Source organism: Lolium rigidum, chromosome 2 (genome assembly GCF_022539505.1).
Source record: "Lolium rigidum isolate FL_2022 chromosome 2, APGP_CSIRO_Lrig_0.1, whole genome shotgun sequence".
NCBI classification, from domain to species: Eukaryota; Viridiplantae; Streptophyta; class Magnoliopsida; order Poales; family Poaceae; genus Lolium; species Lolium rigidum.
The window spans coordinates 281,930,417-282,000,967 of record NC_061509.1 but is presented as its reverse complement, the minus strand read 5'-3'; the positions used below and the strand labels follow the sequence as shown (position 1 = coordinate 282,000,967).

At 47.4% G+C, this 70,551-nt stretch overlaps 4 protein-coding genes, 2 non-coding genes and 1 pseudogene across 6 annotated transcripts; 2 read left to right on the top strand and 5 right to left on the bottom strand.

Annotated features, from left to right (window-relative positions):
- Positions 1-12,541: 12,541 nt before the first annotated feature.
- Positions 12,542-18,830, bottom strand: LOC124693551 (glutathione reductase, cytosolic-like). The gene is made up of 16 exons (XM_047227028.1): positions 18,666-18,830; positions 18,486-18,550; positions 18,265-18,334; positions 17,963-18,034; positions 17,676-17,879; positions 16,036-16,109; positions 15,868-15,951; positions 14,814-14,901; positions 14,643-14,724; positions 14,199-14,272; positions 13,887-13,994; positions 13,707-13,771; positions 13,355-13,468; positions 13,080-13,179; positions 12,941-12,994; positions 12,542-12,857 (listed from the first exon to the last, which is right to left on the bottom strand). The coding sequence occupies exons 1-16, from the start codon at positions 18,813-18,815 to the stop codon at positions 12,762-12,764; spliced, it is 1,500 nt and encodes a 499-aa protein (XP_047082984.1). The 5' UTR covers positions 18,816-18,830; the 3' UTR covers positions 12,542-12,761.
- A 3,203-nt stretch (positions 18,831-22,033) lies between these two features.
- On the top strand, positions 22,034-22,120 carry TRNAM-CAU. Its single transcript is given in 2 exon segments — positions 22,034-22,071; positions 22,085-22,120. It is a non-coding gene; the product is annotated as a tRNA-Met (tRNA).
- A 3,352-nt stretch (positions 22,121-25,472) lies between these two features.
- On the top strand, positions 25,473-25,629 carry TRNAM-CAU. The gene is made up of 2 exons: positions 25,473-25,510; positions 25,594-25,629. It is a non-coding gene; the product is annotated as a tRNA-Met (tRNA).
- Positions 25,630-26,158: 529 nt separating this feature from the next.
- LOC124688949 (F-box protein PP2-B10-like) lies at positions 26,159-28,431 on the bottom strand. The gene is made up of 3 exons (XM_047222567.1): positions 28,162-28,431; positions 27,912-28,030; positions 26,159-26,683 (listed from the first exon to the last, which is right to left on the bottom strand). Exons 1-3 carry the CDS (start codon positions 28,426-28,428, stop codon positions 26,185-26,187), a joined length of 885 nt encoding a protein of 294 aa, XP_047078523.1. The 5' UTR covers positions 28,429-28,431; the 3' UTR covers positions 26,159-26,184.
- A 1,615-nt stretch (positions 28,432-30,046) lies between these two features.
- On the bottom strand, positions 30,047-32,168 carry LOC124691048 (annotated as a pseudogene).
- Positions 32,169-47,976: 15,808 nt separating this feature from the next.
- On the bottom strand, positions 47,977-49,672 carry LOC124691047 (F-box protein PP2-B11-like). Its single transcript, XM_047224335.1, has 3 exons — positions 49,397-49,672; positions 49,182-49,300; positions 47,977-48,542 (listed from the first exon to the last, which is right to left on the bottom strand). Exons 1-3 carry the CDS (start codon positions 49,670-49,672, stop codon positions 48,041-48,043), a joined length of 897 nt encoding a protein of 298 aa, XP_047080291.1. The 3' UTR covers positions 47,977-48,040.
- A 16,841-nt stretch (positions 49,673-66,513) lies between these two features.
- LOC124691046 lies at positions 66,514-67,933 on the bottom strand. The gene is made up of 2 exons (XM_047224334.1): positions 67,753-67,933; positions 66,514-66,780 (listed from the first exon to the last, which is right to left on the bottom strand). Exons 1-2 carry the CDS (start codon positions 67,909-67,911, stop codon positions 66,514-66,516), a joined length of 426 nt encoding a protein of 141 aa, XP_047080290.1. The 5' UTR covers positions 67,912-67,933.
- Between the last annotated feature and the right edge of the window lie 2,618 nt (positions 67,934-70,551).

Below are 70,551 nucleotides of genomic sequence, written 5' to 3'. Positions count from 1 at the left end.
TTTGTTTTTTTTTAATTTGAACTATATATACTTAACAAAAAAAACTTAAAACATAAAACTTGATAATTTTGACTTAATAAAAAATTTCTGAATTTTGACTTAATAAAAAAAACATATAGTTAACAAAAAAAACATATTTTGACTTAATAATTTTTTGTTTTGTCCACTTATAATTAATGAATTAATTAGTAACTATATATATAGTTAACAAAAAAAACATAAAACTTGATAATTTTGACTTAATAAAATTTTAAGTGGACAAAAAATTTCTGAATTTTGACTTAACAAAATATTTCTGAATTTTAAGTGGCCACACAAACCGGGACATATAAATATCCAAAGTAAATTATGTGAAGAACTAATTTGCACCGCCACCGCCACCGCCACCGACCCCGCGTGTATACGGAGGGGGCGGCGAGGCCCTCGCCTCCCCCTCCGTATACGCGCGGGTTTTTTTCTTTTTTTACGAGAGAGATAGGATCGGCACACCGCCACCGCCACCGCCACCGCCCTTTCGCCACCGCCTCGCCGCCCCCTCCGTATACGGCGAGGGAGGCCTCTATGTGTTGTCCTCGGCACCGCCACCGCCCTTTCGCCACCGCCACCGCCCTCTCTCCTTTTGCCACCGCCCTTTCGACACCGCACTTAATTAATTAGTTTTTACTACATGTTTTCGTGGACCGACATATGGCGGACGATAGAGCTGACCCGATTATGGACAACTATGATCAAGAAGTTGAAGAACAGATATTTGGCATCATAAAAGGCGATATTCCTTATGTGCCGACCGAACAAGATGAAGAGGATATTTCTTCTTATCCGAATCTTGACGGTCAAGATGAAGGCCGTCGAGCAAGATGTTGGGGAAGAAACGTCGATAAACGACGATCTTCAATTGCAAGTAGCAACCAGCTCCGGCGCCGAGGTATATATATACATTTTGCCTCTGGTGATACAAACTTACTGATTTGAATAAATATTTGTGTACTAACACGCGCGACTCTCTTTCTTATTTTAGCCCCCGGCCGGATCGTCGAAAAAATCGAGTACGTCGTCGTCAAAGCGTGGCGCAACCAAGACGCTCAAACCAGGAGAAACATATACCATCGAGGTTGTCGACAGTGCAACCGGCAGGCCGCTGGAGCCCCCGAAGCACGCCACCAAGTTTATCAACCAATGCGGAGCCGTTGTTAGAGACAACATCTCGATCACCCTCCAGGAGTGGAATGAGCCAAAGAAGGCACGTCTTGGTTTCACTTTTGTCGACAAGAGAACTAAAAAGGATTGCTTTCAAAAGCTTATGGAGCATTTCATCCTACCTCCGGAATACCACAAATTCGATGAGGAGGGTAACAAGATTCAGGAAAACAAGGAGAGGAGGAGGCTACTGAAACACTTCGCTCTTGGTAAGATGGCCGATACATTCCGGAAATTCAAGCAAAATCTAGCCCGTGACTATGTCAACCAGAACAAGACTCCGGAATTCAAAGGACAGTATGAGAGACTTGAACATGATTGGCCAGAATTTGTGAAGCAGAAGAAATCGGAGCATTTCATTGAAATATCGAAAAAAAATAAGGAAAATGCGGCTAAGAAGGAGTACAATCATGTTATGGGGCCAGGAGGGTATCGTTTTTGGGAGCCTAAGTGGGAGAAGATGGAGAACGAGCTGAGGAGGCGAGGAATCCGTCCAGGTACGGAGGGATGGGACCGAAGGGCCAAAAGCTGGTGGTACGGGCATGGGGGAACGCTAGACCCGGAGACAGGGGCGTGTGTTTACGGGAACAAAATGTTTAAACCCACCCAAGCCCTTATTGACGCATTGAGGGATGCTCAAGAGGGGAAGATCAAGTTCAACAGAGAGAACGATGCGCTGACAAGAGCCCTCGGGAATCCTGAACACGGAGGACGTGTACGAGGCATGCCCGGGAACATTACGTGGAAAGAAGGGTTCTCCCAGGACGATGACCCATACGGTTACAGAAGCCGTAAGAGAAAGTCGGATCGGGATGCAGATGTTGTGGCGCGGTTGGCATCGGAAGTCGATGAGATGAAGAAAACCCTGTCTATACTAGTACAGGAGAGATCGGCAGCTGGGACGCATGAAGATCATCCAACGGATCTCGGAAGCCAGCAGCGGAGAAGCAGTGTGGCTTCCACGGAGGTCCAGCCGGCTACTGATGCACCGGAGATCCAAATTACTGCACCGGAGCCTCCTCGCTACCCCGTGGACGATGTAAAGGCGATGAAAGAATGTCATCTGCATTATCCTACTGGGAACATGTCCACGAAGGTAGCCATCGGCGGTGCTTTGCCATGTGAGCTCGGAGCACTCCACCACAACAACCCCATTGCGGATGGCTATGCTCGTGTCACGGTGGAGGAAATAGTCCCGTGGTTTGAGGACCCGGAGATTGACATTGCTACACCCGAAGGGGAGAGAAGACTTGGAGGTGTCAAGCGCCAGTTTATTCTCTGGAAAAAGAAGTTTATCAAGTTTCCAGACGAGGCGCCAAGGCGAACAAGTCCACCCCCTCCGGTGGTGGTGGCGGCGGCGGTGGCGGCGGCGGTGGTGGTGGTGGTTCACCTACACCTCCTTCACGTCAGCTGACGCCGCCCCCAATTCACCTCCGGCGGGTGCGAGACGCCGCCCCCCAGTCCACCTCCGGCGAAGAAGCAGCCGCCCCCGGCAAAGAAGCGGAAGCAATCCTGGACTATTAACCCGGAGCCTTATGTACCTAAGATCACAAAGGTACCGGAGCCATCACTGAAGCCTCTCCCCACAAGGCCTTGGGAACGTAGTGCCGAGGAAGTCGACGCGGCCGCAGCTGCTCACCATGAGAAATGGAAGGCGGAATGCAAGGCGAAAAGAGAGCCCGAGCCCAAGCCAGTATATTCTGACAAGCAAAAGAAGTGGGCTAAGTCATTTTTGACCGAACCGTCCCAAGCCGCGAAGAATCTGCCTAACGACTATTCACGTGAACTTCGTAGGCAAGCACTCATCTTGAAGGAGGCCGAGAAAGAATTAGAAAGTAAAAAAGAGGGGAAACAAGTTGCCCAGCTCGGGGAACAGAGTAAACAATCCATCGCCCCTCTCATAGTGAAAGCCGACGGTCCGGATGCCCCCGATATCATAGCAGCTGCGGCAGCACATGGATTGACTGTAGCGAGTGCCACAGAACAAGCGGCCAACTTAGGTCTGACTGTTCGTGCAGTGTTAGGCCTTGATGAGGCGCCAATAATGAAGGACGTAGTAATTACATATGTGTCGAATGGGCCTCTCATCGAGCCTGCGCAGGAAAAGGATCTACCTCCACAAATGACAGGTCTGCTAAATTGGTACAAGGCTTACATAAAATTAAAAAACGCCAAAGACTATATTTATGCGGAAGTTAGACCTGAGCATCACTTCAAACATTACTATGTACAAATTCATCGGAGTGAATTGTTCCAGCTTTTCAATCGCGCGAGCTCGACAAATCTATCATCAGTTGCTACGTTCTGTAAGTGATTTATTTCTACCCCATCTCGTTCATTGCCTGCACTATATATATATATATATATATATATATATATATATATATATATATTGTCCTAACTATCTTGTTGTGTATGCAGAATGAAGAAGCGGGAATGCATAATAAGGAACATCCATGATGTTGGGTTCATTGACCCACAAATCGTTAATTCATATGTGTTAGAACATTTTCCCGCCGACGTGGAGGCCGACCTGTGGCAGTTTTTTTCAAGGCAGGAACTCAAAAGTGATATTCTATTTCCTTACCATTTTGGGTGAGTGTTTCTGTCTTGAGCACATTCTCTTTTGTTTACTGCATGCAAGGTATGTGGCTAATCGATGAGTTAATTATGCATGATCGTGCATGTATCGTGTCCGCAGGTTCCACTGGATTCTGCTAGTAATTCAATTTCACGACTCCACAGTTCTCGTCCACGACTCTCTGAATCTGAATGCAAAGCTTTGGGCCGACATGAGAAAAATGATGCAGAAGTAATTATATATTTTCATTCACTTGCGCTCTATATCGATCGGCCTATTTTGTTCATTTCCTAATATCAAGTAACTAATAACTCTCTTGTTCATTTAATTTTCTTTGCCTCGTAGGGTTTGGACACGGTTCGTAAACACAAAGGTCGGTGAATTCAAAAAAGAGCTACAATTTAAAAGGGTAGTGTCTGGGACTGGGGATATTCAGCCAAAGGGGACCAATCTATGTGGATACTATGTTTGTGAGATGATCCGGAGATACACCTCTCGAGCGGGTTTCGTGTGAGAACAACATCAAGAGGAATAACCTCCGGAAGACGCTTAGTCTAGAAGCTCGCTTCCGACCACTTCAAGAGGAACTAGCCGGATGGATCGCGAAGGAAGTCATCGATCCTAGAGGAGAACACTATGTAGAGGACGTAGAACTTCATATGCAGTAAATCATATGTATGGAAACTTGTTCAAAATTGTATATGGTCATCCGATATTGAATATATATTTTCAATTCCTCTTGAATTCTTTTTGGTTCTAATTTCAAATTTGTTTGAAATTGTACGTTCATATGCATGTATATGTAGTACCGTAGATTATGTGAAACTCCTTCAAAATTAAAATAAAATAGAAAAGAAAATAAAACAATACAAACTAAAAAGAAACCAGGTTTAGGGGGGGCTAAAACCCTAAACCTGCGGCGGCCTTTAGTCGCGGTTGGCCAGGAGAACCGCGACTAAAGGTCCTCCGCCCCGAAGGACTGCTGGCGGCCACGTGGAGGCGCCTTTAGTCGCGGTTCGTAAGGAACCGCGACTAAAGGGGGGTGGGCTTTAGTCGCGCTTGCTTGGTCGCGGTTGCGCAACCGCGACCAATGGCAGTTGCGAACCGCGACCGAAGCCGTTTTTTCCACCAGTGTCACCTTATGATGTCCTACAGTCTGTATGACACAAAATTGAGTAGGCGGATATAAATTTGGTAGAGTGGTATTTATTTTCGCTCTAGTCTCCTGAGTCAAATACTCACAATTACTGTAAAATGTAAGCTGTAGCCCGAAGATGCAAGAATTATAAGACAGTTATTGGAAAATAAAGTAGTAAAATGTTTTCGCTGCCAAAAGAAACTGTAATCAGCTAGAGAAGAAATCAGAAACGTAATCAAGTATCTAAACTTCCAAAGGTAAACCACATAATGAACGCTTTTTTATTTTCAGTTAACCAAAGTAAAAAAATATAAAATGAGATTACCATCTCTGCTATCCTTGAAAACAGGGAAAAGAACATGTTAATACTCTTGGAAAACCTATTTTTAAGTTGTTTGTGGAGGTTTCCCCATTTATTATACAACATTTACATTTTCACTTTCAAAAAGAGACCAAAAATATATTTTAGTTGTTAAACTATAATAAACCAGAGAAGCAACTAAAAATAGTGAGGTGTCCATACTATGTCGGAGAAACCAATGAAAAAGTGTACAGGGGCCAGGAGAAGCTCTAAAAAAGTCACTCAATTATGCACATAAGAAATGCATCAAAAACATTTTTGAGTTCACTGGCATTATATTTGGGGCGTGAAATACTTGTAAGCATGATTTCTTAAGCACCAATAATTTGTCCAGAGAATACACTTTGTACTCCTCAAGAAGTTTATAAATTTCTTTGCATCACTCTATCTACTATTTAGGAAAAGTGTTTTTCTTAGGGAAAAGCCAATCTCCATATTAATTATTCGGTTGACGTAGCATGCACGGTTCCTAGCATAATTCAATCGTAGGCAAAGGCAACAGACGCCACCTCCTACATATATACATCTGCCACGCGATCATACCCAAACGCATACCACGCGAAGAGATCGATATCATACCCAAACGCGCGCATACCACGCGAGAGATCGACCATACCCGCGCGCGCGGAAGAAGCAGCAGTACACAATGGAGACGCCGGCGGCCTGCGAGATCTTGCGCCTGCCTGAGGACCTCCTGGTGCACGTCATCTCTCTCACGTCGCCAGCGGACGCCTTCCGAGCCTCCGCCGTCTCCCGGGCCTTCCACGCCGCCGCCGAATCCGAGACCGTATGGTCCCGTTTCCTGCCGTGCGACCTGCCGCGGTTCGCCAAGAATGAGCTCACCCGCAAGCCGCCGTCGACCAAGAAGGGGCTGTTCAGGGGCCTCTCCGACGAACCCGTGCTTCTGCCACACAAATTTGTGGTACACGCCCTTATCTGAATTGCTACTTAAAGCCGCAGTTTTAATTATACGCGACCGAGTCTTCAATATCGTACTACTGCAGCGAATGCAGCTGGACAAGGCTACCGGCGCCAAGTGCTTCACGCTCTCGGCGAGCGCGCTGCAGATTAAGCACTTCTCCCATGCATGGATCCCTGTGGGTTCAGATTTCGACAACAGCAAAAGAGGCAAAAGGTTCGACCAGTTTCCTAGTACTTTATTTTCGTAACAAATTTTATTTGCACTTCCACCGTTTCCATCATACGTACCACTTGGCACTATTTTATTTTTAGTTCAAATTTAAACTAAACCATGACAAAAATTGTGAAACGAAAAGAGCAGTCCCCTTGCGCCTTCTCGCTTACACTATTTGATCATGTATGCATGTCTCTATGTTTCCGAACAGGTTCTTGGAGGCCGCTAGAGTCCGTTGTTGGCAAGGGCTGGATATCCGCGCAAAGGTACAGCCCAAGATGCTCACCCAAAACACAACGTACATGGCATACATGGTGTTCATGCTAGGCGATCGGTTCTACGGGCTCGATTTCCCGTTCCAGGAAGCATCGTTTGGCGTTGCTGGGAGAGAGTCCAGACGGCAAGTTTGCCTACAGGGCTACGTCGAGGATGGGGACGCGGCTGATGATCCGCCTCGGAAACACATCTTGCGAGGTTATCAATCTAGGCGTGACACAATCCCTCATGTGGATGACGTTCAATTCCCTCGTAAGAAGACTGATGGTTGGATGGAGGTGGAGCTGGGTGAGTTCCACAATGAGGAAGGGGACGGTGAAATCTCCATCAGCTTAATCCAGCCGGCACATGGCAAGTCTGGCCTGATTGTATGGGGCATTGAGTTGAGAAGTAAGCAACAAATACCGGCGGGATCGGAGTAAATAGCATTTCAGAACTGAAAAAAGGATTTGATACGCTAGTTTTGGCTATATGTGGTGGTTTATTTCCACTTTTCCTTCATTATGTTGTGTTGAATATGTAGGTTCATTCGTAAAATTAATTGTTTTTTTAAAAAAAGTACTCCCTCTGTTCCATAACTGTTGTTGTGGTTTTAGTCTAAATGTTAAGTACAATCACAACAAGAATAATGAAACATAGGAAATATTAGATTACGAGCTGCTTTGCCTTTTTTCGTGCCCTTGGTGAAGAGTATAAATTCAAAGTCGCTTTATTGTATCACAACATTTTAAAATTAATTGAAGGTGTCAAATAAGCACCAAAAAAATGCTACCTACTGACGACCTGGCTGACAAGGGGCCTAAGTAGACAAATTTGAGTCTTCAAAGAACAACAAAATGAAATTGAGATCTCAAAAAAAAAATGAAATTGAGTGGGGGCCACTCAGCTTAACGTGGATCAGCCCTACCTACCGAGCGGCACTATGTATATTACTATGGCCCTTTTGGATGCCTAACCCATTAAACTTTAGGGCCAATCCACATCCCTCAAAAAGTAAGCGGTGTCCGGAAAAAAAGTAGTTGGAGGCGTTTGAGGGATGCTTCCACGAGGTGCCGCGTGTTGGAGGCGTTTGTTCCCAGCTGCATGCCCCAAACGCGTCCTAAACAGTTTTTTTCTAATTTTTTCTCCAAATCCTTTCTTTCGAACTCATTCAATCTCCCCAAAAATCTCAAATTAAAGACCAATTTCTATATGAAATCCATAGGACCTGAAATTTGGAAGCCTAGATCTACCACCAATCCCATTCCCCATGTAAGATTTTGGGAACGGCCTCATCAATTTAGAATCGGGAAGGAGCATGCCCATGCTCACCGGCTTCGAGCAAGAGCTCATCTGTTGTGCTTCGAGCACCACCTCGACTTTTGGTCGCGCTCGCCGGTCCTCTCCCTCGTCCCTGTCTTCCTCTCGCTTCCTTGCCGCTGTTTCGACCGCTCCCGTGCAACGTCCACCATGGACGAGAACGCCACGAGCTTGGGCTCCTCGCGTTCTCCACTCGCATGCATGCCCTTGCACCTCACGCCGTCCGCTCATAATTGTTGTATGAGCACGCCACAAGATCATTTTTGGCCGACGTAGTCCGCACATTGTTGCTGTTTGTGCGTCACATTGACCATGTCGTGGAGAAATCGGGGATATGACGAGGCTAGGTGGAAGGAAAGAGACAAAAAAAAGATAGAGGAGTCACTATTTGGTGGTCCAGGATGGGCGGAGACGTGCGTGAAGTTGTGTGTAGCATCCACGCATGAGTCCCTATGGACCGGGGATGCTCCCAGGACACCGGACATGATTTGGAGACGCGCCGGACCGAAACAAGATTGTGACTGGGGCATGTTTTTTGTCCAATGTCCTCCAAATCCCTTTGGAGACGGTTTGGGGGACGCGACTGGAGATGCTCTTACTCTCTCCGCTCCATTTTAATCTACATCCTAGACTAATAGTATGGTTTATGTTGTTATACATTCTAGCCCTTATGGCATCGAAAACGAAGCAGTTCTACATTCTCCATTGGCTGTCATTAATTTTAATAGTTTGAATTAGATTTTTACATATCAAAATTGTAGTACTCCAGTATTAAATAAGTTGCTAAGTTCTCTTAGAAGTTATAGAAGGTAGATTGCAAAAACAATGAGGTGTAGAGTTCAGAACTAATGAGCGGGCTGCAACTTTCATCAGTCATATATAGGTCCTCCAGGGCGAGCTCTATGAAAGTTAAACTCGTTCCGAAAGCTATATGGGACGATATGGTCTTTCTTTTTGTCTCAGACGACACGAAATGATACTTTAACAATTGTTTTTTCTGAATATGATCTATTTAAATTTCAAACAAAGGAGAACAGAAATAATCAAGTAGTATGTTATGATGGACTTTACCTGTAGTACTCTCTTCGTTCCAATGAATAAGGCTTTTATTTTTTTGACAAAAAGTCAACTATTGTAAGCTTTAAGCAAACTTTTGGAAAAACTATCAACGACTATAACATTGTATAGATATCACATACCAATGTATTTTATGATGTATCTAATGACATTGGTTTTATTTTATACATGTTAATAAAAAAAATCTAAAAAGTTGGTCAATGTGTATATAGTTTTTTTAATATATATAACCTGTATTCATTGGAACGGAGGTGGTATTAACTTAATATTAATGTTGATAATTCTTTTTGAACTAATAATAATAGTCAAATGTATAAAAGTCTGAGGCTGACCCACACTAATCCAAATGGATCCGGCTACTGCTACCTTTCTGAGCTGCACGTAGTTACAGTGTTACACACGGCTTGCCAGCATTTTGGGTAACACAATGTATGAAGATGTTTGGACTCCTACCTGATCTATATTTAAACATTTTCATCATTTATTAGAACTCCCACGTCGGTGATGTAAGGCCTAAACGCTGGCATAGAAACAAGGCCCAAGTGATTCTCTGTATGGATAGCCTTTATTCATTTTCCGACTCTTCCATGGTCTCGGTCTGATGTACTAAGTACGTACGTACCACACTCGGCTCCTAGGTAGGCAGCAACAACGCCCAAATGACCGATCACCATAAGTCGAGTACGCGGGGCGACAAGAGAGCTAGCTCCTCGTGAACGTGGTGTCGCTCACGTCGCCGATCGCCGCCTGCTGGGAATCCACGCCGCCGCTGACTCGGACGCGGTCTGGTCCAGCTTCCTGCCCCGGAACCTCCCGCAGTTCGCCAAAGGCGAGCTCCCTCGCAAGCACATGTCTAAGAAGGAGCTATTCCGATGCCTCTCCGTCCGGCCAACCCGCCCTTCGATCTCCCACACAAAATCATTGTACGCGCTGATTTCAAACCAGCTACTTCGGAAAACTTAATTTTCTTCATCTTCTCAGTTCAACCTCTCCTTTTTGTTACTTCACGCAGGGCATGCAGCTAGACAGGGCTACCGATGCCGAGCGCCTCACGCTTTCGTCGAGGGCGCTGCAGACCCGCCGCCCAGGCAACACCGCAACAGTGGCTGGCTCCGGGTCCGTGTAGATTCAGTTTCTCACTACAACAAAAGAGACAGTGGCTGGCGTCAAGCCCATATAGATTCAGTTTCTAACTACAGCAAAAGAGACAGAACGTGAAACCCGTTTCCAAACTGTTACTAGAGGCCGTGTTTTGGTTCTCTCGGCTGGAGAATGGAGATCCGGGCCAAGATACAGAGGAAGATATTGCCACAGAAGACAGAACACAACCTACGCTCGCGGTACATGGTGTTCAAGCTAAGAGCATCTCCAGTCGCGTCCCCCAAACGGCGTTTGGGGGACGGCGGACAAGAAATGGAGAAAATCGCGTCCCAGTCGCGTCCCCCAAAGCTAAATAGCGGCGTCCCCGGTAGAGACTCTATGAGAGTCTCTACCGGGGACGCCGGACACAAAATGAGAGCCCATATGCATGCATGCAGCCCCTAGTCCCCACATGCCATTCTCTTTCCCCACACTTTCTCTCACCTACTTTTCCCACATGGGGTGGTCCTTCTATTAAAATGCATGCATCCGGACGCTGTTTGAGGGACGCGGCTGGAAAGGGCCTCTTTTTTGTACAGATTTTTGGTCTCTTTTTGTCCGGCGCGGTCCCAAACGTCCCCCAAATCATTTATGCCGGACGATTTTTGAGGGACGCGACTGGAGATGCTCTAAACCTTCCATATTTCAAGCATGATATTCGGATCGAGGAGGCATCGATTGCCTGCAAGGCTACGTCCAAGATGCTAATGGGGTCGATGACCCGCCTCAGAAACACATCTTACTCGGCTATTGTCCTGATAGTCATGTGATTTCTCCCTCTCGAAGATAACGTTCATTTCCCTCGTGAAAGGGTTGACGGATGGATGGAGGTAGAGTTGGGTGATTTTCGAAACAACCAAGGTGTGGGTGGCACCGATGTGTTCATTAGCCTAACGGAAGAACCGCAAATGACCATGGTTTATGTTTGGATCATTGAACTTAGAAGTAAGACACTACCACCAACCTGATTGCAACACTAAAGAACACACCTCATATGTATGTACTAATAGTATATGATCATGTGATTCTTGGGTTTATGGGGGGAGGTGGCGGGGACGCCGGATGGATGAGATTACGCCGTCGGCCAGCCCTGTCGGCAAGACTAGCATATATCCCTCCCCATCTCGCCCTTCCCACCTCACGACGTCCTCTCGCGACCCAGATTGACACCGCAACCACCCCACGTCGCCGGTGGCTGGCAGTCTTCGGTAGAAATCCCTCCACCATCGCATATACTTTTCCACTACCTACGCTATTGCGCCGCCCCAATCCGTCGTCGTCGCTCCACCGCCAGACCGCCGCACATACTCCGTTCCCACCCCGCGTCCACCTTGCACGCTAGGTGTTCGGCGGTTTGTAAGGCGATGGACTCTGACGACAAGGAAGCACTCACCGCTCTGATGGACTAGGAAGTCGTTGTCACCACTGCAACAAGGGAACTGTCAACGACGAGGAGCATCTGACAATCCTCGTCACCCTCCTCCTGTCCATTGGATTCAAATTTGTTAAATTATTTATGTGTTTTGTTGAACTTAAATTATTTGTTTACTATGATGGACTTGTTTAATTATATCTTTGATTTGTTAAACTTGTAATAAATTATTGTACTCCCTCCGTCCCAAATTAGTTGTCCCAATTTTTTTTAAATATGGATGTATCTAGACATGTTTTAGTGTCTTGATGCATCCATATTTTAACAAACTTGAGACAACTAATTTGGGACGGAGGATAGTAGTTCATTTGTTATTTAAAATTTAAATCATATCAAAAAATGGCTTCTCCATATGCCGTATTGGGGAGACGAGTAGAGATGCTCTTAGCAGGTTTAAAACTTCGTTTGACACTCCCTAGCCGGATCCAACCCATAGGGACCAACCTGAAAGGGCCGGCACAGGTCGCGTCAGGATTTTCTGTGTTTACGTTGCCCTTCTCCTCAGTTTGTTTTGGCCCAATCATAAATTTAGGATGAGAAGTGGACTCTCTCAAAAGTCGAAGGACGAAAAGTTTACTTAAGAGAGCATGAAGAACCATTGAAATGGTGGCGCGACAAAATGATGCAATATATAATGTCTTTGTTTCAACGAGCAATAAGATAAGCAATATTTGGGACATGGTGCCTAAAGAAACTGAAATTTTGAACAGCTTCACGCTAAATTTGTGAGGTGTTCTAATTTTCTAAATAGGGCCTCAGAGTGGGAGTGATTGTTATTATTACCTTGCCAACCTTTGCAGTCCCCAGACCTGTACCAAAAGCGCAAAGCTGACTGCAACAACCTCCATGCAATAGGATACAGAAAATTTGAAGGACAAGAATATTCAAGGACTGTCATGGCGAAATGAGAAAATATTTGAAGAACTTATTTCAATCGGAAATAATGGCAATCCCACGATTTCTGTACAGACTGTTCCGCACAAACCTTTATTTCTACCAAATACATAGTATACCCTTTTTACCCTTCAAATGCCAGGCGTGGGGCTACCGAACTGAGACTACCCTTTGCCATATCGGTTCCAAACATATGCTATATTTTTCGGTCCAAAGCATTGCGTATCTTGTTTACAAGTTCGTCTTTGGCTTTGATGCTGGGCTCACACGCCTGGTCAGGGTCCGCATCGTCACAAACTCTTCCGCAGCAGAAGGGTGGATTCCGACCTACAAAGCAAACATGTACAATTATAATCCAAAAAAACACTGAGATCTGGGCATGAATGTGAGGGTGATTTCTTTCGACTTACGGTGCTGTCAAAGGTGGCTTTGGTAGCTCCAGCCTTGAGTGCGACAGCAATGCCCTGCATTTTTTGTGCGTAGAAGCTCAGGCACAGAATACCACGAATGATTAACTGAAAAAAGAACACAAATTTCACGTATGTGTACCTGCATAATTTCAGCTGCATCTGGTCCAGACATGGCTGCACCAAGTACCTTATCAGTCTCAGCATCAACCACCAGTTTCATGACAGACTTCTCCTGCCGTCTTCAAAATTTGAAAAATGGAAATCTTCCCCATCAGAACAAGTACTTAATAGCAAACAGAGTGTTGATATAGTGCAGTGGTACACAACTAGTAAAAAACGCTGAAATATCTCTTGATGAGCACACAATGTGAAAGGTTAAACTACAACTGTAAGAGTTGATCCCACGATACTTACTTGGATATGCTGTTCTTCATTGGATTGAAACTAGATGTGTAAACAAGAATATCATTCTTGGCTTCTGCCAAAGCCTCTTGTTCACTGAGACCCACGACGGATAGTGGCGGAATGCTAACTCAACAAAACATAATAGTGAGGGGAATGATAGCGCAATAAAATAATGCAATCGAAAAAAAAAACAAAGAAGTTAGCGACAGTCTGGCAGGGGTTCAGGGTAAAGAGCAGAAGGAAACATGTTTTCAATCTAGTGACATTAACAAGGTCCGGAGCCACAAAAAAGCTTGAAACGAATTGCTGATATTTTAAGCACAAACTAAGTCATTTTACTGAAATCAAGATAACTACTTACCAGAAAACAGCACAAGGTACATCTTTGTAATCAGGCTTAATAGGCTGGCCACCAAACACAGTTTTCTGTGATGAAAAGATAAGGAAGGACAAATAGTGGTGATTAAACACAAAGATTATTAGCAGAATGACCAGAACCAGTTACGGTTAAGGGATTACAAACTACAGCCACGTCACTTACAGAAAAGCAAGTAGCCTCCATGAGAGCAACAGGTGTAAGGTTAATCCGATTTGTTACATCACCCACAGCCCATATATTGGGAACTGATGTACGGGAGTACTCATCAACCTGAACAGACGTGAAGTCGAAATTAACAAATTATATTATTCAGAGAGTCAAAAGTACACAACCAAGAAATTAATAGTGAATCCAGTGCATAATATGTACACAAAGAGTTTGTCAGGTAGAAACAGAAATGTGAGATGTAAATTCCAGACATAAAAATGATAATTCAATTAACAGGTACAGAAAGGACAAGGAGAGAAGATAAACCTTGATGGATCCTACTTGATCAACCTCAACACCAACAGCTTCCAAGTTCAGCCTATTGGAGTTCGGGGCGCGACCTGTACAAATAAAAACCAGGCACAAGAATAATGTGTAAACATGCACATCAAATGTAAAAAAAACTCAAATGAACATTACATTCTGAATAGAATAAGGAAACCAGAAGAAGTATCTGATTCTTCAGCAAAGAACCGCAAGAGATTAAAACGTGATAACATATAATTAGTTGGTATTGTAAAAAAAAAAGTAGTTGGTTATCTGTTTAAATAAAAATCAGTATTCCAGAATACAGAATACAATACACTTTTACTCCATACAAGCAAACCAAGAGATGCCCGTGTTGTCCCATAATTGGTTGGATAATGTGAACAAATGGTTAAACGGAACAGATAAGAAGTATCAAAACAAACAAATAAATATGTTAAATACCTGTAGCAAACAGAACAACATCTGCAATGAGCTCATCTCCTTTATCCGTCACAACTTTAATGCCATCCGCCGTTTTACTCAACTGGTTTACATAAATAGGGTTGGTCAAAACAAACTGCAGGCTGAATGTGAGGAAAGTGAAATTAACTTTATGAATTTAGTGCAAATCACCTCGGTTAAATTTGTCCCTGGATGCAATCTGATTCCCCTTCCCTCAAGGTTACTTGCAACAATTGTTCTCATCTCATCATCGAAACCTCTGCAAGTGGCAGTGTACTGTTATGTTTACCTTTCTATGACACAAATGTTTTGAGAAACCAACAACTTGAAAAACGTAGAAACTTTGGAATACTAAATGCCAATGACAGTAGTTCTGTTTTTTTATCAGACATGTTGTAAAATTATAATCAGAGCCACAGGTCAGGCTCTGGAGTCTGAAAAAAACTGGCTAACTACCACCACGACGAAGATTGCCGAAACAGCATATGGCGCAGAGAACTGCGGGTAAATCATAGGTTTGTGAGGAGGAAAGAAGGAGATAATGCATTGATAAACTCTACTCTTACTGCTTGATTGATTATGGATATGTACGTTGTCCCTTAAGTAGAACTTACTTGTGACCTGAGCATTAACATAAAGGATATCAATCCGATCTCCAAATCTAATCTTCTTCTATTTAAACAATTCGAAATCCTATTTAAACAATATTCGATTTCTATTTGGATACTTCCTAATGCTATCTTGACTTGGATATCAATCCAATCTCTAAATCTAATCTTCTTCTATTTAAACAATTCGAAATCCTATTTAAACAATATTCCATTTCTATTTGGATATTTCCTAATGCTATCATGTACATAACAGGCTCCAAACTTTATGAATCTTGGCAATCACAACTTACTGGAAATGCTAAGCTAAAAGTCATACCATCCACTTTTCAGTATACTGCAAAACCACAAAAATACATTGCTGGGGTGGATTTTGCATGAGCAAGTGGAAGATCGTGATGGTCAATGAAACTAACTGAGTATTGTAAGAAACAAGTAACACTTAAGTAGAAAAAATTATCCTATCAGCTTCAGGTACATGGTAGCGTGACACAACATCTCCAACTGTACAAACTACATGAATATTCTTCTGAATTTATGCAGTATCTTATTTGGGCAAGGGACCAGAAACTCTGTGCATTATCCACAGGGTGCTGACAGCAGATTAAAGAGCATACCTTAGAGGAAGTTCTTTTCTATAGAACAAGTCTACTTCAGCACCCAACCCTCTCCAGATAGAAGCAAATTCAACAGCAATATATCTGCAATGACATGCCACATGAGAAAAATGCTAGAAAGATTACAATGTAATAATATTATGGTACAGGGGGTATCTAGAACCATACCCGCCACCAAGAATCACAGCACGTTTCGGCAGCTCCTCCAAACTCAAAGCCTCATCTGAGGTAATAGCAAGCTCCTGCAAGTGAATGTACCCGTTGGTGCAGGTCAGAACAATCCAGAAGAATAGAGGAAATAGCAGATAGCACCACATGTTGGTGATATTTTTGCACAGAACGTCAGAACCACAACATGTGTTTGTTTTTGCAAAGAACACTATTTTGTTGTAATCACTTGCACAAAACACATAATCCCTTATTAAAAGTTTTAATGGACAATTAATCTCCATTGACGTCTGAACGAGTATGTTCGCACCGGTTCGTCCAGCAACGAAGCGAAGGCGGCTACCCTTCACCATGGTCCCCGGTGTGATCGACAACATCAGCACAGGAGGTGTTGTGCTAGTGGTGGAGATGAGACCGACAGCGGGACCATGGGAATCCATGGTCGGCGTCCTGGTGCTCTACTGTCGTGCCACCGTCATGTGCAGCGGTTGCTCGTCCGCGGTGGTGGAGTAGATGCTCACCCTTCCCACGAACTCGACGAACGAGAGACCATGTCCGGTCAGGCACCCATGTAGCGCGCCAAACCATGCCATGCTGTCAACAGGCTTCTTCCTGTCTAGGTCATAGTAGGACTATGAGAGGACGTCCCGAGCAGTCAAAGCACGACATGTCCGCCTTACTGATCGACTGCAGTACCGCCGAGGCGGCAAGGCACGGGGAGCTGCCTTGTCGTTCTTGTCTGCATCCTAACAATACATAACATCAATGACCTCAAGATGGAGATCTCTTTGATAGGGATGGGTGAGTCGAGGACAACGCAGCACAACTGACACACCTCGGCGCGACACGGATGAAGCCGGTAGAGCATGACAAGCTCGCTCCCGCCACGGGTGGTGCGCCTAAGGACCATGCCAATTCACCCTCTGCCTCCACGGGCCAACATGGCAGCGTTTAGGTCGACATGTGTGCGGGCAAGGCTCGCCGAAGGACAACGCGACAGGCAATCCGTGAGCGCTCTCTCGCCTCGACCAATGTGCGAACAAGGCTGACAGTCTTCAGGTTGCCGTGAACTTGGTGAGGCTGGCTGAGTCCTGGTATCGGGACGAGTTGATATGTACATACCAATTCAGTGGAATAAGGAGAGAAAATACCATATTACGCTTTGTGACAGCGGGCCAGACTGGCTAACTGGCTATTAAAGCTTTTAGTTATTGGCTATGTGTTTTATGCAAATGATCACAACAAAATATGGTGTTCTATGCAAAAATAAACACATGTTGTGGTTCCTTGCAAAAAATTCAACAACATGTGGTGTTAGATGATATTTCGTCGGAAGAATACAGAAAATAATGAATGTAATTTTCTGTTTCCTTGATAACCCAGAGAGATGAAAGATGTGAAACTAAGTGGCTTTCAAAATTTTAACACGTCTGGAATTCATGGAAATATCAAAAAAGTTGTCCGTGTGCAGGCACTAAGTCAAGAGGATCAAAATGAGTAAATCAGATGGCAGAAACATGAACATTCATAAACCAAAGAGGCATGGGCAACACAAAGGAGCTAAGGGAACATGTTAGCACTACCATCACCCAGTGATACAAGCATAACATAAAAAAAATCTGATGGGGAACTTCACAAACCTTTCCAGGGATGTTGACCCGCGTTGCCCGGCTGCCGGTAGCAATCAGTATGTGCTTGGTGGTGTGCCTCTGCTTCGAACCATCCGGCTGGGTAACCTCAACGGTATGAGCATCGACTATACTCCCTGCCCCTTCGATCATCGTCACACCAGAATTCCCAAGGATCCTCTTGTATACACCGTTCAGCCTCACAATTTCTTGAGTCTGCAGGATAAAAGAAGCACGATCATTCGGGTCTCTACTCGCCGAAACACCGACGGGCTCAGCCAAAATGTCACGTCACCGACCTTGTTCTCCAGCAGCTTCTTCCAGTTGTAGTTGATGTCCCCACTGATTTCCCACCCGAACTGCTTCGAATCCTGCACTCGCGACACCAGTAATGAAAACAAGCACATCCGAGCATCGCTTGGAGCGATAGTTTTGCGAAGGTTCACACAAGCTGTAGGAAATGGGAAGGGGAATAATCCCAGTTCGAAATAAAAGCTACGGTAGTTGGCTAGCTTAAGGGTCAAGGTTGCGCAGCAATGATTATGAAGTTTGGTAGACTGAGGAAGGACCATTGTTTGGAAAAGACAGTAAGGCCACTTGCCTCAAACTCCCCCCGGAAGGATGCCCCATAGACGAGGATCTTCTTGGGGACGCAGCCACGTATCACGCACCTAGGGCAGCAGAGAGACAGTCAGATCACGGCGAGGAGCACGCGGGTTCAGAACATGACAAAATGTCCAGGACAAAGGTTAGCTGCTAGACGTGCAAGCATCAAGAACCAGAAAAATGCAGAGAGGTAATAATGGGGATTGTTATGCTTACGTGCCGCCGTGCCCTCCGAGCCACTCCGAGCTGATGGGGTGGAACGGGAGCTCGCAGATCGCAACCTGGACAAGAAATCACACGAACAACCGACACTTCAGTCGAATTATACGGCGGGCAACCACACAGTGACGGAAAGAGGAAACCTTGGGAGGGGGAGAGTAGACAGAAAGAGCGGACCTTGGCTCCGAACCCCGCGGAGGTGCGGGAGCCGCGGACGCCGCCGCTGCCCGCGCCGATGACGAACAGATCGTAGTCGTAGCTCCCCTCGTCGGCGCCGTCGCCGTCCGCGACGGCCACCTCGCCGTCCTTGAGCATCTTCCTCGCCATGGGCTGGACGGCGGCGCTCCCGGAACCCTAGGACGGCGGCGCGGATTAGCGAGGAAACAGGCTAGATTTCGCGGCGGGGAATACAATCTTATTCGATTGTTACTACCGGAGTATATGGAAGGTAAAGACACGAATTTGAAAACGGAAAATTTGAGGGGAAATCCACCGCACCTTGGGTGGGACGACTGCGGAGCGGAGCAGGTGGCTAAGGCTTGATCAGCGACGGATGGATGGGCGGATCTATTTCTATGTGGGGAAGAAGAAGAATCCGAAGCTTCTCTCAGAAACTCAGACGTGGTGCCGCTTCTGGTCACGGCGCTCGCCACCGGTGCCGCACGGCTCCACGGTTTTGATAATCAGATGGCACGCACGCAGTACGGCAGCAGTTGGTACTGTTGTATGTACTACTGTACTCATAAAATTAGTTTTTGCTTAATAATGGTGCGTGTTACATCAGCAGTGACCTGACAATTTTTCCTGGATCTCTTGTGCACGTCACGTTTTTTTTTTCTCACACAGGCGACCGCAGTGAGCCCGTTTGATTTGTGCACTCGAAACGACCTCCGATTCCAAAGTATGTACCGTAGAGATGAGAATCATGAGTATAGGAATTTGTTTTATGTACACTTTGAACAGAGATAATAATTAATATCACAAAGATATCATTTACATGTAGCATCTATAACAAGGCAATGTCTTAATAGTAATACCGATGTACATGGCCAAAAAAACTTTATAAAAAAGTCCAACTACATTGATCTATTCCGTGTAGCGGCGGAACAAACACCACTAAGATAACAACAATCTATATTCTACAAAAACAACGTTTTCTAAGAAAAGAACAGTGCACAAGCGTCGTCGTCACATCCTGATAATAGATCGTAAGTTTTCAACTAGGAAAAAATCCACGCTCACAAAACGATGCCTTCAACAAGATCATTAGCAGGAACAACCAATTCCAAACCAACAAAAAACATGGTTGCACACGACTTGATACCATACGATCCAGCAATCTCTCGGCATGTCATCCATTGAAGTTCGTGGAGAAACCTTCCGGATCTCAACATTTCGGCTGGATCAATGAAGACATGCTTCAAGCATGCCACTGTCTTGACGCGAGAAAAATCCTAAGGTCACCACCTTTATTCTTCGAAGCAGAGAAGTAGACCCCCATGCGGCCAACGGGTCCGACCGCCCCCGATGAAGGAGGAGGCCACCACCACCATGTCTGTGGCCAGATCCCTTGACTTCATCATGTTGTGGGTCTAGCCGAGAAGCGCTGGCGATTGTCGTAGATGGAGACGCCGAGATGAAGCAACTGTGTAGGTCATGACCCGTTTAAACCCATCTGGGCTTAGATGGAGCTCGCCTATACCGGGTCATCCGCTGCCACACCTTTGGACCCTCCTGGGAGTCGCCATCCTCAACACTTGCACTGCGTGGGCCGGCGAGCGCTGCTGTCGCGACCCGATCCGAGGACGAGGAACTCCGTCGCCGCCGCGCCACACAAGCTTTTCCCGATGATGGTGCGGCGGCGAAGGGAAGAGAGGCGTGCGAGGAGAGGGTTGGTGGGAGGCACGTGGGGACACCCTGGCGTGGCGTCCGCCGCACGGGGACGAGGAGGGAGAGATGTAATCTGTTCACTATACACACAATTTCAAATCTTCAGTTACTAAAGCGAGAAGGGGGCGACGTGAGGCTACTTCTAAAACCCATATAGGTATGTCGCTTCCGATCCATGGGTCTCATCTTTGGTGATGGTTGTTACTGTGGTGCGTTGGTTCTTTAGGGTCTTAGCACGATGAGTATGCATTTATTTACTACAACAAGCACTAGTAAGATAAACTTTGCTCAACTCTGTTGATGAAAGGGCGAGAACAACCACACCCCTTTAGCTCATGTTAGTGTGTATAGTCGTCACTAAGTGGTCCGTAGACTTGTAATATTTATTACTCCGATCAAATTTGTAATTATATGAATAGTTATCAATAGATCATCAAATTATTTATAAATATTTGTACTTATATAAATACTTATCAATAGATCGATCAAATTTTCGCAAAAAAAAAATAAACGACTAAAGAGCACGTAGTATTAATATGTAATGTACATGCGAACTGAGCTTGGCTCAAGTGGTTAGGTTTCTTGTGGTGAAACTAGTCCACCCAGCTTTAAGTTCTAGACTTGGCATGGGTGTTTACGATTAATTTCAGGATTTATCGATGCTTTGCTTTTAGTGGTAGGTGACAGTGTCTTTCAATAGCGAGACGTCAATGATGACTTCATCAACCTCAAGATATGCCGATTCGATAACTCGGTAATGCTTATAATGGTAGAGTGTGCGTGCGTTTATATTGGTGAGTGTACCTGCATTTTGTGGGCGGCTGAGCGATGCCTTGTAGTGTGTTCTAAAAGAAAGTAATGTACGAGTACATGTGTGATGCGTCGACCGGAACGCAACCGTGTTGCTTTGGCTCTGTTGCGGGATGCAGGTTGCGCCACGTGTTCCGTTGGCTTTGAAGCCGTGTGTTCACTGAATCTAGACACCGAGTATTGTTTTTTCTTCTTTTTGAGGGAGACACGCACACGCTGGTCGCGAGATGGGCTAGAGAAGTGGAGATGGAGCGCGTGTGGATGGTCCAACTATCCAAGTGGCCAATTCACGTCGGCCGGCGGAGACACTAGTGTCAGAGCTATGGCTGGACCGATGATCTTTCGCGACTCGCTGGCTGTATCCATCACTGATCACTCTCCATCTCCACGGAGAGATTTTCTTCTTCCAGTTGCATGATTTGATTCCACCGAATTGCAAAGAATGGCAGCGACGGAAGAGAGGTGCCTCATGTGAAGTGAAGATACTGAAGAATCATGCAGACCATTCGACTAGTTAACTGACCATTGAGCTAAAGTGCATCTGCGCTTGTTCTATCCAAAGCTGTTCCCTCTTTCGTCTAAACAAAAATTGATCTTGTACAGTTCTATGTGCTGTTGTTGGTGTTTGGTCGTGTAGAAACCCACCAGCTCCGAAGGTTCTTTGCTGCTCAGGACATCCCACCCTACCAACTAGTACATCACCTACAAAAAATACAAAGGACAATTTTATCTCTCCATCTTGCTATACTCCTGATTCTTTGCACGAGTGGTTCACAATTTACGAACTTGTGCTATGATGGTTGACTAAAAGGATACGTATAATAAATTCAAAGCTATTTCACTAAGGGGTGGTGGCGCAGTTGGCTAGCGCGTAGGTCTCATAGCTAAATTGAGTGATCCTGAGGTCGAGAGTTCGAGCCTCTCTCACCCCAACATTTTTTGGTAAATTCTCTGACCGTTCTATTGAAGATTTTTTCCATCTTTTTCTTGCAGACATCTTCCCTTCACATGGCTTGAAGTGTGCTCTGTTAGTCATCGAACAATGTAGCCATCCTTGCTACAGATAGTGTTTTGCACACTAGTATATTTCATTAGTATCCACAAATGGTGTTTCGTTGTCTAAAACCACAAATGGTGTTTCGTTGTCTAAAACCACATATGGTGTTTCGTTGTCTAAAACCACAAACTGAGGCCGAGCAGCATGGTGGCCGTTTTTCATGAAAAAATCGAAATCGATATTTGTAAGTTTTTTTTAGAAAAATAGAACAAAAAATTCTAGGTGTAGTTAATGTTGGTACTTGAGAAAATGGTCATTTGTGATTTCATTATTATCTGTACAAAATCTTAATTCAAAAATCGCAAAAAATGAAAAATCTAACAATTTTTCAAGTTTTGAAAATAATTTTCACTTTTAGTGAGCCTAAGTTACAACGAATTCTGGATTGGTTTTTTGCACACTAATAGATTTCATTATTATCAACATCTAGAATTTTTGTTTCTATTTTTTTGAAACTATTATATGATATTTTCGATTTTCAAAAACGAGCTAAATGTAGCTGGGAACCATTTGTTCATTCTCATTTTCGTTGTTTGATGGCGACATTGTTTGATTCAAACACTATCTGCAACAAATATGAGTTTGTGTTTCCATCAAATGGTGCAAGCGGAAGCCAGATAGCTATGTCGATGATGGGGTGAACCTAAAGATCATCGCTTGTATTTTAGGTTTGCAAGCGCTGGCGAATGCTACTCCCCGACATGGAGGTTCGAAGCCTAGGCGGAGAAAAAACAAGGATCATCAAAGGACTATGGGTCATGTGATGATAGACGCTGACTATTTTCCGTACGACCCAACACATGACTGGAGTGATTTTCGTCAGCACTTAAGGATGAAGAAGGATGTGTTTGTGTGATCTGTTCATTTTTTTGAAAGCTAGTGCGATTTGTTCATTGTTTGACGGAGTATGATGACTACTGCAAATTAAAGACACATTGCATCCCAATAGTTGGTTTGTCATCTATTCATAAATGTGTTCCTGCTATGATGTGTCTGCGAGATTTGTTGAAGCTCATATTTCGAAGTGCAACTTTGAGATCAATGGACACCAATACACAAGTGTACTACCTAGCCGGTGACATTTATCCAAAATGGTTAAAATTTGTGAAGACAATTGCCAACCCTACATGTCAGACAAATCTTGTCGTTGCTACACAACAAGAGAGTTCGTTGACTTCCTTGCCATGCATGCAGAAATTTGCCATAACAGTGTTCATTGCCAACTGTAAGATGATCTAGTTGAACACTTGTTGGTTCTCAAAGGAAACCAAGCCATTTGAGTCATGTTGGTCTACTTGAATTTTAGTTTCAATTTGATCTTTTTGTATGAATTATATATTTATATGTTTTAGTTATTGTGGAACTAATTTATGTGCAATATGGTTGCGTCATTTTATATAAAAATATCGCTCTATTTCTTGAAAATAACCAAAACAAAATAGGTCCGCTATTTCGGGGGTGCCACCGGAGATAGCCGCCCCCATGGCGCCAAACATGTGTCTGGACAGCCCAATAGCGGTCATCTATTGAGAATTTTGGACACCCTATTCGGGCGCGCAGTGGAGATGCTCTTACCAAGGGGCGTCCACATTTCTCTACTTTGTGAATTTCTCTTTTATCCATTATTTCCTCGTCATTTTGTATTGTACTACACAACATATTTGACAACACATATAAATTAACATAAACATTGAACACATATAAATTATATAATAATTCAAATTTACTAATCGACATGCAAATTATATATTGCAATTCCAACTCATTGACACAATTTCATCCACACAACATCATTCACAAATTCAAATAAATTATCCAACTTTTGTTGCCACTATTATTCGAAACTTAATACCCTCTGTCCCGAAAATACTATTTAGTTTATAGATACATCTAAATATAGATAAATTTGCGGCCTCCTTTTGAGAATGAAGGGAGTAGCAAACAAGCTATGTAAATCTAGTCAAATAAAAAGAAATAAAAAATGTGTCGCGCCCGCTGATGCCATGGTAGAATAGCAGCAACTGTGTCCAGGGTTCTCCCAGGCCAAACTGAGCGGGTCATGGACTAAGGGCATCTCCAGTGGCACGACCCATTGCAGACACTAAAATTATATGTTTTGGTCCGTTTAGATGGGGCCAAGAACACGAAATTTGTCGTCTGGCCACCCTTGTCTTGTTGGGTCGGGCAACCCATCGACCCGACACATTTTGGCTAGTATATGACAAATTGGACCCACATGTCCTAAGCTGTAAAAATTAAGTAAAGAGTGATCTATAAAACAAAATATAGTTAAACTAAAGCCGAACGCAGTAAATTTCATGTAGTGTAGTAAAACCAAATGCAGTAAATTTCATGGAAATGTAGTTAAACCCAAATGCAGTAAATGGCATGGAAAATGTAGTTAGATGACATGTAGTAAAGCAAAATGTAGTAAATTTCATAGAATCTAGTAAAACTAATTGAGAATGTTGTACTAAATGGCATGGAAAATGTAGTAAATGTGGATGTAGTAAACTAATGGAAAATGAAGTATTTCATGAATTATGTAGTAAAACTCATAAAAGGATCTAGTAAAACAAAATATACTAACTTTTATTTGCTTGCTGCCGACGGCGAGTGCAAGCACACAACTCCAACGTGCTGCTCCATCCATGAATGTGGACGATGGCTAGCAACGGGGCTAGGCCGGACAGAGGAGGACAGGCGGACTAGCGGACCGTGTCCACCTCGATCCATTTACAGACCAAACTTGGTTCGGAAATAGATTTCCACGGACAAGCTTTTACATACCAAATTTGGTTCGGCAATAGGTCGTCGCGGATAGTTTGCGTCTGACCGCTGGGTTGAGTTTTCTTTATCCGCGCATATACGCCACAAAAAACAAACAATCGCGGTCCATTTAGGTCGGGCCGCGACAGATGCTCCGTCGACGCCTTCCTCTCGTACGACTCATGGAATAGTAAATTTTCTATGAGCTGTTGGTATTTGGTCATGTATTCCGTAGAAGGCTATAGAAGCCCACTTGCTCTGAATGTTACTTGCAACTCGGATTGTCAGACATCCCACTAACCAACTACATTACATGTAGAAAAATCTCAAAGAACCAGTTTACCCATCGTGCTACACGACTGATTTTCTGCACGAGTGCTTTATAAGTTGTGGTCTACAAACGTGTGGTACGGTAACTAGTAAATAAATTGGAGTAGATTCTGCTTGATGGCAACAAAGGGGTGGTGGCGCAGTTGGCTAGCGCGCAGGTCTCATAGCTAAATGTGAGTGACCGTGGGGCGGGGTCGAAAGAGTTCGAGCCGCCGCTGCCAGGCATCGCAAGCTTCTCTAGAGTGAGTCATCCTGAGGTCGAGAGTTCGAGCCTCTCTCACCCCAAATCTTTTTCACTCATTTTTCTATCGTTTCCTGCATCCTGAAGCCCACATGAAACACTGATGCTTTGCATCCAGCAAAATAGTAGACCGATAGAGATTCTGAATTTACCTGAGATGAGACCTACCAGACACCTGGTTCCTGCAGAAAGATAACCAGATGCGATTGCAAAAACCTTTGGCGCATTGCCGAAAAAGGGAAACAAGACGCGAAGTAGCCACAGGGGCCACATGATCTCTCATCCAAACAAGACGCAAAGCTGCAAAACCTGTAACTACACTTCCAACTGAACCAAGAACAGGAAAGGCAGCCACTGCCTCCAGTTACACTTTCCAAACGAAATGTCGTCGCTCACCAAGCAGTATACATCTAGGTAGCATAGTTTGTAACTTTGTACAGAGTTTTGTTTGCAATCAAGAACGAAATAACAAGCTTTGTAGTTCTGCACAGCATTAGCAGCAACAGGCAAGCGTTTCCAAAACACACACCACAGATACGATTCCGTTATTTATTTACTGAACACATGATGCCTGTTTGATCATCCTAGAAGCACGATCCTCAGCCCGATGCCTTGCGTCTGATCTCGATGCCCTGCACAATGAGCCCGCTCTTCCAGTGCCCACCTTTAACCTCCAGCAGGCTGAAGGACACCTCGCCGTCATCACCCCCCTCGTTGAAGAACTCGCCCAGCTCCAGCTCCATCCAGCCGTCGGCTCTCTTCTGAGGCTGCCCCACATTCTCTCCATGAGGAACTGGACGGCCGTTCCTTCTCCTGATCCTTTGCTGTGGGAGTAAATTCATCGGCCGGTAGTTCTCGGGCACTCCACCAGCCTCACCATCGTCATCGTAGCCATGGAAGCACACCTTGCGGGTTAAGCTGGTTTCTCCGAGACTAACCGTTGCCTCCTGGGCCGGATTATCCAGACCACTGGAACGTTCTTTCAGCTTGAACACTATGTAAGCAGCATAAATAGTGTCTTCCGTCAGCATCTTGCTCTGTATCTTTCCACGGATTTCGAGCCAGCAAACGTTCCGCAGTTGGGCGCCTTCAGAGAACCTGTTGCAAACATACTGTTAGAGTTTGTGAAGAACAAAAAAGGCAATCAATAGCATGGATTGTTGACTACCATCTAGCATAATTTGATTACTTTTTCCATAGCTCAGGTGTAGTTCACTGGAATAAAGGCACAAAATACTCAATGAACCCTTAGATCATAGAGACGCGTTACATATGCAAAGTGGCATTTATGTGCTGCCTATAGTTTATAGAAACAGAGCTGTAACGGGCATGCACTTTGCTCTTGGAAGTAAGGAAAATAGAAGTAGTACTTGCAGCAAAATTTGTAATGAAGAGGAAAAGCAAGCACTAGCACGAGTTGCTGAAAACCCTATAGCATTGCAGCAAAATTTCGAAACTCCACATTTTTTCATGACAACTTTTCACATAGCTCAGTTTGGTTGGCTAGAACAAAGGTACAAGACACTCAAAGAACTCTACTGTGAACAAGGTAGATCAGAGAGCAATTCAAAAAAAGAAGGTAGATCCGTGGAGTCACATTCTGTATGCGGAGTGACATTTATGTGCTGCCTATAGCTTATGAAAACAGAATTGTAACGGGCATGCACTTTTCTCTTGGAAGTAAGGAGAAAAAAAAGTAGCAGTTTGTTCTGCATATGGGTGAAGCAACAGGGATTTGGTGTGTACAGCAGGTATTCCAGTTTCCAAATGAGACTGACTTGACTTGGTCTCTTTCAGCATCACACTAAAATTTGATATCAAGCCTGTTCTTATCCAAAGATTTGCTACTAGTCCGGGACCATGACAAAACCCCTACTCTGGGTTTTGGTTGAGAGGGGAGTTTCATCTATAGAAACCAAGCACTTGCACTTACAAGTGGCAACTATAAACCCTCAATTCGATTGCAATTGGACGTGGTGACCAGACCACAATGCAATAGCACAACCAAACCAAGTGTATCAGCAACTGGACGCGAATAAGGTCGCGTCGTGGCAGCATTTGGTACAATCTTTTTTTTTTTGCGGGGAAAATAGATTCCATTAATTAGAGCACAGGTTACAGTCTAGGGCTATAGCTGCAGCAGCTTCCGCAGGGAAACTTCTGAGCCAAAATTCAGTTCGGCCTTGAACCCTAGCTAGCTTAGCCAACTCATGACCAGCAGTATTGATCACACGGCTGATCTTGACTATCCCAGTATCTCAACAGAAAGTAGACATAATTAGAAGCATCTGCATCGGAGTAGCTGGGAGAGATCGAGCGAACGAACCTCGAGTCTGGGAGAGGGATCCAGCTCCAGTACTGCGGCGTGTCGCCCCATATGATGGTGAGGCCCCTCGCGGACAGCATGTAGCACTTGGCGCCGGTCTCCCTGTCCAGCCACATGCTCTGCAAATCGCACGGCACATGAGTAGCGATTAACAGGAGAAAAGCGCGAGCGATCAGCGATTCAACGGAGAAACCAAGCACGTCCCACGGCTTGGTGGGTTGTGTTGGGGGATCGGCGTGTAGGTGCGTACCACGCGCCTGTCCGGGAGGAGGACGGGGCCGTCAGAGAGGCGGAGGAAGAGGTCCTTCTTGCGCGGCGCGTCGGGCAGCTCCCCGTCGGCGAGCGGCGGGAGGTCGCGGGGCAGGAAGCAGGCCCAGACGGCGTCGGAGTCGGCCGCGGCGCGGAAGGCCGGGGAGGCCGCGGCGGCGCGGCAGGCGTCGCGCGTGGAGGTGCGGGCCAGCGCCGCCGAGAGGAGCTCCTCCGGCAGCCGCGCGATCTCGCAGGCCTCGCCGTCCATCGGTTGCTCCGCCGCTGGTCGGTTGACTCGATTTGGTCCAGTTGAGTTGTGTGAGGGGAACACGAATGAATCACCCGCGTTTTATATTCGGGGTAGGAGAGGCTTAGCCACGAAGCACCTTCAAGCAATTTGGTTTAGCTCAGTGACGAACATTTTATACTGCCTCTGTTTATAAAAGTATGTGGTAAGTTCGTCTAAATTTAGATTATATCTAGACACTTGTTTAGATATGCATCTAAATTTCGATAAATTTCCGACATCATTTCATGGATCGAGAGTGTAGACAAATGTTTTACAATGATTGTTTCATTTACAGGGTTGATTTTCATAGAACTTTTTTGTGACTGGTAAGATTCCTCAGTTTGTGGGTCTTTCTGCTATAAGAACAAGTATCCACTTCTGAAATTTTACTTACTCTCTTTTTCAGGTGTCAAAAATAGATGCCTACGCAGTGTCCTTTCTTGCATTGCTACAGTGTGGACTTTAATTTTGTTGGCCAATCAAGGAACAAGGAAATGTTGGCGCAATTTAAAATGTTCTTTTTTGCATTGCTACAGTCTAGACCCATTATTGCTACAGTTGTGCTTCCTGATAGAGCAAATATTGTATTCACCTTCTGGTTTCACACACAGAACTGGTGTTTATATCACAATCTATATCATTTAATGGAGATTATTTCCCTCTGTTACACGGAAAAACTATCTGAAAGCTTTGATATAAGCAACTTTTTTTTTTGCGGGGGCAAAGGGATTATATTAATTAAATATAGGTATCATTACAATCCCTTAGGAGGGCATCCAGAATGCAATCTGGCCCAGACCCAAACCATACGTACGTACGGTCATTCAATCTACCATACTTAGCTAACTCATGACTAGCAAAATTCTGGGTACGTGGAATTTTGGAGATTCCAGCAATCTGATCCGAGTTCAGTAGTAATTTTGCTTCAGAAGTGAGGTTACCTAACTCAGATAAATCCCTCTCTTTGCTTCTTATCATCCGGAGTATCTCAGCACTGTCCAAAAAAGATGAATGGCTGGTTTCTCATTATTTAATTGTCCAGCTCTACTCTAAACTTTACAATAGTTTAGTTACAGTACAGTTGTATTTGCATAGAAAACTATAGAAAAACAATTGTCCCTAGAAGGATGATTATTACTTATGTGCTGAATTAGAGCCAGTGAGTTTGGTGTTTTTATTGAGCATTGACATCTGTTTTCTCTTCACTATTTGGTATCGATTGAAATATCATGAAATGAGAACTTTCCCTAAAAAATGGAATTGACAGTTCAGTATGTTGTGGCTACTGATTTTTTTTTGCATATTGTTCCTTTAGGTCATACTATACACATAATTGAAGCAAAGATAGGCAGTGATTTTCATCCATTCGCATGATTATGAATATTTTCAGATAGGAGAAGAGGGCATGCAATATATTTTCCAAATTACTTTATTTTTTTTGCGGGAAATATAATTCCTGCTGTACTGTAAGAAACGGACCTTCAAGACTCTGAATGCCATATATAAACGCGTTTCCAAAACACACACCGCAGATAAAATTCCGTTATTTATTTACTTAAACCGGAATGCCTGTTTGATCATCCTAGAAGCACGATCCTCAGCCCGATTTCTTGCGTCTGATCTCGATGCCCTGCACGATGAGTCCGCTCTTCCATTGCGCGCCGTTCTCCAGCAGGCTGAAGGACACCTCGCCGTCTTCACCCCCCTCGTTGAAGAACTCGCCCATCTCCAGTTCCATCCAGCCGTCGGCTCTTTTCTGAGGCTGCCCCACATTCTCTCCATGGGGAACTGGACGGCCGTTCCTTCTCCTGATCCTTTGCGGTGGGAGGAAACTCATCGGCTGATAGTTCTCGGGCACTCCACCAGCCTCACCATCGTCATCGTAGCCATGGAAGCACACCTCGCGGGTTAAGCTGGCTCCTCCGACGCTGACCGTTGCCTCCTGGGTCGGATAATCCAGCCCAATGGAAGGTTCATTCAGCTTGAACACTATGTAAGCAGCATAAATAGTGTCTTCCGACAGCATCTTGCTTTGTATCTTTCCACTGATTTTAAGCCAGCAAGTGTCCAGCAGTTGGGCGCCTTCAGAGAACCTGTTGCAAACATACAGTTAGAGTTTGTGAAGAACAAAAAAGGCAATCAATAGCATGGATTGCTGAATACCATCTAGCATAATTTGATTACTTTTTCCATAGCCCAGGTGTAGTTGGCTGGAACAAAGGCACAAAATACTCAATGAACCCTTAGATCATACAGACACATTACATATGCAAAGTGGCATTTATGTGCTGCCTATAGTTTATAGAAACAGAGTTGTAAAGGGCATGAACTTTGCTCTTGGAATTAAGGAAAATAAAAGTAGTACTTGCAGCAAAATTTGTAATGAAGAGGAAAAGCAGTCAATAGCACGAGTTGGTGAAAACCATCTAGCATTGCAGCAAAATTTCAAAACCGCGTATTAACCACATTTTTTCGTGACAACTTTTCACATAGCCCAGTGTAGTTGGCTAGAACAAAGGTACAAGACACTCAAAGAACTCTACTGAACAAGGTAGATCATAGAGCAATTAAAAAAAAAAAAGGGGGTAGATCATAGAGTCACATTCTGTATGCGAAGTGACATTTATGTGCTGCCTATAGCTTATAAAAACAGACTTGTAAAGGACACGCACTTTGCTCTTGAAAGTAAGGAAAACAAGAAGTAGCATTTAGTTCTGCATATGTGTGAAGCAACTTAGCATGTACAGGCATACATCAGGTACTCCGGTTTCCAAATGAAACTGACTTCGACTTGGCCTCTTTCAGCATCTCACTAAAACTGATCTTAAGACTGTTATTATCCTAAGATTTGCTACTAGTCGGGGCCATGCCAAAACCCCCAACTCCAGGTTTTGGTTCAGAGGGGTAGTTTCATTTACCAACCTACCACTTGCACTTGCAAGTCGCAACTATTCACCTTCAATTCGGCTGCGATTCGACAAGTGAGACCACAACGCAATAGCACAACCAAACAAACAAACTGCATCAGCAATTGGACGCGAATACGATCACAACGCCGCAGCATTGAGCCAAACAAGCTGTATACTGGTACAATCTGGATCAACACAAAGTAGACATAATTCGAGGAATCTGCATCAGAGTAGCTAGGAGAGATCGAGCGAACGAACCTAGAGTCTGGGAGAGGGATCCAGCACCAGCGCTCCGGCGAGTCACCCCACACGATGGAGAGGTCCCTCGCGGACAGCATGTAGCACTTGGCGCCGGTCTCCCTGTCCAGCCACATGCCCTGCGTATCGCACGGCATGTGATTATTAGCGATTAACAGGAGAAACCGGGAGCGATCAGCGATCAACAGAGAAACCAAGCACGCCCTACGGAGGCACGGCTTGCTCCCCGTCGTCGTCGTGGCGTGTAGGTACGTACCACGCGCTTGTCCGGGAGGAGGAGGGGGCTGTAATGGTCGGAGAGGCGGAGGAAGAGGTCCTTCTTGCGCGGCAGCGCGTCGGGCAGCTCCCCGTCGGCGAGCGGCGGGAGGGCGCGGGGCAGGAAGCAGGCCCAGACGGCGTCGGAGTCGGCCGCGGCGCGGAAGGCCGGGGACGCCGGCAGGCGTCGCGCGTGGAGGTGCGGGCCAGCGCCTCCGAGAGGAGCTCCTCCGGCAGGCGCGCGATCTCGCAGGTCTCCTCTCGGCGGCGCGCGATCGCGCAGGCGTCGGCGTCCATCGGTTCCTCCGCCGCTGGTCGGTTGACTCGATTCGGTTCGATTTGGTGGGGGGTTGGACGGTTGGTCCAGTTGAGTTGTGTGAGGGGAACACGAATGAATGCCCCGCGTTTTATAGTTCGGGGTAGGAGAGGCACCTTCAAGCAATTTGGTTTAGTTTTAGTGACCAACAATTGATGGCCAACTGGGGAACATTTTAGGGGCTGGCCGATTCAAAGGATTTATAGAACAAATTTGTGGAACTGGATTTTGTACTAACACTCTGTTTATAAGATTAAATCGATGCAGATGCTAGGTGTAATTGGTATCTTCACGATGTTAACATATTCTTTTTATCGAATTTTTTTTATAGGATTGATTTTCATAAAACTTTTTCTAAATTACCCTTTGCTCTAGATGTCGTTGCCTAATCGACAATACCTCGGAGGGGGGATCCTCACGAGGGGGAGAAGAAGTAGGGGCCATAGGGCGGAGTGCACACGGGACGGTGGTACGCGAGTTACCCAGCCCGAACACCCGCACGATGACGAGGGCCTACCGCTGCTTGTCCGGAATTATCCGGGCGCTTGCGCGTTGTTACAATGGTTGTGGTTGTGCCTCTAGGGCTCCCGGGATCCGGCTTATAAAGGCGCCCGGATCTAGGGTTTACATGGAGAGTCCTAGCCGAATACAAGTTGCCTAACTACGGTACAATATCTTGCCGTGTACGTCAAGGATCCGCCTTCCTTATGGCCGCACCTGGATCCGGATACTTTATGGGCTTCCACGGATCCGGCCTCCTTCGTAGGTCGGTTAGGATCCGGCTCCAAGTTCCCGGACTGGACTTCATCCTTCTTGATCAACAGCAACTGGGCCGCCCGATGGGCCCCATGCCACCATCACCGTCTGTGGGCCACCCGGGCTTGCCGGATCTAAGCCACGTCGTTGATATACCCATAAAGTATACCCACAACAGTAGCCCCCGAAGTTCTCCGAGATTCATCATTCTTCCGTCTTCAAATAACCCGGAACCGAAGAGAATCTTGAAGAGCTTCCAAACTTTCCTGTTTCCGATATCATTTAACCGGAAATTCTCATGTCCTTCAGTATCGATAATGTAACGGAGTTTGCATTTTTCCCGCGCACAACTTCCTAACTTCCCGCGCTAAATTTTCGGAGATCCGAATCTTTAGCCGGAAATTTCGGAAGTGCACGGTTAAATCACCTCCACGTCATTTTACCGTTTTTAACCTAAGACACGTGTCATGTATCCAACGGTGAGACCGTTCAGTTTCCGCCGTCGGATCCAGAACGCGAATCTCCGCGCGTGGCCTATAAATACCCCACCTCGCGGTGATTTCTCATTCTTTTCACCCCAGTCACCACTTCGTCTTCCTCCTCCAGCCGCGCCGCCAGCAAGATCTGAACTCCGACGAGCTACGCCGCAGAGTCCTACGCGCCCGATCGCTTCAAGCCTCCATTCACTCCAAGATCGCCGCGGTTTATCGGGAAATCTTCCCCGCCGCCGATTCGTGGTCACGCGGGTCGCTTTGCAGCAAGTTCGGCGACCTTCATCCTCGCCGGAGCTTCGCCGGTTCGCCGCGCCATTGACGGTACGTGCGCCGGACTTGTAGAAGAAGAAGTAGTGTAGGATAGATTCCGGTTACTCAAACACTTTGCATGGGTGCAGCCGGAAGCATGCCGATCGACTCACAGTGTACTGGTAGTTCTCCGAACAGCCCGGATCCCGATTCATTAGAGCCTATCTCGTCCGGATCCCATAGCATATCTACCACCATATGTTTCCGACATCCGGCTGGCTCAACCTTTTTCCGCATCTTCCAGCACCAAGCTAAGCCGGATCCCAACCGCACAAGAAATCGAAGAAGAACTTCAAGGGCAAGCTAGAATGGCTGCAAAGGTGCAAGAGACGGAAAATAAGAAGGCTTCCAAGGCCCGGAACCGCGAAGGAGAGCGGGGTCAATGGTGGCCCTGCGAAACCACTGATACGGAGCTCAGAGAGCTCCAGAACGAAGGTATGATCTCCGCTCACTGGAGTTTCATACGCGACACCGTCGTCCCCAAGCCTGGAGCCGGAGAAGTGGTCATGACCAAGGCTTGGGTGGAACGCGGATTGTCGCTTCCTTGTTCGGAATTTTTCCTCTCCGTCCTCAACACATACGGGCTTCAGCCCCACAACATCTGCCCCAACTCCTACCTGCTGCTGTCCAACTTCGTAACTCTCTGCGAAGGGCATCTCGGAATCCGGCCAGATGTCAAGTTATGGCAGTTTTTCTTCCGAGTGAAGAAAGAAACAAAGGACAAAGCTATGCTGAACTGCGGGAGCATGACCTTCATGCTCCGACCTGGTCGTATGTACCCTCCACACGACTCGCACGAATCCGTCCGGTACTGGAACGGCGGATGGTTCTATGAGAAGAACGTGTCAGTTCCGGAGATCCACGATGGTCTCCCCAAATTCAACAACGAACCTCCGGAAGAGCTCGCAAGCTGGAGCTTCATCCCGCCGCTTTCCCTAACTCCAATTCTGGAGAAGGCAGCGCGGAGAATCTCCTGGTTAGTCCATGACGGGCTAACCGGAACCCAGCTTACACTGAGCTGGTTCACTCGGCGGATCCAGCCCCTACGATATAATGCGCGACTAATCTGCGCCTACACCGGGGCGGACGACCAGCTCCGAGCTACCCGCCACGATCTTCCGGCTGACTCTCTCAAAAGGAGATTCAAGACGTTGGTGAAGGTGGGCCGGGGTCAACCGATCCCGGAACTGATCAAAGATATCTACACGAACGACCAGTGTCCTCCGGTAAGCTTCAATCCTTTCGTTACTTCAAACTTCACAAATTTTTGGATATTGACCAACACTTTATATCTTTCCCTCCAGCTCGCTACATTGGCGGAGGAAAATCTGCGCACCATACTCCGCGTCCCTGTCAGCGGCGACACGGCGGAGGAGGTTCCGGAGGACGATGAGGAGGAAGAGGAGCAAGAACCCCGCAAGGTAGCTCCCCGACCTACGAAGCGTCCCCGCGCCAAAGCTTCCGGCTCCGAGCCGGAGCCGGCGGCGAGGCCTCCGCCAAGAAGCCCAAAGTCACCAAGCCCCCTCCGCTCGATTCAAGGAAGGCGGAGCGGGAGCGTTTGAAAATGCTTTCAACGGCGAGGCAAACGCTCACGCCCCAACATCCCCGGCGCCCCGTAAGTTTCCGGGTATGGTACATATTTGCCTTGATGCATCCGTTACTTATGCGATTTTCTTCTATTTGTTCGCAGTACTCCGATCGCCACTCGGACCGCCGACCAAGAGCCTATCACAAAGTTCCCGAAGAAGTCCCCGGCTGTCGGTCCTCCGACCCTCGCTCCACCCAGCGCTTCCCACACTGCTCCCCCATCGTCCCCTCCTCAGGTGGATCAATCTCCCCCTCCTGCCGCAAACACTCCACCGGAGATAATTCCGGTCAGCAGCGAGAAAGTGGGCGGAGAAGATCCCAAGGCCAAAGGCCCTGCTCAAGAAGAAGCTCAAGATCAAGGAGAAGCGGAAGTCACTTCCTCCGAGAAGGCCGGAGCCGGTGCTGGCGACGTCGTCGTTTTTCCGAAGAACTTCGGAGATCCGGCTGACCTCACTTCCACCCCCAAGGCATATGCTACAAAATTCTTCAAGCAGCTCACAGAGCCGGAGAAATGGGAGCTTGAGCAAGACTTGCTCAATGCTATGCTAAACAATGCTTGGGGGAAGCCGGATGCCAATACATCGGAAATCCAGGACTTCAAGAAGGGCGTCGGCGAGTTCCTCGACAAGCTCATCTGCAAACAAAAGGTACTCCCCAGTAGCCCCCAAGCATGTAAGCGGAAACAAGTATTAGTTGGCGCTTAAATGCTTTAGAGTAACGCCACTTTTGGGAAGATTTATTAAAATGTTACAGTAGCCCCCAAGCATGATGTCGGAAAGATTCCGGCAAAAATGCTTCAAAGAACACCACTGTGTTGTAAGCGGAATTTTGACTCCTGCTCTGTCTGCTTTTTACAGGAACAGCAGGCACTGCACTATGAGCTGCATAAAAACATTGCTCTGCAGCGCCGCGTTACCTTGGGTCAAGCGGAAAACATCCGGACCCTTACAAATAAAAATGCGGAACTGAACAAGCAGCTGGCGGACGCCCAAGGTTGGTTTCCGACCTTTCTTGCTATCAGTTCACGTTCCGACTTTGAACTGTATTTAACTTGAATCCTTGTAGGCGCATCTTCCTCCCTGGCTACGACCTCCTCCGAGCTGGAAAACCTGCGCTCCTCCTACCAAGGACTGGAGCTAAAGCTGAAGGAGGCGGAGCAGCAGAAGGAGCATGCCGAGAAGCAGCTGGCGGAGAAAAACTCCGAGCTTATCAGGGAGAAAGGCGAATTCTTGCTGAAGCGGAATGCTGATAGCGAGACCATCAAGAGGCAGCAAAAGGACCTCAATGGGCTCCGGAAGTATATGGAGACCGCAGAGCACCATTGGGACCTGCTGGCCGAAAATATTCTGGGTACTTATACTCGGAATTTCTTGTCTTGATGCTTTTTGTTTTCTCGTGCTCAACTTGAATGTTTACTATTGTATTTTTGTGCAGAGCCACTTGGATATCCTGAAAAACGCCGGAACAAATTCCCCCGGGACGACGTTCTTTCTCTCGCTGGTGATGACTGCAAGGATCTTATATCCGCTTCTCGGAAAATATGCCATAACTTGTCCCTGAAGAGGAGCCGCACATGCAGTCTGCGCAAGCTGATCAAGCGTATGGATATTCTTCCGGAGCTGGTGACCGATCTACAAGCGTCATCTGCCCGAGGTGCAGCTGCTATGACTCTAACCATGTGCTTGGCGCATCACCCAAAGATGGATCTGGATCGGGTGTCTTCTGGAGTTCCTCCGACCGCAGATGTCGAAAAGCTTCTCGATGCAGTGAGTGGATATGACACCCGCATCGCGCGGAAGATCCGTCATGAAGAGTTCTACGACAAGGTGGTTCTGCCAGCAGACAAGCCCCTTGAAGATGAACTCCAAAAAGAGCGCGACGCGGAGGCCCGTCCTGCGGAATCCGGATCCCAGTATACATGGACCAGCTCCAAGGATGCTCCCGAAGAGGAAGAGCCCAAGACCAGCGCTGCAACCTCCGACGAAGATGAAGAGAGCGATGAAGACGTGTCGTCTCCGGCTGAAGGCGCCAAAGGAAAAGATCCGAAGCCATCGCTTCTCCGTCCAAGGCGGAGTGAAAACGTTTATGTCCTGCGGGATAAAACAATGCATCATTTTGGCCCCAGCGAGGGTTTGTAATATAACTTAAATTCTTAAGTAGTTAGGGACGAAACAGGCATGCATGCGTGGGCGGAAAAAAACTTATCCTGCTATCCGTTTATATATTATTTGCATGTGTTGTTTCTTGAAAGCAAGTGCTGGTTTAATAATTTCCGGCTTGCCCACTTGACCTTCCACGAGCCGGAAAACCCGTGCCGGAAATGCTCGCCAGCGGCGACGAAGCCTAATGGCAATCCGTCAATAACCGCGGAAACAAGCCCCCAGCCCAAGTGCCGGAAGTCGCTACCAGGAATCCATGGGTTCGCAACAGAAAAAATTTCCGCCAGAAAACTTAAGCTTACGTCCTAAAGGACGATTTTGAAAATCACAACTTTCATACACGCCTAGGCGGAAAGATCCAGCTCTGCGGTTTTAGTCGGAAAACATACACGATCTAAAAATGAACAAGTAAAGGAGGTAAAAGACGCAAGAGAGTGAACCAAAAGCTTTATTTCATTGATCATGTATAACTATTACAGAGTATGTAATGCGTAAAGCGCTAAGTGTGGAAAGGACGTAGCTGTGCTATGTTCCAGGGACGATCTGTTTCATCATATATGTCACCCGGATCTTCTCGTTTTCGTTTCCGATGCCAGTTGGCAGGTCTATCCTTTAGTTCCCGGAAATCAACGAGATAGTAGGATCCGTTGTGTAGTACTTTGCCGATGACAAAAGGTCCTTCCCATGGAGTTTGCAACTTGTGATCTTTCACCCGGCGAAGGCGGAGGACTAAGTCTCCGACCATGAACGAGCGGTTCCGAACTCGACGGCTATGATAGCGTCGGAGCTTCGCTGGTAAATGGTGGAGCGTTGGTCAGCTAGATTCCGAGCTTCTTCGATCGAGTCCACGGATAGGCCGTCGAGCCTCGTCAGCAGTTTCTTCATTGTAGGCGGAAACGCGCGGTGAATCATGGATGATGTCGGTGGGGAGCACAGCTTCGGATCCGTATACCAGGAAGAAAGGAGTAAATCCTGTTGACTCGTTAGGGGTAGTTCGTAAACTCCACAGAACGGAATCCAGCTCATCAGCCCAAGCTCCAGCTGCGCGGCGCAGCGGTTCTTCAAGGCGAGGTTTGATTCCGGCTAGTATAAGGCCATTGGCTCGTTCGACCTGACCGTTGGATTGTGGGTGAGCCACAGATGCAAGGTCAAGCCGGATCCCAACTTCATCACAGTAATCCTTGAGTTCTCCCTGCGCGAAGTTTGTGCCATTGTCTGTGATTATGCTGTGTGGGATGCCGAATCTCGTCACGAGGCTGCAAACAAATTTCAGTGCCGTAGCACCATCGGCTTTTCTCACTGGCTTTGCCTCGATCCACTTACTGAACTTATCAATAGCGACCAGGAGGTATTCATGCCCACCAGGAGATGACTTTTTTAACTTACCAACCATATCGAGCCCCCAGACCGCAAATGGCCAGGTGATAGGTATGGTCTTCAGCTCTTGGGCTGGAGCGTTTGGTTGAGTAGCATAGTACTGACAACCGCGGCAAGTTTTCACCAGCTTGTCAGCGTCTTCTTTAGCTGTTAGCCAGTAAAATCCTAACCGAAAAGCTTTTGCAACGAGGGATCTGGGAGCGGCATGATGCCCGCAATCCCCTGCATGGATCTCTCTGAGGATTTCAATGCCATCTTGACTGGAGACGCATTTGAGAAATACCCCGTTTGCGCTTCGTTTGTAGAGCTGTCCGTCAACAATTGTGTAGGATCTTGCTCGTCTGATGATCTGTCGTGCGTGGACCTCGTCCTCCGGCAACTTTTGATCAATGAGGTAATCCAAGAACGGCTGAGTCCAGGCCGGAATGATTGCCATCACTTCCTTAGCCGGAGAAACCGCGGATCGGGGTTTTCCGGGTTTGCACCCTTCACCGAGGGCACTCGTAGATGCTCGAGGAAAATTCCAGAGCGGAATTGGTTTCCTGCCGGATCCGAGCTTGGACGAGCATGTCTGCTGCTGTGTTATCGTCTCTCCTGACGTACTTGACTTCGTATCCGAGGAAGCACTTGGCGATCTCGTCAACTTCGTCTCTGTAAGCCGCCATGACGGAGTTTCTGGCGTTCCAGGTTCCGGCTACTTGTTGTGCCACCAGGTCGGAATCTCCGCAGCATATGATGTGCTTGATCCCAATTTCCTTAGCGATGCGCAGACCGTGTAGTAGAGCCTCGTATTCCGCCATGTTGTTGGTTGCTTCGAAGTGAATCTGCAAAACGTACTGCAGTTCTTCTCCGGTCGGTGACTTCAGGGTAACTCCAGCCCCCGAGCCTTGATGTTGCTTGGATCCGTCAAAGTGCATGACCCAAGCTTCAGGTTCCGGCACAGGTGTGCCCTCCGGTGCTTCAGTCCAATCCGCGATGAAATCCGCTAGGACCTGAGACTTGATTGCGGTTCGGGCTTCGTAGTTGATGTCGAAGGCAGATAACTCGATGCCCCATTTTGCTACGCGTCCTGTTGCGTCGGAGTTGTTGATGATCGTTGCCGTGGGAGCCTTGCTCACCACTGTCATTGGGTGCTCTCGGAAGTAGTGTCTCAGTTTCCGGCTTCCTAGGAAAACTCCGTATGCCAGTTTCTGAAAGTGAGGGTATCTCTGCTTGGATTCCGTCAAGACTTCGCTAATGTAATAGACAGGCCTTTGGACTCCGTGCTCAAATCCTTCTTCCTTTCGTACCACCACGATTACGAGGCTGATAACTTTATTGGTAGCCGCTATGTAGAGGAGCATAGGCTCTGATTCAGCTGGAGCTGCCAATATAGGTGGGGAGGAGAGTATGTTCTTCAACTCCTGAAGTGCTTTATCTGCTGCCTCATCCCAGACAAACTTGTCGGTTTTCTTCAGCAGCTTGTATAGGGGTAGGGCTTTCTCGCCAAGACGGCTAACAAATCTACTGATTGCGGCAACGCAACCAGTTAATCGTTGCACATCTTTGAGACAAGTCGGCCTTTTGATGTTCAGGATAGCCTTGATTTTTTCCGGGTTAACTTCGATGCCCCTATGAGAAACAATGAAGCCAAGGAGTTTTCCTGCTGGTACGCCGAAGACGCACTTTAGCGGATTCAACATCATCTTGTACCGTCGGAGATTATCAAAGGTTTCCTTGAGGTCGCTCAGCAGGTCGGATCCCTTCCGGGTCATGACCGCGATGTCGTCGACGTAGGCGTGCACGTTCCGACCAATTTGGTCCTTCAGGCACCGCTGCATCGTCCGTTGGTATGTGGCACCTGCGTTTTTCAAACCAAAAGGCATGGTAACATAGCAGTATGTGCCAAAGGGTGTGATGAAAGAGGTCGCCTTTTGGTCAGACTCCTTCATCAAAATCTGATGATACCCGGAATATGCGTCAAGAAAACACAGTAGTTCCGCCCCTGCCGTCGAGTCAATGACTTGGTCAATGCGCGGCAAAGGGAACGGATCTTTCGGACAATGCTTATTCACGCCGGAGTAATCGATGCACATTCTTAGTATTTCAGAATTCTTTTTGGGTACAAGGACGGGGTTTGCGACCCAATCGGTATGGATAACTTCTACTACAAAACCTGCCTCTAGTAACTTTGCTAATTCCATTCCTATGGCGCGGCGCTTCTTGTCTCCAAAGCGTCGCATAGCTTGCTTCACCGGTTTTGCACCCGGATTTATGTTTAGGTAGTGCTCGGCGAGTTCCCTTGGTACTCCGGACATGTCAGAAGGTTGCCATGCGAAGATATCCATGTTAGCTCTGAGGAACTCGACGAGCGCGCTTTCCTATTTGGGATCCATGTTGGCTCCGACTGAAACCTGCTTGGAGCTGTCACCTTCGACGAGGTCATGCTTCTTGGTTTCTATCGCGGCCTTGAACGAGGTCTTCTGTTCGGAGATCTGCTTCTTGGTGGTCTGCATCTCAGTCGGATCCACCGCGGCTCTGTAGCCTTGCAGCTCCTCTCCAGATATGACAGATTCTGCAAAGGCGGCTTCGCCCTCCTCGCAGTCCCTAGCTTTCTTGTAGTCTCCGGACACGGTGATCCAACCGTTAGGACCCGGAATCTTGAGCTTGTTGTAGATGTAGCATGCCCTGGCGTGGAACTTGTGGTAGGCGGGCCTGCCGAAGATCACGTGGTAGGAGCTTTTGAAGGGCACTACTTCAAACGTGATCATCTCTTCGCGGTAGTTGTTTACATCGCCGAAGGCCACGGGAAGTTTGATGCTGCCCAGAGAGTTTGCCTTCTTACCCGGAACCACACCGTGAAATTCAGTGGTGCTTGTGTTTGAGCTGTTCCTTGGTGAGGTTCATCTTCTCCGGGGTCTCCGAGTACATGATGTTCGGGCTAGCTCCTCCGTCCATAAGACACTTGGAAAAGTCATACCCGTCTATGCGGGGACTCACAACCGGAGCGTAGCACTCTTTGGGGATGACGGCCGGGTGATCCGACCTGTCAAAGGTACGAGGCTTTCTCCGACCACTTGACATATCGCGGCACAGCCGGAACCGTGGCGTTCAAGATCCGGAGCGCTGATTTTTCGCGCGGACGGTGGGGGTTCCGAGGAAGGTGTGGTAGGTTCCGACACTCTTCTTACCAAAGGGGTTGGACTTGTTGGCTGCGGTACCCTCCTTGGGTTCCGGCGAAGCGTCGTCCTCATCCATGGCTTCGGAGCTTGTCCTCCTCTTTGTCCTTGTTCTTGCCCTTGCCTCCTTTGCCGCGCGGCGGTGCTTCCGGGCTCGCTTGTATCCTCGCCTCCGGGTCGTTCTTTAGATCGTTGACCCATTTGCGGTTGCGATTGGTGTGTGTGGACTTCCCTGTAACCGGATCCAAGTGGGCCAGGCAGGGCATGTCCCTATACTCTTCGTAGGTTTGCGGGGCGCGGGATCCGCCAGCTGTGACCTCAGAGCCCTGCGGCTGACCCCTGCCAGCTCCGCCACCACGGCCGCGTCCTCTTCCGCCTCCCCGAACCTCCGCGTTGAAACGCCACGGCGACCAAGTCGGATCCGCCGCTCTTCTGGTCATCAGGATTTTTGCGTTTGTGGCCGCTGTTATTGCCGTTATCACGATTCTTCTTTTGTTGGTGTAAGGGGATTGTCTGTGGCCGCGATATCACCGCCTGCGTCGTCATCGGCGGCGAGTGTGGTCGGCGGCAATGGAGATCATCTCATCCAAAGTTAACTTATTTGCATTAGCTAAACAAGTGAGCTTGTGCCGCAGCGAGTCCTCCTCTTTGCGGTCCGCCGATGAAGGCGTACATGGCGATGGTGTGATCGACGTTTTCGCACTCGTTCCCGCACGCCAACCACCGTGTGAGGAAGTTTCTTGAGGATTCTCCCTTCTTCCGGATACGGGCTTGCAAGTCGCTTGCCGTGGCGGGTCTTTTGTAGGTGCCCCTAAAATGTTTCTCGAAAGGCTGTTTTCAGGTCAAACCAACAAAAGATGGTGTTCTTCTCGAGGTCGCTGAGCCAGATCCGGGCTGGCCCTACAAGATACAACTGGAGCATGCGGCGGGCGATATTAGGGGTTCCTCCGGCAAAGGTTACTGCATTGTAGTAGTCCTCAATCCAGGTATCCGGCCTTTCGGTGCCATCATAATGCTTCAAGTTTCCGGGTAGCTTGAGGGAGTTCCTTGGCTTTGGTTCCTCTCGAATCATCCTGCCAAAGCACTTTGGTCCGATGTAGTCGGTTCTGTATTCGTTGAGGCGTTCCCGTGCGTCGCGCGAGCCGTGTCGGGGGGATTTTGAGCGAGAGCGAGATCTCCGGCCGCCACCTCCGCCTCCACCTCCGCCGCCACCGCTAGGTGGTGGTGATGGAGATCTGCGAGGGGGCCGATCCGACCTCCTGCTTCCGCCTTCAGACTCTCCCCGGTCTTCCCGGTGCTGGCTCCTGTGGCTGCCTTCGTCGTGGCGCTGGCTGCCCTGGTCGTTCCTGCTCCGGCGAGGTTCCGGGTCGCGTCCTTGGCTTCTGCGAGGCTCAGGGTCGCGTTCTTGACTCCGACGAGGCTCCTGCTCGCGGTTTTGGTTCCGGCCTCTGAGTTGCTCCAGCGTACGCTCCCTGTTCCTGTCTCTAGGAGCCGGCATCGCGTCGCGAATGCTGATTCCGCCCGGCCCATTGGGCCCGGGAATTCCGGCGGGACTGCGACGTCGAGGGGTAGCGGAGGACGCGAAGCTTCGGGGTGGTGGTGATGGAACACGGTATTTGTCTCCGCGAGTGTACATTGGGCCCTTACCCCTCGCCGGGTCTCTCGGAGTTGAATCCGAAGGAACCGGGATCGGGTTTGGGTGCTCCCTTGCTTCTCTCCTGCGTTCGTGGAACCGGTGCGCGATTCATCATCACGGTGTTGATCTCCTGGGGCGTCCTTCGCGCGGTGGATACACAAATATCCGGGTTGGATGCCAACCCGCGCGAAGTATCCGCCTTGCTTTGTTGCTGCACCGCCGAAGCAACGAGCTTTCGGACGAAATCGATGTCAATCTCCTCATCCTTCTTTTTCGAGGAGTTCCGCGGCTTTCGTCATATTGTCCTTCGGGGTGGCAAGCGGTTGCTGCCCCGTTGGAGTTGCGAAGGTGATCCTGCGGGGAGTTATCATGTCACGCCGGAGCTTTTCGACCTCCTGATGAGCTTCAACGATCTTGTCCTCCCAATGCTTTCGGAGTTCCTTGACCTTTACCAATCCTTCGTCCACTTCCTTCTCACGCCTGGATGTAACCCGACACAAAAATTTCTGCGTCTTTCCGTTCCTCCGGTATGGCGGCTGCAGGTGTTCTTGATCTTTTTGGTCGTGGCCGGTAGCTCCAGATCTTTTAGCTTCTAAAGCTTCAACGTCGTCGGGAGTGATGGGTGTGTTAAGAACATCCGAGGGATAAGCCGCATCCATGGCTGCTTGTGCGATCATGTCTTCAGTTGACAGGTGGTCCTCCGGGGTAGGGTCCCTGCGGGGTCGCTCCCGCGACATCGGGGATCCCCTACGAGACGGCTGGGGGTCGGATTGGGTGTCTTCTGTTTCTGATCCATGTTCTCCCAACGCCGCAATGGTCGCCAGGACTCGCTTTGGTCGGGCGGAATCAACTTCGAGGCTGGGCACCGTATCCATATTCCTTCACCTTACGATCGAACTCTTCGGTGTCCATGGATTGGGTATCTCCGGAAATTGGGCTTAAGTTCCCCGAATCGACTCTTCCACCGGAGATCCGCTTTCTCCGACGACCTCTTGCTGATCCGGAGCGGCGTTTTCCGGCGCCTCAACCTGCACGGGACCAGCTCCGTCCTCTTGGGGGCGGCTCTGCGGTATGGGCTATGAAGTGTACGAAGTGACACCTTTGCTTCTCTAGCACCTGGGAGACCCAGGCGGATCTGCATTGGTCTTCCACCGTTATTTCCTGCTCAGGGGCGGATTGGGTGGGTTTGAAATTTTTCAGATCTAAGGCGGAATCTTCCTTAGGAGGCTCCTGCGTCTCAGATCGGAACTTCGCGACTGCGTCCTGCTCAGCGGCGGTCGCGTCAGCGTTACTTACCAGTGGGTTTCCGTCGGAATCGACGGTTTCCCCGATGAAGATGTGGATGCCGCCGATTGGGACGATGGAGAGCTTGACGGGGTTTGACCTAGCCGGAATCCAAAATTCGTCCGGGGGACGATCGGAAAATTCCCGGCGTAGAGTACACGCCCCACGGCGATCGAGTCGTCGTAGCTTCCCATGGCGGAGCCCTCCCGGTTCCGGCCTCCGGACGCCTCGGGCCCCACGGTGGGCGCCAGCGCTCGTTGCCTAATCGACAATACCTCGGAGGGGATCCTCACGAGGGGAGAAGAAGTAGGGGCCATAGGGCGGAGTGCACACGGGACGGTGGTACGCGAGTTACCCGGCTTCGGAACACCCGCACGATGACGGGGCCTACTCGCTGCTTGTCCGGAATTATCCGGGCGCTTGCGCGTTGTTACAATGGTTGTGGTTGTGCCTCTAGGGCTCCCGGGATCCGGCTTATAAAGGCGCCCGGATCTAGGGTTTACATGGAGAGTCCTAGCCGGAATACAAGTTGCCTAACTACGGTACAATATCTTGCCGTGTACGTCAAGGATCCGCCTTCCTTATGGCCGCACCTGGATCCGGATACTTTATGGGCTTCCACGGATCCGGCCTCCTTCGTAGGTCGGTTAGGATCCGGCTCCAAGTTCCTGGACTGGACTTCATCCTTCTTGATCAACAGCAACTGGGCCGCCCGATGGGCCCCATGCCACCATCACCGTCTGTGGGCCACCCGGGCTTGCCGGATCTAAGCCACGTCGTTGATATACCCATAAAGTATACCCACAACACTAGATTTTATAGAAAATTTAACATACAATCATATATCATTTAAAATATATTTTTTGACTTTTGGTTCATATGAATCATAAAGCGGGCATGATATAGCTATAGCAATCCTACAATTTTTTTCATACATTTTTCCTATCCTACGAATCAAACATGCGAAAACATTCCAAAAATATTTGTCTAGGAAAAGCGCCTCCCGTCCCAAACTCCATGCTCTCCTGGTCGAGGCGCATCCCCAAGCCGTTCTTCATGGCTACTTCATTTTGCTAGTGAAAGTGTGCAAACTATTCTTTTCGAGAAAAGGAGTGTACAGCCGTTTCATTATGCAATTTACCCTAAGGCCTTGTTTACTTATAGTGTATTTGTGGGGACTGGAGGGGATTATTGGAATCCCGGAAAATTCCCACTTGTCTGTTTACCTCTTTGGGTTTGATAATCCAGATATCCCCCCCCGTCCTCACATTTTTCCTAGATTAGAAACTCTCCATCATACTAGTGTATTTGTTAGGAAGAATATTTGTGGAGAAGTGAGGGAATTGGGTGAACATCAAATCCCCTCCCATCCTCATACGGCATACCTATTAGGGGGAAGAATACGAGAGAAGTAAATAAGGATATGCGAGCTTTTTGGATATTCTCGTACTTCGACACTTATTTCGGAATGCAGGAAGTATAATGGAGGCCGGATGCGAGTGGAAAGTATGGGACATTTTCAACATATTAATCTAGCTTCTTTTCAGCCCCGTCGATGGGCACGATCGAAGTGATCGACCGATCGAGGCCCCCAAATTCCAGGGGCCCCCAAATTTCTGAAGCCCAATACTTTTTTATGCTATTTATTTTTTAGTCGCCCAGCCCAGGCCCAGCAGTCCGATCATTTATACGTACAGAAAAGTAGCGATCACTTCCTGTTCCCGATACCGATTGTCGATCGATATTCCAGATCGTTTCATCGCTCGTTGCCTCTTCTGCTCCTGTTCCGCATCGCGCCGGCCGGCGGCCTGCAGTTCCTCCTTGCCGGCGACCCGGCGTTCAGGCGTCCTGATCTCTGCTTCTTTGAATCTTTGGCTCTTTCCAGGCAGGTCCTCCCGCACACGTAGTCCCATAAGCAGCTTTCCCTAAGGTAAGATGGCTATCTCTAACTCAAATACTCAATCTGCCTTGTTAAGTAATAAGTAGACAAGTACGGAGTAGTCATTAATCAATAACTAGTCACGTTACCTGATGTTGTTAACTTTTTTAATTTGGTAAATAGGACAAATCATGAGAAGAACTAAGTGTCAATTCGGTGCAGAAAAGAAGAGGAAAAACAGAGATTAGATGCAGCAACTCATTTTCAAAAGGGTGCTTTGGATAGATTTATCGTGAAAAAATCTATGGGTCCTTTGGATATTGATGGAGTAGAATTGTGGAGGGAGTTAATTTTGATCCAGGAATTACTTGAGAAATCTATGGGTCTTCTTGATTTTCTTAAGTTTTTGGAGAAGCGCTGCTTTTATCCTTTTGCTAATATCGCATACAAAATTTTGTTAACCATTCTGTTACTGTTGCATCTGCGAAAAGGAACTTCTTTAAACTCAAGTTGCTGAAATTCTACATGCGTTCTACTATGACACAAGAAAGGCTTAGTGGATTGGCAACAATAGCACTCGAGAATGATATCTTGGAGAAAATTAATTATAAAGATATGATTGAAGATTGATGATGCTTTTCGGTAGAACATGAGGTTTGTTTAGTACTTTAATGCTATATTTACTTGATATATTTTTAAGCATTGTACCGAATAGCGCATATTAAACTTATATAATCAAGTAAACATATGATTTGATTCTATTAATTATTGAGTTTGGATAAAAAATTGGCCCCATTTTATAAGTCGCTCTGGGACCCCAAAATCCTGGAGACGGGGCTGCTTCTTTTGATAGGTTCAAAAACCTTCTCACTTGGTTCAGTGGGAAAGATGGAAACAGATGCAAAGTAGCCACAGGTCCACAAGGATCTCAGCCCAACCAGATGCAAAGCTGCTACCTCTAACTACATTTCCATCTGAACCAAGAACTAGAACTGCAGCCACTGCCTCTAATTACACTTTCCAAACCAAATGTTGTCGCTCACCAAGCAGTACACATCTAGGTAGCACAAAATGTTCGCACCAAGAACGAAACAACACGCTTGTAGTTCTGCATAGCATTTGCAGCAAAATACAAGAATTTCGAACACTACATTTCCAAGCATGATTCCCTTATTTATCTACTTCACCGGGGATGTCCGCCGTCTAAAAGCACATCAGCCTGATTTCTTGCGCCTGATCTCGATGCCCTGCACGATGAGGCCACTCTTCCAGTTCCCGCCTTTCGTCTCCATCAGGCTGAAGGACACCTCGCCGTCTTCACCCCCCTCGTTGAAGAACTCGCCCAGCTCCAGCTCCATCCAGCCGTCGGCTCTTTTCTGAGGGCGCCCTACGTTCTCGCCATGACGAACTGCACGGCGGTTTCTTCTCCTGGTTCTTTGTGGCGGATGTGGCCTCACTGGCCAATAGTGCCCAGGCACCGCACCAGCCTCACCCTCATCCTCATCATTGTGTTCGAGACAAACCTTGCGGGTTAAGTTAGTTGCCCCGACGCTGATGGATGCCTCCTGGACAGGGTAATCCAGCCCGAGGGAATTTTCGTTCACCTTGAACACTATGTAAGCGGCGTAGACAGTGTCCCGCGTCAGCATCTTGCAAGGTATCTTTCCGCTGATGTCGAACCAGCAAACGTGCAAGAGTTGAGCACATTCAGAGAACCTGTTGCAAACATAGGGTTCGAATTCGTAACCAAAATACTCCAAAAACTATACAGTGAACAGTATTCTGTAGTTTCACATTCTTTATAAAGTGCCACTTGTGGCGGGTGCCTACAGTTCATAAAACAGAGTTGTAAAGCGAATGCACTTTTCTCTTGTAAGTAATAAGGAAAATAAAAGTAGCACTTGGTTCTGCATATGTGTGAAGCAACAGGGACTCAGCATGTGCACTGGGTATTCCGATTTCCAAATTGACTTAAACTTAACTTTTTCAGTATCAGCAGAACTGATTGCAAGCATGTCGTTATCATAAGATTTGGCTAGTCAGAAACATGCCAAAGCTCCTGTTATGGGGTTTGGTTTCATCAACCAACCCAGCACTTAGCAGCTAGCACTTGCAAGTTGCGACTATTAGTTCAATTGCGATGTTACAAGCGACCACAGCGCCATAGCACACAATCAAACAAATTGCAACAGCGATCAGGCCGCAATAAGATCAGAACGCAGCAGCATTCAGCTACACAAGCTATACTACATTACTATATAATTGGTACAATCTGCATCAACACAAGCTAGATAGGAGTGGTATAATTCAGAGAATCTGCATCGGAATAGCAGCTACTAGAGTGAGCGAACGAACCTAGAGTCAGGGAGAGGTACCCAGCTCCAGTACTGCGGCGTGTCGCCCCATATGATGGAGAGGTTCCTCGCGGACAGCATGTAGCACTTGGCCCCGGTCTCCCTGTCCAGCCACATACTCTGCGCACACAACCACCGATCGATTCCAACGCATTAGCGAGGGACCAAACGTACATGGAGTAGTACGGGTTGGGGGATCCACCGGATATCACGTACCACGAGTTTGTCCGGGAGGAGGAGAGGGTTGTCATGGTCGGAGAGGCGGAGGAAGAGGTCCTTCTTGCGCGGCAGCGCGTCGGGCAGCTCCCCGTCGGCGAGCGGCGGGAGGTCGCGCGGCAGGAAGCAGGTCCAGACGGCGTCGGAGTCCGCCGCGTCGCGGAAGGCCGGGCAGACCGCGGCGGCGCGGCAGGCGTCGCGCGGGGAGGTGCGGGCCAGCGCCGCCGAGAGGAGCTCCTCCGGCAGGCGCGCGATCTCGCAGGCCTCTGCGTCCATCGGTAGCTTGGATTCGATTCGATTCGATTTGGAGGAGAGTGTGAGATCGGTAGGAACGAGGAATTGGTTCGAACTTCGAATGGATCCTCCCACGTTCGTTTTATATTCGGGGTGGACAGCGCGACGCAGAGGCTTAGCGACGAAGCACCTCGAAGCGATTTCATCCGAGATTTAATTTGTGACGAAGCAACAGATGGCACGCTGACACAGGGTGCTGGAGGATCGATCACACGTCCGCCACGCTGCATTTGAAGATTTTATTAGGCCAGCTCTAGGCATCAGCTGGGTGTAATTAAAAAGCTATCCATCAGCCACCATCTAAACCGTCAGATCAACTTAATCGAGCGAATTTCGCTCGTTCGATCGTGGTATAAAAACGGTTCGTATGTAACATTTTTTTGTATAGTATGTACAACATTTTTTGTTTACTTGTGAAATAATGGTACAATTCTTTTGCTAATGGTACAAAAAATTTTTCCAAATGTATCATTTTTCTCCGCGTATGTAACATTTTCAAAAATGTTACATTGTTTTACAATATTTTTTAGCTGTATATCGAACATTTTTGCCTAAATTCGTCAACATTATAGAAACATGTATGTAGCATTGGTGCAATAGTATGTACCAAAATCATTGTACCACTTTGTCCATACTAACACATCAAAAACTATGTACACATGTAACAAATCGCAACATCGTGTATAACATTGAAAAAATGTCTAAAAGTTGGTCTTTCCCAACGACCGTGAAGTCATTGCCATGGCCTACTGAAAACTCGTCGGTCACCATTTCGCCATGTTGGAAGTCCATTGCTGCCACAACGGGTGAACTGGCACCTGTCAGGTCCCAACCACCACCCAGATTGGGGCCGGAGCGCGCGTCGATGGGAGCATACGGCCGACGAGCGTGGCGGCAAGAGCACGCGGCGGTTGCCGTCTACCAGGGGCGCGAGGGTGCGGCGGGGTGTCGGCCAACTCGCGGCGTTGGGAGCGCGCGGCCGCAAATCGGGTATGAGGGGAAGGTCCTCCCGGTGGCGGCGCTTGGAGGAGGGAAAACCTGAACCCAACGGAGGCGCAGAAACAGGAGGGCCACGACCTTCCGACGGCAGCGTGGGGAGAAGGAGGGGCGTGGTCTCCCCATGGTGGTGCGGGGCAGCAAGGACGTGGAAGAAGGTGGGAATGGGCAGCGCAGGGAGAAGGAGAGGCGCACATCGAGATAAAAGAAAGTTGTGGTGGGGGTCGATCATGGAGAGAAAAAGGTGGGGTGAGCACGCGAGCGATCGACAGAGCGGCTGTAGCCAGCTTTCAATAGGACTATTCCATTTTATTACCTACTAGTTAAATGGTAGTGTGTTGCTAAGATTATTTAAAAATATATTCTCATCTCATATGTAAACATACTATATGTGAAAATTTAGCATTCCAAACATTAAAATTGCAAAGAAAATATTGCAACCCCATTTTGCGATGGTGGTGTAGGTTCGGTATTAGTTTTGTCGGGCTCCATTTCATGATGGGTCTACTCTTCATCCCACTTTCTTTCACCTTCACTATTCTTCATTTCTATTTGTTGTGTCTTTGTGTCATTTCTAACTTCTAACATGCATACATTCCAAAAAAAAAAAATACACATTTCGACTATGCACGATAAGCAACCCAAAGAGTTGGTGCTCCACTTCCCGCCCTTTTCTCGAACCTAGGAAAAATCTACTAAGAAAAGTCGCATGGAGACAAGGGGTGTGCGGCAGCATATTTTGGTACTTCTCTCTATAGGAGCGATGACATGCATCCATATAGGAATTTTACATATAATGGTAACAACATCAAATTAATTGCTAAATTTAAAATTTTGAAAATAATTTATCTTCTAAATCGTTGATTCAACTAGTGATCCGTTTTCACTGACGAGTTTGTCTCAACGAGAGCTTCAAAACTAGATTATATGTTGTTAGTCAACGGAGATGACACCACCGTTGTACCTTCCTTGCATGTATGAGCCATCGATGTGGTTTTTCCATCACAATATAAGCACGGAACCGAGCCTGCACAATGGCATCGTTTCCCCTATGACAGCATGGTGATCAGAGCATTCTCTTCCTGACATCCATCGATTAACAAACCCAGACCAAAAAACTAGGACAGACTTAAGGTTTTCATAAGACATGGCGAATGTATTTCATTCTAAGATTGACGATGCGGCCAATGTTTGCGAGTGCCTATAAAAGGTCATTTGATTGTTTTTTTAAGACATTTTAAAATTACAATTAGAAGCATTGCTCAATAATGGCACGACTTGCAATCTAAGACAAAATTTTAAGTACCTCAAAAAATCATTTCTCAAAAAAAATTTGACTGATTTTTCCTGCCCTAATTGATAGGGCACTTTTGCTATGTCCTTCGAAGATTTTTGGAGGTAGTTTTAGTTTTCTTAAAGGCACTTTGTTATGAATCTAGCTAATAATAATTGATCAACCGGTGGTGTAGCGTTGTCTCGAGCTTGGTTGACCGTCCCAAGGTTGATCGCACTTGGTTTTTTTTTAGAACCCGTAGGAGAGCTGCGCGTCATTGTATTAAGGTTGAAAGGAACAACTTTGGTCCAGTTTATGAGGTAAACCGGACCCAAAACCCTTACACATGAAGCCATTCGGCGAGCAACACACACCCGAAAACACTCGACAAACACACAGGCCTTGCCCAACCACCGGCCAAGAAGGCACCAGGTTGGGACACACGGACTCAAGACCGCGTCACAACTGAAGCAAAATAGCCTGAAGAAAACCCTAGCTCAAGGGTGACACACGTCGACGTACCGCCCACCCAAATTGCCTAGAAGAAGTCGGCAGGTGGCCAGCAGGACATGGCCGGAACTGAGGATAGCATCGTCCAAGCAATGTTGATGCCAGTGTACATTGCACCCAAGAAGCCCATGCTCCGAGCATCAACCGACCTTGACTCCAAGTGTCGACATAGGACTCCACGTGCAACCCGAACAGCGCCTTCAAGAAGGAAACGACGCTACAACGGCGACGCTGCCTGAACCAGGAAGGTGGATCTAGGGTTTCCCCCGTTGCTCATGAGGAGGAATGGGGAAGGGCCTGAACGACGCCTTCAAGAAGGTGACGGTGCCCGCCGTCGTCCTGCCCAAGCACTGGGATTTCTCCCAACCCTTCCAGCAGCCCCACAGTCCACAAAAACAATAAGGAGCCAAACACACGGCCGTCACCCACGAGAAGCCAGGCTCGTCGACGGCGAGGGAGGCGGCGACCGCCTCGAACTTCATCCCGGCCAAACCTAGGACGCTGCCGGCCCTTCTTCAACAGAGCCGCGCTGGAAAGTATGCAACAGACATCGGAGAACCATCACACGTCGGCGCCGCGCGCAAGAGCAGAGAAGCCCTGGCCAGGCCAAAGTGAGCCCCACCCTGCCCGCGTGGCCTACGTCGCAGGCAGCCACTCACGCCCCTGCATCTTCCGCACCGCCACATCAGCTCCTCTCCATCTCTCCAACCCCCAGCGAGAAACCTAGATCGGGCTCGGGTTGGGCCAGATCGGACCCTGTAGCCGCCGCCGCGAGAGCAGCCGCGCTGCTGCGCCAGGGGCCTCGCCACCACGACGCGCGCGCCAAGCCCCACCTTGCATAGCCCGCGAGACGCACATCCCCGCGCCAAGACGAGCAGCTGGGGTGCACTGCGTACGTAGGCCACGCCCTCCGTCTTCGCCGGCCAGGCGGCGGCCAGGGGAGGAACGGTGGAGGAGGCTTTTTGCTAGGGTTTGAGTCGCCTCCGGAGTCGCTCGCGCGAGCGACTCCGGAGGCACGGGCACGGTTGTTCTTTGCCCACTTGGTTTCTTCAAGAGGTAGAGGTAGCATGAAGGAAAACTAAACAAATTGGCATAGATAAAATCAGAAGGGTGTTGTGCAAAGTTAAAACAGTTGGATCAATCGGTTCTTGTATTATACACACATAGGAACGCTTTAAACACTGATGACAATTTTTTTTTTTTTTGCATAGACGGCAGACGAAGGCTGTAGCTAGGAGATATGAGCTGATTGGTCTGGTGCTGTTCCTATGTTGCTGAGGGAGCAGTCGTGGTTCATGAGCTGGATGTGCCGCTCCCTGCACTCGTGGCTGCAGAATGCCACCTCGCCCCTGCCGGAATCAATAAGATTCATGCAGTGAAAACTAATCAGCAACTAGCAAGACACCGAAAAATAGTTCAATCTGTTGGCGTGGAAAACGAAAGCAGCACATCGGACCGATCGGATTCTAAGAGAACTCGACAGGAACATAGATACTAGATAGGTACTGAAGAGAGAAATATCGACGCGGGATCGAACAGCGATGGTGTATACCTGTATATGTAGGTGTCCATGCCGGGGCCGAGGCCTTTGCCGCAGAAGGCGCAGGACGTCAGGAACGCCGCCGCCTTCACTCCCGACGTAGTCGCGTGTGCCTTGTCGCCGGGGCTTTCCTGGCGCGCCTGCTTCGCCGCCGACGGCAGCGGCTCCTCGCTGGTCATCTGCCGTTTCCCAAGCATCTCTGTCAATCTCTGATCGGATTTTTTTGTACAAAGAGGGAAGAGAGAGAGATGGAGGGAGATGGGTTTTGGCCTTTGGGGGAGTCCGGTTTTGGGAGGATCATATACTGTATAAAAGGACGCTGTTGATCTGAGTATATATGGTATGGCATGTAACTAGCGGAGCCAAATCAGCGGATTTGATGCATGCGTCCGTTATCTCTGCTGCTCCCGAGTCCCGACCCGCCATCTCATGTACGACGCGCTCCATCGTACGTGGCGTTCAAGAGCTATCCAAGGAGCTTTTCGTGACGCGCGTTGTGTTGGTGCCAGAAAAAAAATCAAGCTGCTACTTGATGTATGCAGCTAGCCCTCTCTAGCGACACGCTCTGCATGTACGGGAGGACCAGGTTACATATCCGGTTTTGATTTAGAACTGAAAGAAAGAAGCAGTAGCCCTGAATGATTTTTTTTGACTTGTAATGCTAACATTTCATTAAAATTGGACGGCAAAATCGCCGTACAGAGCCCTGCTTACAACATCAGGGACGTGCTCATACCACACCTGGTGGTCATTTTGCACTCCAGCCATGCCTAACGCAGCCTTTAAATGTGCTGGTTTGTTCATTGTACGAGGCACATAACTTACAACATAATCAATGAGGAAATTGTCTAAAATGAATTTGGTTTCAGCTATAAGGGCTCCCAGCCTTGACAGATCATACGAACAGGATACCAAACCATGCTTGAGAGTGAGACAGTCAGTAGCAAATATTGCCCTCCCGATTTCCAAGTTGCTGGCCATTCTCGCTCCCAGTAGCAAGCCCACGGCTTCAACATGGAGAGGGTCAAACGCATGAGGGACAGCTCCAGCCGCAGCAAACACCAAATCACCATTGCAATCTCTACCAACTACACCCCAACCTCCATTGCCATTCTCTGCATGAAAAGCCCCATCAGAGTTGATTAGGATCCAGTCCGTGGGAGGAGCCTCCCAGGTCGCGATGCCTTTAGAAATAGTCGCTGGTTTCTTGCCTATAAGTACATGCCACTCCAAATAATGCGCTCGGACAGAGAACACCAGCTCATTCAGACTCAGCCTCCTCTCACCCCTATTTGCTTTGTTCCTTTCTGTCCACGAGCTCCAGATGAATGCGATGGACAACATCTTCTTGTCAGGAGCAACCTTCAGGATATTGTCGATCAATTGAGTCGATCCTAAATGATTTATGAGGACATGAGGTTCATAACATAAGCTTGTATGGGAGGAGGATAGGGTGGTCGGATAGACACATAAACCACGCCTTTTCGGACCAACAACAACAATGCTAGACTTACGAGTGATACCAGATAGGCACATAGTCTCCATTATATTCCAATGCCATTGATGTGGCGTTGTACATGTTGGTAGAATTTTTTCTATAAACTCAGTTTAAATTATATTGTTTGAATTTCAAGGCAAATCATAGGCCTTGTTTTTGCAGAACGGAGGAGGGAGTAGTAGTCTAGGAGTATATGTCACGCATGGGAAGCTATGAACTGGTTCTATTTATAGTTCTTTCTGATTGGAGTGAAGGAGGACCACAACCTCAGTATGGATGGAGAGCTCCCCCACACGCCATTGGACTTCAAGAGGAGAATGCCTTGCGAGTCGATTGGTCTAGGATGTTGCAAAACTTTCAGAGTTTTATATATTTACAAAAAATGTTGCAAAACAAATTACATTATGAGAAAGTGTTGCACAAAATGGCTACATTGATCGGACGTATTCACCCACCAACAAACCACTGACGGAACGGCTGATACACATGCAACAAGCATTTATTGTATCAAAAGTTCAAAATCTAAAATTTGCCCGTGCCAAACATGTCAAGTCATATTCTGAAAATACCAGCCAGGTAATTATTTTTTTGCTGGTCTTTTTTCTTGAGACTGAACATTTGTTACTTAATTCTAAACTTGATGCTCCGTACAATGGTTCCTCCCTTCGGGTATATAGGTTTCATCGCATTGAAAGCCAGACACACCTTGTCATCGCCATCTTTGTGGTTGTAAAATCCATGTCAATAATTTTAAAACCTTTTTTGTCTATATATACATAAAAAAACAAACTCTTTAGGAAGATGTTGGAATCTAACTTTCTTTAGCGGCATAATCCTTATCAGTTTAGCGGCGTCATTTAATTGTGGAAGTTGTGAGGTAGGAACGCGAACCAGATGATGTCGGAGTGGGTAACCACATGTAAGGTCCAGGGGAAGGGGTCGTTGGGTGATGTGAGGATGCATCGAGACAACATACAAAGTGAGGTTGTCCAAACGTTCTGAAGTTATTCCCACCGCAGAATGTTCTGTGAATAGTCTTGTCCTTATGATGTATGTAGTTTGGTTGACGAATCCATACATTTCTTCGGAGAAATCTTCAAAAATCAATAAATAAGAACAACACACATGCAACAAGCGTTTATTGTATCCCAAATTCCGAAATTAAATTTTGTCCACGCTAAGAGCAAATCAAGTCATAGTGTGAATACCCACCATCTGGATAATTGTCCTTTTATTTGGTGTTTTTTCCTGGGACTAGATATTTGGTTGCTTAATTCTAAACTCGATGCTCCGCACAATGAGACCTCCCTTCGAGTATAGACGTTTGGTCTCATTCAATGCCACCCGCACCTCGCCATCATCATCTTCGTGGTTGTAAAACCCATCCGCTAGCTCGAGCTCCATCCAACCATCTGCTCTTCTCTGGGGAAGAGTCAGGTCATCTTCGACAAGAACCGTGTGAGAGGAGCTCAGGTGGGCCCAATAAGTACGGGTACTATCCACGACGTACTTCCGCGGCACCACACCGCCCGCACCATCTTCGTCGTAACCATGGAGGCAAGCTCGTCGGGTGGATACAACTCCTCCGACGTTGATCAACCCCTCCTGGAACGGGAAACCTAGCCCGTGGGTTTTAGGGTCCAATCGGAACACCAGGTATACACCGTAAGTGGAGTTTGGGGAGAGCAGCCTGCTCTCGATCTTGCCTCGGACTTCCAGCCAGCAAACGTGCAGGAGTTGAGCGGCTTCTGACGCGATCCTGTTGCAAACATTTTTATTTCGTTTTTTTGAATAATGGGTGCAAGAGTGGAAAGCTTAATATTTTACAAATCAATTGAAATTGATGGAGCATGCATCCATAATTAAGAAGGCGTAGGATGTGTGACCTTTTGCCGGTTTTGCCGTCATGCAAGACGTCGAGATGTATCCAGCGCCAGTAGTTGGGCTCATCGCCCCACGAAATATTCAGCGCCCTGGCCGAGAGCATGTAGCACTTGCCGCCGGTAGCCTTGTCCAACCACATCCTCTGCGCGTGTGAGCCATGAACATACACATTGATTATTTCGTCGAAGAAGAAGCAGGGAGATGGAGTGCGGGAGCAAGATTCCTGTCAGGGAGAGGGGTGGGCCGGACTGGCGGAATCATACCATGACTCTGCCTAAGAGGAGGGCGGGTCGTCGGAGAGACGCATGAACCGCGCCTTGCACGACGGCAGCGCCATGAGGGAGCTTTCGTAGGCGTCGACGAACCATGGGAGATCGCCGGGCAGGAAGCGGCACCAGACGGCGTCGGAGTCCGCGGCGGCGAGGAAAGCCCGGGAGACTGCAGCGACGCGGCAGGCGCCGGGAGGCGACGTGAGGGAGATCACCGCCGCTAGGAGCTCCTCCGGCAGGCGCTCGATCCAGCAGGCGGCCGTCTCCATGGATCGATCCCTCTCTCGTTGTGCACGTATGTACAGTAGACGGGGTGTGATGTGGTTGCGCGATAGAATAGATCGGACACGGGATGCTTTGCGTTGGAAGTTGGGTACGGATGGAGCCTTTTGTTGGCAAAGGAACCGCCTTCCCGGCGGGCTGTCTATGAATCTTGTTCGGAATTGGGCCTTCCGACGTGGCCCACTTCGGTGGGCACGTTTGGTAAGTCTTTCCCCACATTTAACGTTAAGTGGGTCTTATCCTTTGGACGGGTCTAGCGGGCGATGGCATGCCCATTAGTCAATCTGAGCAGACCCCTATTTATGGTAATATTTTGTATGATTAATTTCACAAAAATTAAAAGAGAAAACTACAAAAGCATGAGCACGTGGTCGCCGTAACGCGATGAAAAAAACAGTCTGGTCAAACCTGAGCAGCCACAGCTCACGAGAACCTCCGTGCCCACATGGTCTCACCTGGATGCCTAATGATTACTTTCCAAAATAAATTCAAAAAGCTATAACTTTTGGGTCGAATCTCGAAATTATGATCCGCTTTCACTTTCGGGATCCTGACGACGAGATCTTCAAAACAAGTTCTTATTTCCATATGTTCCGATGAAATTTGCTGAGAAGCAACTTTGATATGTGATAGAGCAACTTTCGTTCGCAACAAAGCAACTTTGGTGCATGACAAAAAAAGGTAGATTCACATCGATATTGGGCAACTTCGTAAGAGCAATAGGAAGGTCATAACAACTAAAAATCAACTTAGTCTTGACCGGATGCAGCAAAGGCGTTACCGACCATGGCAACCCATTTCTTCTCACCAACGAGACACACGTCCAGAGTACCATGACCTACTATTGTCGCGAAGTTTTCTACCATCGAGCCGAAAATTGTCTACTGGTGATTCGAAGTTGTCTACAGTTGTTGGGAAGTTGGATACAAAGTTGCGCACCATAATTGCACCGTCGGGCTCCAAAGTTGCTCTGTGGGGCACAAAATTGCTTTGTAACACACCAAAGTTGTTGTGGGGCATCAAAATTGCTTTATCAGGCACCAAAATTGCTTTATCAGGCACCAATATTTTGCCGCCGGGCACCGAAGTTGGTTTGTCGGGACCAATTTTTCTCCGTTGAGCACCGAAAGTTACGCCTTCGGGCACCAAAGTTGTATCGTTGGGCATCAAAGTTGTGTTGTCGGACACCAAAGTACATGACAAAAAGCAACTTTGGTACATGACAAAGCAACCACAGTGGTCAACTTTTGCAGTGGTAGGCAACTTTGGTACAACGGTAGGCGACTTCGCGTAGGGTTAGGCAACTTCACACCAACAGTAGAAAACTGCAAAGCAGTCCGAAGCATTATAGGCAACTTAGCAACGATGAAAAGCAACTATTGCAACAAAATTGCTAGGATGACTCGGTCGGCATGAGCGGGGGAACGACTGACTCGTCCGACGTGGGGGTATTTCGGAAAGAAATGCTAGATATGCCAGAGCCACCAAATGTGGGGCGATGATACTTACAAATGTGCTCGTTAGTGGCGAGGGCTGGTAAGGCTTGCTCGGCAACATTGTTGTTGTGACCGACTAGGGCCAAACCTTGTGAAGTACATCATGGGTGCGGCCAACGACATAGAGTTGCTCGTATCATTTTTTCTGCTGCATTAGGAGTTGTTGCTGCAGCCGTTGCGAAGCCTACCATCGGTTGTGAATCAAGTGTTTTCGCTGCATGATACGTCTCCGACGTATCGATAATTTCTTATGTTCCATGCTACATTATTGATGATATCTACATGTTTTATACACATTATATGTCGTATTTATGCATTTTCCGGCACTAACCTATTAACGAGATGCCGAAGAGCCGATTCTTTGTTTTCTGCTGTTTTTGGTTTCAGAAATCCTAGTAAGGAAATATTCTCGGAATTGGACGAAATCAACGCTCAGGGTCCTATTTTTGCACGAAGCTTCCAGAAGACCGAGGGGGAAAGGAAGTGGGGCCACGAGGCGCCGCCACACTAGGGCGGCGCGGCCCGAGTCTTGGCCGCGCGGCCCTAGCGTGTGGGGCCCTCGTGTGGCCCCCGCGTTGCCCTTCCGCCTACTTAAAGTCTTCGTCGCGAAACCCTCCGTACCGAGAGCCACGATACGGAAAACCTTCCGCGAGACGCCGCCGCCGCCAATCCCATCTCGGGGATTCGGAGATCGCCTCCGGCACCCTGCCGGAGAGGGGAATCATCTCCCGGAGGACTCTTCATCGCCATGATCGCCTCCGGAGTGATGAGTGAGTAGTTCACCCCTGGACTATGGGTCCATAGCAGTAGCTAGATGGTCGTCTTCCCCTTATGTGCTTCATTGTTGGATCTTGTGAGCTGCCTAACATGATCAAGATCATCTATCTGTAATACTATATGTTGTGTTTGTCGGGATCCGATTGATAGAGAATACTATGTTATGGTGATTATCAAGTTATTACCTATGTGTTGTTTATGATCTTGCATGCTCTCCGTTATTAGTAGAGGCTCTGGCCAAGTTTTTGCTTTTAACTCCAAGAGGGAGTATTTATGCTCGATAGTGGGTTCATACCTCCATTAAATCTGGGACAGTGACAGAAAGTTCTAAGGTTGTGGATGTGCTGTTGCCACTAGAGATAAAACATTGATGCTATGTCTAAGGATGTAGTTATTGATTACATTACGCACCATACTTAATGTAATTGTCTGTTGTTTGCAACTTAATACTGGAAGGGGTTCGGATGATAACCTGAAGGTGGACTTTTTAGGCATAGATGCATGCTTTGGATAGCGGTCTGTGTACTTTGTCGTAATGCCCAATTAAATCTCACTATATTTATCATATCATGTATGTGCATTGTTATGTCCTCTCTATTTGTCAATTGCCCGACTGTAATTTGTTCACCCAACATGCTTTTATCTTATGGGAGAGACACCTCTAGTGAACTGTGGACCCCGGTCCTATTCTTTACATCGCATACAATCTACGGCAATTGTTCTTTACTGTTTTCTGCAAACAATCATCTTCCACACAATACGGTTAATCCTTTGTTACAGCAAGCCGGTGAGATTGACAACCTCACTGTTTCGTTGGGGCAAAGTACTTTGGTTGTGTTGTGCAGGTTCCACGTTGGCGCCGGAATCCTCGGTGTTGCGCCGCATTACATTTCGCCGCCATCAACCTTCAACGTGCTTCTTGGCTCCTCCTGGTTCGATAAACCTTGGTTTCTTTCTGAGGGAAAACTTGCTACTGTCTGCATCACACCTTCCTCTTGGGGTTCCCAACGGACGTGTGTCAACTGCACGCATCACTGCACACCAAAAGTTGCTTTACCGCACACCGAAGTTGTTTTGATGTACAATAAATTTGCTTTGTCGCACATCAAAGTTGCTTGTTAAAAAAATTTATCGAAACATATGAAAATGTGGTCTAGTTTCGAAGCTCTCGTCGTGAGGATTCTAGAAGTGAAAACGGATTGTAATTTCGCTGCACGGTTTAAAAGTTACAGTTTTTTGAAAAATGACACGTGATATCAATTAGCCTACCATATCTTTGACAGCTAGACGCACGGTTAGCTGTTGTGTACTGCGCCCGCTCGAGACTTCGATTTGGCACGCGCATGCTCGGAAGAATTCAGGTTATCCTTTATCTATCTAGGCCTACTCCTATATATATAAGAAGCTCAATCATTATAAGTACCAGTTGACAGAAAGATCAATAAAGAGCTCTCCCCATATTCTCCCCTGTGTCAATTTAATTTACGCAATCGGTGTACCTTTGCTGTTCGTCTACTTCATCTACGCTGTGCACCCTCGGGACCGGCCAGCCGGCAGAGGTTGCACAACACGTTATCAGCACCTTCGCTTCACCGACCCTTCGTCAAGCCTGCATCAAGCAGGCGCCCGGCACCGGATCGCGAAGGTATAATCCGAAATTGACCAAAAAATGGATTCGTTGTTCGATTTCCTTTCAATTTTTGCGGTTTGGGTAATTATTAGATCTTACCTATGGTGTGGATTTCTCTCCCGAGAGTCGAACTGACATGCTGTCACCGACCAATGTCGATACTCTTGGATCGGAGGCTTGTTGACTACACTGTAGGGAGACGGATTGTCGGCGATCCCACTAATCGCGACACCGCCGTGTTAGGCCCCTGCTGTGCCACACGCCGACATACTTCAAGCGAACTGACGAAGAAACGCCATGGCCATGGCCTGGCACACCGCCGCTGCGACCGTGCTGCGCGCGTCGCGGCCCTTCTGGCTGTTGCCCGCCGCCTTCGCGGTCCTGCTGGCCGATGCGTCCCCGCGCACGCCTCCGCTGCTTGCTGGCGGCGCCCGCACACAGCCGCCGCGGCCCTGCTGGCCGTGCGCACGCACCCGCACATGCACAGAGCACCGTTGCCGCGCCCCGCGCGCGCGTCTCTGCCGCGCCCCGCGCGCGTCCCTGCCGCCGCCGCGCGCTCGCCCGCCTCGGCCCCGCTGGCCGCCGCACCGCGCTCGCCCGCCTCAGTGCGAGTGTCGCCCTGGTGCGCGCCGGCACCTCCGGTCGCGGCCCTGCTGGCCGCCAGCGCGGCCGCCGCCGCCGCTTCGCCCCATGCCGTCGCCGCTACCCACACAGGCGCTAGGGCACCCCTAGCGTCGTCCCCCCCTCGTGGGCTGGGACGATGTCAGGTGGGCCGGCCCACATGGTGATGGGCGGCTCGGCCGAGTGCCAGCCCGTGCCCCCTCCCTATTAAAAAAAGGGGCGCCGAACTAGGGGTTGGGGAGTTGGCTGGTGGGCCGCGGGTTTGTTTTTTCTGGCCCATTTTAGCGTGCTGCTGGACCGAATAAATCGAAAACAGCCCGTGACGCGGACATATACAGTTTTTTGACGAAAATTGTATTTTCTGAGCACTGTTTAGCCTCGGAAAGCCATTTTTAGGGTCATTTTTCACGTTAAAAACGCGCTTAGCATAACCTATCTTTGTACATGCTTTCATCTTCTGTTAGTGATACGTCCATTTTGCATCACTATTTTATATCATAAATTGCTGTTATTCATTGATATATTTCATATTTAGAGATGACACTTATGTTATTTCACCTATTTTGCATGTTTCATGATTATTGGAGAATTATTCACCGGAGTCAGGATTCTGCTGGAAAAAACACCGTCATGTGACATGGGTGAAGTCTAAATGTTACTAGTGAACTATGTTAAGTAATATTTAATGGTTTGATATTTAAGTTGTGGTGTTATTCTTCTAGTGGTGTCATGTGAACGTCGACTACATGACACTTCACCTTTATGGGCCTAGGGGAGTGCATCTTGTATTCGTTTGCTAATTATGGGGTTGTCGGAGTGACAGCAACCTGAACCCGCGTTAGTATATCGCTGCAGGAGGGATAGCCGGATCTCAGAGTTTAAGGCTGTGGTCAGCATGCAGACGGACGCGTCCACAGAGTCCGTTGCGTTTATTGACTGAGCCGCGTAAGCGAATTTATCTGTCCGTGGAGTCTGTGTAAGTATGTTCGGCTGCCTGCGGTGTCCGCTGGACAATACGGACACGTCGACGTAAACTGGGCAATACGGACACGTCGACGTAAACTGGGCAGCTTTAGTAGCTTGTCGCGGCTTCTCTGATCAAGATCAGGTATACACTAGCTAGCTTAGCCGCAGCTCTGCACGCTAGCTACAGTGATCAACAGCTTGAAGTACATACTCTTGTATATACACAAAATGATTCACATAAATTATACTTCAGTTGGCACAAATTATAAAAAATAAAATAAACTCTTCCCAATATTTCCATTTTGTTGCACTTCACTCATATCAAATACAAACTAGTACTCAGAGAGAAATAGCACAACCAAATGACAGGCTCAGATCTTTACATAAGTCAGATGACACCCTTCAGTATGACTCACGTCAGCCATTGAGTATGTGCCTGAATTACCATTCAGTATCAGCCATTCAAAGTTAGACAGACAATAGCTAAATAGAGAAAGTTGTTCTGTTCAGTGGTTGTATTGCCGCGTCGATGTTGTTCTGAATAGCTGAGTAACAGAGTAACCGCTACAGTAATCATCAACTTCCTTGAGCATTCAGATTCTTCCTTGATCAGCTACAAAATATAATTTGGTAAATGAGCAGAGAGCAATATCAATTGGACAGACATATCATGCACAGGTCCTCAACCAAGAAATGATGAAATGTAGTACTGTAGCATTTAAATAGTACTGTAGAAGCACTCACATGAGATCGAGGGAGACAGTGAGCTACTCGACCCCGGGGAGGAGAGCGGCGACGAGGAGGGCACAGAGGAGCGCGAGCGAGTGCGGCCTTCTTTGTGGCACTTGCTTGCTTGGTGGAACTCCTGTTAGGTAGTTTGATGTAGGTGAGACAAAGACAAACATTAATTGGTTTGATGCTAATCTTGGAGAACTCCTGTCCAACTTACCAAGTATACTTCCTCCTCAGAATCTTTATTAATTGGTTTAGTGTCTGCAAGATTGAAAGAATAACTTACCAGCGGCATTTAGCAATAGAAATTTGAAATCAGTTACAAATTTGAAATTTTTATTATACTATTCAACAATAGAATAACTTACCAGCGGCATTTAGCCAATCTTGGAGGCATAACAACCCCTCAACTGTGTCACTCTTCAGCCTGGTCCTGTGATCACTAATGATTCTCCCGCCGGCGCTAAAAGAAGACTTTGATGCAACGGTCGATGCTTGAATGGCTAGGACATCACGAGCAATGCAAGATAGGACTGGGTACTCAATACTGTGTGTTGCCCACCATTCCAAAATGTCAAAATCTTTTTTCAGGGGGTGAAGATCTCCGGTCAGGTATGTATCAAGCTCACTAGTTTCTTGTTTCTTCTTCACTTTCATATGGGCTTCCCAATCAGCTAATGGATTGTCAACCGCCGCAACCTCATCAACATGAAATTCTCTTCCTGACTGATCAGCAAAAGATTCTCCCATCTTATTGTAGTACTCCTCAAACAGACTATTGAGAACCATTTCCACCTTTTTTAGGTGTTCTCCTACTTTATCTCCAAATGCTTGCTTGATGCGAAATTCAATGAGTTATAACTTGTATCTTGGATCGAGGATGACAGGTATGCAGTTAGCCAAGTATGACTCAGTCCAGTACTTGTTAAACTTTTTTTGCATCTTGCTCACCATGGATGCAATCACTTTGTTTTTACTCATTGCATGTTTTTCCAACAACAGTTTAATGCTTCATATTTCATGAAAGTAACGGTTGGCCGTTGGATAGCTAGAACCTGAAACTACTTTTGTAGCTTCGAAGAAGACCTTCAATAGTGAGCAGATCTCCTTAGCCATTTTCCAATCTTCAGCTGAAGGAGCATACTTAAATTGGCGATCTTGGTTCACCAACTCGTCAAATGCTTCCATGTAAGGCAGAGATGACTCGATCATAAGGTATGTCGAGTTCCATCGTGTGGCAACATCAATAGAGGGTTCCTTCTCACATATGATGCCCAACTGCTTAACTATGTCATCAAACAGCTGCTCTCGAGTTTGTGAACTCCTCACATAGTTGACACTAGCTCTGATCTTATTGATGGAACCTTTCATTACAAACAGACCATCTTGCACGATAAGATTGAGCACATGAGCAGCACATCGGATGTGAAAAAGTTCACCTCCACAAGCCAACATTTGTTTCTTCGTCAAATTTTCTTTCAAATACTCCATCATTTTGCCGTTGACTGATGCATTGTCTAGTGTAATGCTGCAGATTTTATCTTCAATATTCCAATACTGCAAACTCTTTAACATGACATTGTACATCCGAAAACCACTATGTGGCGTTTCGATCATACAAAATCTGAGTATTCTTTTCTGCATCTTCCATGTCTTGTCAATGAAATGACAAGTCACACATAAATATCCTAGCCTCTGGTTGGAGGTCCACATGTCCGCAGTTAGTGAGACTCGAGCACCACAATTCTTCAAAGTTTCCCGTAACATCGATCTTTGCTCTTTGTAGGACTCCATGCAATCTTCTTTTACAGTTGTTCTTGAAACCATGTTGAACATAGGATTCAAGCTCTTCACAAACTTTACAAAGCCACTATATTCCACAATCGAGAATGGTAACCCATGCTGAACTATCATGTTTGCAAGGTGCTTCCTGGACTCTTCTTGACTGTAGTGTCAGTCATCCAAGGCTTCCTGGACTCTTCTTTGGACTCTTCTTCATCTGCAAGTTTTTTGAGGCATCCTCTTCCTCTGGAACACACAGTGAATGAGCTTTTTCAGCGTCACTAGGCATATCGGGCTCAACAAGAAACTGGGTCTTGTCGGCACCACCCAACTGCTCATCTTTCTTGATTTCCTCAAGTTCCACCCTCTTCCTTTTCTTCTCTTTCTTCTTCATTTGCAAGTTTTTTGAGGCATCCTCTTTCTCTGGAACACACAGTGAATGAGCTTGTTCACCATCACCAGGCATATGTGGCTCAACAAGAAACTGGGTCTTGTCGGCACCACCCAACTGCTCATCTTTCTTGATTTCCTCAAGTTCCACCCTCTTTCTTTTCTTCTCTTTCTTCTTCATTTGCAAGTTTTTTGCGGCATCCTCTTCCTCTGGAACACACAGTGAATGAGCTTTTTTGAGGCAGCCTCTTCCTCTGGAATAGCTAGTAACTGAGTCTGAACAACGTCACTTGGCAGATATGACCCAGCCTTATTTGATAACGAGATATGTTCCCTGTTTTTGATCGCTGCACTACTACCCTCGCTTGCTGGCTCCTCCGCTTCTATTGGCTCCAAGGTCTTCTTGTCATTGCGACTATTCTGAGCTTGTGGGTCTATTTCATGCTGCATTTCAGACAAATTACTGAATAGCATCAAATCAACAGAATTTAGAAAACTATATATTAGTAACGAAAATTCTGATACAATAGGCTTAGTTTACATACTGTCACAAACTGAGAGATATACAAGTCAAAATTCAACCTTATGCCTGGTAAAGTAATATAATAGCTCTTTAAAATAAATATTGGCAGTGTATATGAACCCTGGTGACCATGGTACTGAGAGATATACAAGTCAAATCTCAACCTTATGCCTGGTGAAGTAATATAATGGCTCTCCAAAATAAATATTGACAGTGTATATGAACCCTGGTGACCATGGTACTGAGAGATATACAAGTCAAATCTCAACCTTATGCATGGTAAAGTAATATAATGGCTCTCCAAAATAAATATTGACAGTGTATTTTCTATCAAATGAAAATAACTTGGTCCTAACTCTGAATTTTCTAGTACGTGGTACAATTATTCACGCGCTTCATGTGCTAGGATATATAGGACCGTTTCCTCTGGGAAATCTTTTCATACGTTTTGTCTAAGCCTCTCCCGTGTTCCAAATTGCACTTTAGCAAATCGGCGAGAGACGGTAAAGCAATGGTTATGTTACTGTCCTTTATCTAGGAGGCAAAGTATAATACAGAGTAGTGCCTATTTTGGTTTCTGAACTTTGTGCCTATTTTGGTTTCTGAACTTTGTGTTGTAAAACTTCAGTCATATTGGTCGTTTTGGATGGTCCACGCACATGACTAAAACTAGGATCCCTTCAGTAGTGATAGGAGAATTTTTATCATGTCAATTCAGCAACTGCAGAGTGAAGAAACTACTTAAGATTTGATTCGCCAAGTTCTCACCGGTTGCACATCAATCGAGCATGGGAAACTACTCGCAACTAATTCAGATCGTCCACGAAAATGATGACAGAAGCAAATGAACAAGCAGACATCAATAATAAATCAGCATAAGGGGAAAACCAGACCTGCTCCTTGCCCAGCATAAGGTTGACGCCGATTCCGCCGTCCTCCCTTGTTGAATTCTTGTCCTTCTCCGGCGCCGGTTTCTTTTCGACCTTCGATGCCGGATTCTTTCCCCACTCCCCCGCTGCATCTTCTGTTGGTACCTCCGCCGTGCTCGACATCTTGCTCCTGAGGCAGCGACAGGAAGCGCACGAGGCCGAGGGTCGCACAGGTTAAAGGGGCATGGCGGCGACGACGGGGAACCGGCCGGCGGCCGGCGGCCAGGCACTCGGCGTTGGATACCTTCTGAAACCTTGCGGGTAAGGTAGAGGGAAGGAAGTGGGACGAGGGGGTGGAGGGGGTGGAGGGCGGCGAGGATCCGGGAGCAGGCTGGCGGCGAGGAGCGGGGCGCCGGCTCAACTGTGGCGGCGTGCCGGCGTGCCGCCGTGCCCTATCGAGGGGGAGAAGTGAAGGACTGGTGCTCTGTTTGGTTTCGTTCTTTTTTTCTTGCAGGAGTGACGGGCCTGGCAGGCTTCGCGGAAGCTTTCCGTGAGTCCGTCTAAAACAGACGGCCCGTCCGCGACGCCGTTTGGCAATTTTTACGGACCCGGACAAAGAGATTCCACGGACATCCGTGTCCATCTACATTCTGATATATAGGTTTCATCGCATTGAAAGCCAGACACACCTTGCCATCGCCATCTTTGTGGTTGTAAAATCCATGTCAATAATTTTAAACCCTTTTTTGTCTATATATACATAAAAAAACAAACTCTTTAGGAAGATGTTGGAATCAAACTTTCTTCAGCGGCATAATCCTTATCAGTTTAGCGGCGTCATTTAATTGTGGGAGTTGTGAGGTAGGAACGCGAACCAGATGATGTCGGAGTGGGTGTAACCACATGTTTTTTTAGATATGGGTAACCATATGTAAGGTCCGGGGGAAGGGGTCGTTGGGTGATGTGAGGATGCATCGAGACAACATACAAAGTGAGGTTGTCCAAACGTTCTGAAGTTTTCCCCCCCACAGAATGTTCTGTGAATAGTCTTGTCCTTATGATGTATGTAGTTTGGTTGACGAATCCATATATTTCTTCGGAGAAATCTTCAAAAATCAATAAATAAGAACAACACACATGCAACAAGCGTTTATTGTATCCCAAATTCCAAAATTAAATTTTGTCCACCCTAAGAGCAAATCAAGTCATAGTGTGAATACCCACCATCTAGATAATTGTCCTTTTATTTGGTGTTTTTTCATGGGACTAGATATTTGGTTGCTTAATTCTAAACTCGATGCTCCTCACAATGAGACCTCCCTTCGAGTATAGACGTTTGGTCTCATTCAATGCCACCCGCACCTCGCCATCGTCATCTTCGTGGTTGTAAAACCCATCCGCTAGCTCGAGCTCCATCCAACCATCTGCTCTTCTTTGGGGAAGAGTCACGTCATCTTCGACGAGAACTGTGTGAGAGGAGCTCAGGTGGGCCCAATAAGTACGGGTACTATCCACGACGTACTTCCGCGGCACCACACCGCCCGCACCATCTTCGTCGTAACCATGGAGGCAAGCTCGTCGGGTGGATACAACTCCTCCGACGTTGATCAACCCCTCCTGGAACGGGAAACCTAGCCCATGGGTTTTAGGGTCCAATCGGAACACCAGGTATACTCCGTAAGTGGAGTTTGGGGAGAGCAGCCTGCTCTCGATCTTGCCTCGGACTTCCAGCCAGCAAACGTGCAGGAGTTGAGCGGCTTCTGACGTGATCCTGTTGCAAACATTTTTATTTCGTTTTTTTGAATAATGGGTGCAAGAGTGGAAAGCTTAATATTTTACAAATCAATTGAAATTGATGGAGCATGCATCCATAATTAAGAAGGCGTAGGATGTGTGACCTTTTGCCGGTTTTGCCGTCATGCAAGACGTCGAGATGTATCCAGCGCCAGTAGTTCGGCTCATCGCCCCAGGAAATATTCAGCGCCCTGGCCGAGAGCATGTAGCACTTGCCGCCGGTAGCCTTGTCCAACCACATCCTCTGCGCATGTGTGCCATGAACATACACATTGATTATTTCGTCGAAGAAGAAGCAAGGAGTTGGAGTGCGGGAGCAAGATTGCTGTCAGGGAGAGGGGTGGGCCGGACCGGCGGAATCATACCATGACTCTGCCTAAGAGGAGGGCGGGGTCGTCGGAGAGACGCATGAACCGCGCCTTGCACGACGGCAGCGCCATGAGGGAGCTTTCGCAGGCGTCGACGAACCGTGGGAGATCGCCGGGCAGGAAGCGGCACCAGACGGCGTCGGAGTCCGCGGCGGCTAGGAAGGCCCGAGAGACTGCGGCGACGCGGCAGGCGTCGGGAGGCGACGTGAGGGAGATCACCGCCGCTAGGAGCTCCTCCGGCAGACGCTCGATCCAGCAGGCGGCCGTCTCCATGGATCGATCCCTCTCTCGTTGTGCACGTACGTACAGTAGACGGGGTGTGATGTGGTTGCGCGATAGAATAGATCGGACACGGGATTGCTTTGCGTTGGAAGTTGGGTACGGATGGAGCCTTTTGTTGGCAAAGGAACCGCCTTCCCGGCGGGTTGTCTATGAATCTGAATCGAATTGAGCAGCGGCATGAGATCGGCAGTATGAGCCGTGAGGTTTCCCGTTTCCTCCTGAGTCTAGAAGCCATTTTAAGTTTACCAAGACCGTGGGTGATCAAATATGATTTTTGGTCTCGAGGATGGGAGAAAACGGGACTGTTTTCTGTCAAATCAGCCTATAGAGAAGAGATTTGCTAGTTCTCAGCTACTTCGTGCTCAGTTAAGTCGTACAC

Coding starts and splice junctions, on each gene's coding strand:
- LOC124693551 (XM_047227028.1), bottom strand. CDS start 18,815: ATGGCGAGGAAGATGCTCAAGGACGGCGAGGTGGCCGTCGCGGACGGC. Junction 17,880..17,962: donor AGAAGCTGCTGGAGAACAAG/GTCGGTGACGTG, acceptor TTTATCCTGCAG/ACTCAAGAAATTGTGAGGCT. Junction 13,995..14,198: donor ATCAAGTAGGATCCATCAAG/GTTTATCTTCTC, acceptor ACGTCTGTTCAG/GTTGATGAGTACTCCCGTAC.
- LOC124691047 (XM_047224335.1), bottom strand. CDS start 49,672: ATGGACGCAGAGGCCTGCGAGATCGCGCGCCTGCCGGAGGAGCTCCTC. Junction 49,301..49,396: donor TCCTCCCGGACAAACTCGTG/GTACGTGATATC, acceptor TTGTGTGCGCAG/AGTATGTGGCTGGACAGGGA. Junction 48,543..49,181: donor GTACCTCTCCCTGACTCTAG/GTTCGTTCGCTC, acceptor TGTTTGCAACAG/GTTCTCTGAATGTGCTCAAC.
- LOC124691046 (XM_047224334.1), bottom strand. CDS start 67,911: ATGTCGAGCACGGCGGAGGTACCAACAGAAGATGCAGCGGGGGAGTGG. Junction 66,781..67,752: donor TTATGCTGGGCAAGGAGCAG/GTCTGGTTTTCC, acceptor TCTGAAATGCAG/CATGAAATAGACCCACAAGC.
- LOC124688949 (XM_047222567.1), bottom strand. CDS start 28,428: ATGGACGGCGAGGCCTGCGAGATCGCGCGGCTGCCGGAGGAGCTCCTC. Junction 28,031..28,161: donor TCCTCCCGGACAGGCGCGTG/GTACGCACCTAC, acceptor TGCGATTTGCAG/AGCATGTGGCTGGACAGGGA. Junction 26,684..27,911: donor ATCCCTCTCCCAGACTCGAG/GTTCGTTCGCTC, acceptor TGTTTGCAACAG/GTTCTCTGAAGGCGCCCAAC.